This window comes from Populus trichocarpa, chromosome 3, assembly GCF_000002775.5.
Source record: "Populus trichocarpa isolate Nisqually-1 chromosome 3, P.trichocarpa_v4.1, whole genome shotgun sequence".
In the NCBI taxonomy this organism is placed as follows: domain Eukaryota; kingdom Viridiplantae; phylum Streptophyta; class Magnoliopsida; order Malpighiales; family Salicaceae; genus Populus; species Populus trichocarpa.
Genome location: NC_037287.2, coordinates 9531327 through 9599371, shown reverse-complemented (window position 1 = coordinate 9599371; position 68045 = coordinate 9531327). Strand labels below are relative to the sequence as shown.

The following is a 68045-nucleotide window of genomic DNA, read 5'->3' as shown; positions in this document are numbered from 1 at the left end:
CTCTTTACTAGTAGAAAATATTTTATTGGACCCCTCTACCAATATAATGTCACATTTTATCCTTGTATAATAAATTTATTTTTAATAATAACCTATATTATATCAACATTATTAGAACAGAACAATTAACTTATGAGTTTGTGACATATGAAAAAAAAATTGGTAAAAACAAATAGTCCATTTATTGTAATTCCATTGGTCAACTGTTAAGTTTTAATGAAGTTAACAAATAAATGATCATTATTAAATAGAACTTTGTTATATAGGGTCAAAATGCAAAATTATAATGATAGAAGAATCTAATAAAATATTTTATACTAGTAGATAGATGAACTATTTTTAAAACCCACTATTTATTTGATTTGGGTCATTTTACTATTTAGTTTTTAAACTTTATGGACCTATAACCTATAACAAGAAAATGGTAAAGGGGTGTGTTGTCATTATAATAATGAGTCATGTGTCTATATTAGACGAGAAGTATAAGTTATTTAATAAAAAAAATCAAGTTTTTATAAATTATTTGTATATAAGAAAAATAAAAATTTCAAAAAAAAACAAAATTTCAAAAACACCTTTTAATGTACAAACCAAAAGGAAAAGGGAAAAAACTTTTGGATAGTTCTTTCATATAAAATTCCTTCCCTAAACCAATAGAAGTCCATCTCAATTCCTTCACGTCATCACCACCACTCTCTTTCTCGACAATCAAAACCCTAAGATTATACATCAACCCCTTTCTCTCTTTCTCATCATTGTCCCATCTTATATCGTTGTTTGACCGATCACTCCTATTTCATCCAAAAAAATATTCTCCTCTCTAATGGTTGATTTGTTGAATCAAAAGAGTGTGAAGGCCAGTGCATTTGTTTTTATAGTTTGCAAGATTTTGTTTTGTAAAGGAAAATAAATAGAAACTAATGGGCTCGAGATTTGCACCCTTGTTCACCAGGCTCATGACACATGTAGAAAGGTCCACAAAAAACACCAACCTAAAACCTCTAAGGGGTCATTATGCTTACTGGGCTTCAACATCTAAGTTTGAAGCAAGTCTTTTTTGGAGCCGAGTACATCATATGGCCCATTTCACCATTGGAGTCAGGGATGATGGCTTAACTTTTAAGAAACCTTGTTGACCCCACAAACCTATAACATATAAGTATTCATATTGGATATAAAATGTCCACAAAGCCCAAAAAGATAATACCCTCGAGTAGAAGACCAGGTAGCACCACCCAACCCTGAACTACCTACCTTTCACATGATCGATACCAAGTATTAAATACTCACACGCTCTCCTGTCATAATCGAGCTCATAGAATGATGTTAGTGTATGCCTACACATTGTGAATGATGACTTACATGAAATTATTATTTTCACTTAACAATGAACTATCAAACATTAAGAAATGTTATCCTAAATTATTATATCTAAAATAGGTACCATAGTATTTTAACCCTTTACCCTAGATTTTATGAGAATTTATGTTGTTCATAGCTACATAAACGTTCATAAACCATCAAGTAAATGATTCTAATTTTTCGTTCATATTCATATTCTTTTTCTCCAACTTATGATAATCTCTTTTAACACAACTCTTTAAAACTCTAAGAATAGATATACAACACATCCTAAAAGGCTTCATTACTCTTATATCTATATTAATTTAAACATTAGAAGGCTTTTTAGGCCCATTAAAAGACTTATTTTATAGGTGTTTATGAAGCCAAATCTAGCAGTGCCAACCTTACATTCCATACACCAGCTTTGGAAAAAACTCTTAGTCTTTTAATTGTAGATTTATTTATTATTTTTTAGTTAGATGTTTATAAAAAAATGCAATTTTTTTCAACTGCATATTTATTTTAGACTAGTTTACATTGTAGCGCAACACTGTGGGTTAAATTAAAATAATATATATGTAAGAAAAAATGTCCATGCCATAAGGAACTATTTGGTATCTTTTAAACCCTACCCAACTAGTCAACCTTAAAACCTATTGACCCTACTCATTGCCTAGTCTAAGTTTAAAATTCAATCATGTGGGAGTTGTCCAAATCTGATCGAGTCGACTTGAAAAATCAAAAGGCAACCTGGACGACATGTAAAAAGTGTGGTTTAGCTTAAAAAAATTCAAGATGATGTTATTTTAATAATGAGACTATAACATATTGAACGGACCCGAGATTTATGACTTAACTCATAAAACCCATAATCCAGGTCATGGATTCTATTGGGTTTAAGAATGTTTTTTTTTTTAAATATTTTTTACTTAATTATATAATAACAAAAATAGACACTTACAAAATCAAGTACAAATAAAATATCGGGATGTTTGTCTAAAACATTGATAACCTCATAGACAACAAATTAAAATAAATTATGAAGACAAATTCAAACAAATATTAAATGATAAAATCAATAAAAAAAGGAAAATGAAAGGGTAAAAAAAAAAAAAGAAGGGGCAATGGAAAAAAAGGAAGAAGTTAGGAGAAGAAAAAAAAACCCCACCTATTTCACTAATCATATGAATAGTGAAGGAGGTGAGTCATACCCCGAACTGTTTTAGAATACAAGTAATGTGTTCATGTTCTGCTTGGTCTTAAGTTTTATACTTGCTTTTTTATGTGTTATATAATTACAGATCAAGTTACAAAAGTTGGTGATTAATTGAGAAATATTTGAGTTTTAGCACTAATACTATACTCACCTTGTAGATCCACTTTGTAGGTATTCTTATTAATTCTTTCAATGATTTGACTGGACCATCTCCTATTGGTATCAATTTAGATCTTCTACGTTCAGAAAACCTTTCATTGTGCATATACATCCAAACTCAATCACCTGGTTCAAAGATAACCATTTTTCAGCCATTATTAGCTTTGAATGCATAATGTTCATTTTTTTTTGTATTTACCGTCGTACACTCTCATGGAGAACCTTCACTACTTGTGTTTTTCTATTTCTATCAAGATTAACCATTTCATCAATAGGTATTAAAATCAAATTGAGAGAGTTAAATGATTAAAGCCATAAACAGTTTCAAAAGAAGAATATTTAGTGGTGGATGCACACTCCTATTATATGAACATTTAATAAACGACATGCAATCTTTCTAATTTTTCTAATTCTTCTTAATGATAGTTCTTAACAATATATTAAAATTCATACTAATTACTTTAGTTTGACCTTCTATTTATGGATGACAAGTAATAGAAAATAACAATTTTATCCCTAACATACCCACAAAACATTCCAAAAATAGATAAGAAATTTAACATCATCATTAGAAACAATGCTTTTAAAAATCCCATAAAAATGAACTATCTCTTAAAAGAATAAGTCTGCTATATTAGTTGTATTATCGGTTTTATGATAAGATATAAAATGTGTCATCTTTAAAAATTTATCTACAACAATAAAAATAGAATTCATACCCTTTCTTGACCTAGGAAAACCTAAAATAAAATACAAAAATATATTAACCTAGGGTTTCTTAAGTATTGGCAAAGAAGTATACAAACCATTAGGTAAAACTTTAGACTTTGACTGTCTACATATTATGCACCTATGATAAAAAAAATTTCATATCCCTTTACATTTTAGGTCAATAAAAATATTCATGCAAAACATATAAAGTTTTAACCACCTAAAGTATCCTATTAAATCATTCTCATGAGCTTCACAAATAACAAATTCACGCAAAAAACAATCAAGCACACCTAATCTTTTTTTCTTTAAATAAATAACCATCAAACCTATAAAATTTATCAAATGTAATTTTTCACATGCTTTATAAACTTGGTTAAAATCAGTATCATCAAGATACAAACATTTCACATACTCAAATTACAATAATTTAGTATTTAAAGTTGAAATAAGTACATATATTTATGATAGTGTATCAGTCATTATATCTTCCTTATCTTACTTGTATTTTATTACATATAGAAACATTTTTATGAATTCAATTCACTTGACATGTCGGTGATTCTTAGCCCTTTTGATGTTTTAATAATTCATTATCTGAATGGATCACCAATTCACAAATAATATTTTCAAGTCTTCAATGCCCTCACCAAAGCATAAAGCTCCTTATCATAAGTTGGATAATTCAATGTTGCACCATTGAGTTTTTCACTAAAATAAGTTATGAGTTATTTTGCCTGGATTAAAACATTTTCAATACATATCCCTAAGGCATTATATTTGTCATATTTGTGATTTTTAATAAGTTAATTAGTCAATTCAGGTATTTAATTGCAAAGAAAAAAAAGTATAAAGGTCAATTAGGGATTTAATTGAATAAATTCAAAACCAAAGACCAAGGTGCAAAAGTCACGTACATTCAATGATCGAGATTGACTGAATCAAAGGCCACTTGAGACAAAAATCATGCTAACCCATATTTTAGTACTTGTACAACACTATAAGCAAAGAATCAAGCTTTTATTACACCAAAAGCACATGCATATTCTTTTTTTTAAGAAAAAAAAACACACTACCTAACATTGTCATATCTGCTAAAATAGTACCAATATATCAGTCCCTCCTTTTGACAATTACATAACCAAAAGGATTTCAATCTCCATCTTTAATTGATGACCATGATCTTTTCACTGCAACCAAGTCCATTATTAGTTATCCTATTAATATCATTAGTTATCCTAGTCCGAAATAATTAATCAATCCTTTTTTGGTACCTTAACTCCATTATTTAAAAATGTTGATGTCAATAAAACCTCTTGACATCATTAGCCTCCCTTCAGGAGTCGCTAAGAAAGTTTTAATGAAAATATAGATATCAATATAATTCATTAATATAATTAGTTATCCAAATACCCAAAACAACTAATCAGGTTCTTTTAAATTCCTTAATTGGGTCCCTTCTCAATGCCAATGTTAAGAGTCCTTTGAAATCATTAGTCTTCCTTCAAAAGTAGCTAATCAAATATTTCTTTCATGTAATTCCTTTTCTTCCATCATTCATTTATTTACTTATTTACACAATAATATCAGGACAAATAAGTAAATTTCATAATAATAACATTAACATAACTTAACAATGTTATAAGCATCGGGCACCTTACCTGCTGTGTTACAAGCTCCTCTTCCAGCTCGGGTTAGTGACACAACTTCCAAGGTATCCCCTGCGAATAAATTCTCTCATTAATCAACATTACCTTTAATAGACTCAATAATAAAGAAAAAATCACTATTATATTTAACTTTCCATTCTCAATGTTCCATTTCGATCTCTAACAGAATTAGCTATATGTTACATATAACTTCATCATTTAAATTTCTTAATAATAATCTAAATGATTAACCACGTATAACCATTCCATCATACTTTCATTTATATCTTCCCTTGTTCCTTTATATTTTAATTACATTATATATCATAACTTGATAAAATCCCCATGCAAATTTAAAACATGACTAATTTGACTCTCATTTCACCATTGTCGGTCAACCCTAAGAAAGAAACATAAACTTTTTTATTTCTATAATTTTTTTTATTTAGGAACGATTTTCTTTAATAAGTGAAATAACATCATTACTGCTTTTTAATAAGTGAAACTCATCATCATTAAGTAAAATAACATCAAATACTAAAAAATCATCATTCACATCATTCATAACACAATTACAACACAATTTATAAAAACTATTAAGAAAATTTATTGTTCATTACTCTGCACATGGCCTGCCGGTCTTAATAATCCCCTAATTTCTTCATCAATTCATCATAAATCCATTCATTCCACATCCTATAATGATCCTAGAAACCCAATTTCAAGATAATTTACATTTCCCTCAAATTCCATCTAGAACCCTAATTTAATTTTGCAAGAATTATAATGAAAACTAAGAAATTTTTGTTCAAATTGATATAAACATGTTCTAAACATCCAACCGAGTTGTAATTTGAGTTTCAAACACTAACCAATTTAGGTTTTCTCCAAGTCTCCTTATTTCTTTCCTCGTTTCTTCATTTTCTCATCTAAATAATCTATTTCTCTCTACAAATCCTCCCTAATATTAGTGTTTTCTTATATTTAATCATTCCCTAACCCAACCTTAACCCTCAATCTATCTTTTCCTAAGCATTTGCACAAGAGTTCTTTTGAAATTTTTCATGCTCTCCTCTTTTTCTTTTCATGTATTGTCGCCGGCCTTGAAAAAAAATAAAAAAAAGATGGAAGTTTTCAAAATTTAAAATTTCCCCCCACAATTACTTTAATTCATTATTTGGTTATTTTTATAAACTTCCTCTAACATTTAATACCGTTCTTTATATTAACTTGGTTCAATTTACTCCTCAAATTTATTTTTTATTTTGGTTTCCATCCTTATTTTTTAATTAAATTTTTTATATGGTTGATTTTTTTCCAGATATATCCTTTGGTGTTTGATTTATTTAGTATTGAGCTTTACAGTTTTTCCATTTGTAATGCTTCCAATTTAATGACATAGGTCACAAGTTTTAAGTGTTAATAAAGTTAGAAATTTTTTTTCCTTATTATATTTTGTGATTTTATAATTCTATATTGTTTTAAAAGAATTATTTTGTTGTTACCTTCATATTGTTTTCAATCAGTTTGTCTTCGTCTCATTACTTAAAGCACGAATTTTGCAAGTTGTTTTTGGATAAAGATTTTTTTTAAAAAAAGCTATTTTGTTTTGTGTTTAATTTTTGCTTATTTTTTATTTTACTTTATACAAGTAGGTTTTGTTTTGTACAAAAAATAGTTATTTTAAAATAATATTTCTTATATGTTAGGCCATACATATTTTTTGTCATTTTATTTTATTTACTCTGTTTTATATGTGTTTTCATTTCTATTATTTTTTATTGATTGCAATGAACAAATTTAATGAACACAAACAGGTAAATGTTTTATTTTGCAAGAATCCATGTCTCTCTCATTTTTTTTTAGTTTCTCTTTTATTTATTATTAACAATTTTTATTTATTTATTTACAGAGATGATTATTAAATGTTTGGATAACTTTTTGATTTACATTTATAATTTATATCACGTAAAAAAAATCAAAATAGTCTGTATACGTAAATTTTGTGTAGAAAGAAAAATTATGGCCCGCATATCAAATCAAATTTTTAGATGCCCTCTAATTAATGTTTTTTTTATTCTTATTTTTAGATCATTTTGTGTAATTGATTTTTTTTATTGATTTTTTTATATATTTGATTTGTTAAAGATTCGAATTCATACGATCTTCTCGCTCAACATTTGTTTTTTAAATGTGTTTTGTTTTTAATGTATTATGCTAATTCATTTAGAATTTGTTTTTTTTTTTTTTGTGTTTTGTACAAATGAAGTTGATTTTTTAAAATAATATTGCTGATGTGATTGGCCTTGCATAATATCATTTTTTTGCATGAGTTTATTTATGAGTTTTATTTGTGTTTATCTTTTAAATTATAAGTTTTTCAAGTTATGGATTTATCTTTTTTAATTTAAATAAATAAGTTCAATAAACACAATCAAATGAATGTCTCATTTTGTGTGGTTGATTATTTTAATTTACATCTCTCAAATTTATAAATTTTTCTTTTGATTATTGTTAACAATGTTTTTATGTTTATTTACATAAATAATTATGAATTTATTTAATGAGATATTTGCATGGACTTTTCAATTTATACTTTAAATTTTTTTATGTTAAAAAATACATTAAAACAGCCTAGTATTTTTTGAAAAAAATTATTACCCAGGTTAAATAGCTGTTGATATCTAAATAATGTGTGTTTATGTGTTATTTACAAGGGTTTGCATATGATATCATACAAAATTATCATGATTTTATTAAAGGATGGATCCCTTCCTTAAAAATAAATAAATAAATAAATAATCATTTATCATCTATTTAGCGGTTACGGGCACTCGATGATTGTCCTTTTCAGTTAGGTTACGTGAAGATTCTTTTGATGTCCCGACGAGGACCGACACGCACATGTAGGACCCACGTCACCCTAAAATTTAATTAAACGACTGCTTATTATTCACGTTTCTTCTCTTCCATAAATATTGGCTTGGCCTCCGTTTTTTTTTTTTTCCAGCTTTTATAATCTTGAGCACGTGATAAACATTAGCTCAATTTCTTTTTGTTTCCGGGTTAATTACGTCATTTCACTAGCATGCGTCAGCAGTCAGCACCTTTCTGGGAACACGACATGTTGCTAGGCTCTATAGCTGTTTAATAATGTTTTTTAGTTTGTGGTAGATGCTAACGTGCGCTGGTGAATGCGATGCGCTTGCCCGCACCGTCTCAGAGAACTGTCATTATTGGTGTCTTTGGTATTGGCTGGTGACCTGGTGTTCTTGTTGTAAATAAGATTTTGAAGCCGTTAAAATCACTCATTTTAATCATGCTCCAATTTCAAGAACTTAATTTCAAGAGTAAAACCTTCAATTTTCTAGTTATAAAATACAAATCCTTATATTTTCTCAAATTAAAAATAAAATATTCTCAGAATTATAATTAGAATTTCTTTCATTTTAAATTATATATATATATATATATATATATATATATATAAAATTCACACAAAGGAGGAGAGTAATACTCTTCTATGTAGTTGAGATGTATAACTTAACTAGTAATTACATGTAAAGATGAAAATTTAATTTGAATTTAATATAGATATGAATCTAAATAAATGAATGTTTTTTGAATAATTACATTATTTAATTAGTAATAGATATTATATGAATATTATATGAATATTATCAAACTTGATTTCAAATCCAATCCAAACTCAATCTTGTATTTGTATTACTCTTTAATTTTATGCTTAATAATAAATTATATTTAGATAATGTATACTTGAAACTTAATGGATAGGTGATGCGTGAGCTTTTTTTTTTAATATATATATATATATATATATATATATATATATATATATTGTTTTATTTAATGTTATTTTTTGTATTTTTATTTTTCTATGTTGTATCACTATGCTTTTATAGTTTTTTTTTTCATTTGAAAAAAATAGTTTTTCTAGTTTATTTTTTCTATTTAGTATTATAAGGGTTTTATTATTTATTTATTTTTATATAAAAGGTTATAATAATCATTTGAAAAATGAGATTTTAATGAATAAAAATGGAACATCTTCTTATTCTTGATTTTTAATGTTTTTGTCTTATAAAAAGCTTTGTTATCATTTATTTCAATTTATATCAATAAAATATAAATATTTAAATTTTTTATTCGATAAATATCAATATAGATATAATAGAAAGCAATACAGAGATGATCATAGCCATCCCTGGTCCAACGTTGATCCCTACACGCATGTAATTAGAGTGTGTTTGGGAGTGTGATAACGGTTGTTTTCAATGTGTTTTTCATTCTAAAACACATTAAAATAATTTTATTTTATTTTTTAAAAATTATTTTTTATATTAACATATTAAAATAATATAAAAATATTAATTTAAAATAAAAAAAATTTAATTTTTTTAAAAGCATTTTCAAAATGTAAAATCAAACGCATCAAACACATCGTCAATAAAGAAGAGTCAAAGGTTGATTGAAAATTACAGTAGAACAACATTAATTGCATGCGTATAATTCTACACCTTTGCCCACACGTTTTCGATATTGACTTGTAAAAATCAAATAATCAATGGTTCAACTGTCAAGCAATAATATATGATTTCATAATGTGTACTTTTTTTTTTGTTTTATTTAGAGTATGGTTGAAATTATAATAATAATTATATTTCAAAGTTTTTTTTTAAATATATTAAAATAATATTTAATTTTTGTTTTTAAAAATTTATTTTTTTATATCAGTATATTAAAACGATCTAAAAACATCAAAATAAATTATTTTAAAACAAGAAACGTAGACTATCAAATTTCATATAAACTATTTCATAAATATTCAAATTTATTTATTTATAAATAATTTCATAAAGTATGTTAAAGGTTAGAAAGAATACCATAAAATTAATGAATAATACACGTGAAGCGCATATCAAAAAATAGTTTCCTTCCTAGAAAAGTAATTATAAAAGGGGTTAGCATAATTGTAGTGCCTTTAAATTACAAACTATAAAGTGCTTAAGTTTTATTTGTTTTTTTAGTAACAATTTATCTTATCATTAATTATTAATTTAATTAATTAATTCATTGTGTTGGTTATTAATGCTATAATACAATTACAAATCATTAAGTAGATTCACTCATTTCATTGCGAGCAAATATATGATTCACTTGCGGAAAGTTATTTAGGTTATTAGAAAATTGTTTAGGAAAAAAAGTATAGAAAATGTATTATTTTTTTAGTTGAAAATGAAAATTATTTTGTTAAAAATAAATGTTTTTTATTTTTTTAAAGCTAAAAAATACCCAAAAAATTATTTTTAAAATCCTTTATTAGAGCTTACAATGGGTAGCTCATAACCATCACCTTCATCCAAATTGTATTAGGTCAAGTTAGTGGCGGAATTAGGAGGGCTGGTAGGGGTAGGGTCATGGAAGGAAAAAAATCTCCAACCCCTTTCCTTCAATAAATTAAGTTTTAAATTTTAAAAATAATTTTCTTTTTAATTTTAATTATTTCTAAATATATTTCTTTAATTTGACCCTTTCAAACACTAAAGTTTCTAGGTGGGTTCGTTTGTCAAGTTTTACAAGTTACGTGGTCTTTTTCACTCGCTTTTAAAAAATTTTAAATTTTATTTTATTTTTTTTATTTTAAATTAATATTTTTTTGGTATTTTTAAATCATTTTAATATGCTGATGTCAAAAATAATTTTTAAAAAATAAAAAAATATTATTTTAATATATTTTCGAGTGAAAAACACTTTGAAAAATAACTGTAGCAACACTCCTAAACAGGTTCTAAAAATCCTAACTAATAAATTAATGCAAAAAATCTAACATACCTGACCAGTAATTTTATTTATTTTTTAATTAATTTGGCTGTGTGACCAGGTCAAGAAAGAAAAACAAAACTTAATTACAAAGCTACCCAGTGGACATTTCTCGGTTTGCCTGTTGACGATGACAGGGATCGTCAAGGGACACCTTATTTAAAAGAAATTAAAAGGGGTCCTGACTCATTGTTTCTGTCTATTAGGATATTCACATGATAATTTTGCTTATAAAAACATAACACAATTGGTATTGGGGTTGCCTTTTTGACTTCTTTTCTTTTAGTTGCACATTAAAATGACCACGATGTTATTAAATTAGAATTGTCGTTGTCGTGTATTAAGTTTTTTTTTTAATTTAATTTTTAATAATTATCAAGTTTGGTGGGAAATTTGGCATGAATAAAATATTATTTAATTTAAAAAGTTATTTATTTATGAACTTGACATGAACATGTGTGTGTGAACCCGTTCTTTTTGGATGGCACATACGACATCGTTCGACGATCAAACTTCAGCTTCCATGAAGGTGTTTTAATGCTCATGGAGTAGCCTCCATTCCCAAGCAGTGTTTATGGCAAAAAAATATCAGGTTTTGCACTGGTGATTGTTTTTTTTTCCTTCTTTCATCTCTCCTTCTCAGTTTCAGAGCCTTCCCCTGCATGTTTTCAAAGCAACGATTTAATTTTTTTTGTTATTTTTTATTTATTTTGAATAACCTAAAGAATTGAAGTTTTCTTTCAATTTAATCATCCTTTGGCTTTTTTTCACCTTTTAGATTTGGCCCCGATCTTTCGATTGTTAATTTTTTAATTATTTTTTAATTAAATTATCTTTTTAATTGTATCCCTCAATATTTTATATTATTCTCTTAATTGATTTTTTTAAATTTCATCCCTCAATATTTTAATTCATTTTATTTTATATCAGATTTGATTCTTATTTTTTTATTGTTATTTATTTTATTTTGAATCCCTTTTTTATTAGAACTTTCTTTTCTTATTTCATTCCTCAATATTTTGTTAATCATGATTTTGTTAACCTTTCGGATTGTCAGTTTGAAAGATTTGACTAGGTTAGCTTAGATATATTTTTAACGTTAATTTTTATATTTGATTTTTTTTACTCTATATTTTTATGGGATTATCCTGATTTCATGTGTCAGGTAACGGATCTTACATGTTAACCCAACTTGACTCGGCCCAACATCTTTTTTATTTGTTGTTGTTGTTGTGCCTAATTGTTTTTTTTTATCACATCATCAAATTAATAGAGGTCTAACCTGGTTTTTAGATTTCTTTTATTTTTCTAAAATGATATCATCACTTAAAATCTTTTTTTAACACAAAAAAAAAAAAAAAATTGATCCCGCTCACGGTAGCGGGACACCAAACTAGTTCATACCTTTAATTATACCTATAATTATATATGATCGCAAATGTCTTATTTAGAATTTTCTCCTTTAGGCTTCTGGGCGGCAACAGTCCCAAAAGTCCTTGTTAGGATTTCAACGACCTCAAACTTTCCCTTAAACAAAAAAGTACACACACTCTCAAGTCCCCATTGTTGATTTTCCAGCAAAAGACTTGGCTTCAATGGCCTCATCAAAATCAAATGACAGGTCAAAGTTGGCTTCATCAGAGATGGCTCCAAAGCCACCAGAGTTCGGAGAGTTTTTTGGTTAAACCTTCAGAATAGTCCTTAAGAGATCTTGACTTCACGCATAAAGCTTGCTCCATTTTTTATCTTTATTTTAAAAAATATTTTAGGACAACTACAACTCAATGATGGCAATAATCTCCTTGTCATTTCTAGTGATAATTAAGTTTTTATTTTATTGCATTAAAACCTAGTCGTTTTAAAGTCTGAATTTTAGCATCGCATTTATTTACTCTTATATCTTTAATACTTGAGGGTGTACTTTATCGTGTAATTTTACACCCCACAAATATTAAAGTCTACATCTGGATCCTAAAAGATGATTGGAAAAAGATTTTTAACATGTTGGGCAAATCCTAATGGATAATCATAAACTGGTTACGATATCCATTTTTGATTTTTTTTTAAACATGAAAAAGATGCATTTTTTGTTTTTTTTACGAAAAACATGCATGAAACAATTTTAGAACTTGGCCGTATGCAACAAAATATTTTTTTTCTTTTTGAAAATGTTTTGAATTTTTTTTAATTATTTTTTGAAATATTTTGGAGAAAACCGAGTATTTTAATACCGGATTTGTATTTTATAGTGTAAATATACAACCCGATATTATGCAAAATGGGTAGAAAAGTATTTGAGAAAATCATATTTTTTTTAAAAGGTTTTTTTTTGAATTTTTTTGGGTTTTTTTTAAATGGGGCCAGGCCGGATCCAGCCCAGCCATTTGGGCTGGGCCAGAACTGGCCCGACCCAAAGCCATGTTTATTATTCTGCCGCTGCATGCAGAAATGAATTCTGCATGCAGCGGCCTCGACGAAGAAGGAGGAGGCAACGCAGTGAGGAGAAAGTTGCCTGGCTTGGGGGTCTCGGAAGTGTTGAGGATGTCTGGTCGGTGGCTCAGGAGGCTTCGGCTGAGGTGACGGTGGCCAGAGTCAGTTGTGGGAGGAAGAAGAAAATGTTGCAGAGGAGAGAGAAAGGCTAGAAGGAGGAGAGAGAAAGGCTGGAAGGAGAAGAGAGAGAGCCGCGATGGAAGCTTGGTGGTCAGTTGGGGGTTGTGTTGGCTTCTTGTGGTGGAGCTAGTGGTGGAGAAGCTGGTAATGGCTCCGATTGGTGGCTGGAACGGTGGGGAGAGAGAGGGAGAGAAAAAACTGCAGAAACGGGGCAGAGAGGCTGGTTTTTGGCCGACTTTGGACCCGCTTTTCTCCTCCCTCAGGCCATGAAATCCACCTCTATTTATAGGCGGTGGAAGAAGGAAATCTTGTCTACACTGGGGAAAACTTTCAACCCTTGATTCTATTGGGAAGGATCCCAACCGTTGGCTCAAAGTAAGCATGATGCACTGTCAAATCTGCAGAAAAAAGCTGCCTGAGTTGGCATGTTTAGGCCGGAGCCGGCACCATATAGTTGCCATTCCGACTGAAATGTTCACATGGAACTGTAGAGGAACTGCAGGGGATCATTTGCGTGCAAGATTTGTCAAATTTGATGGAGAAATGAAGCATTAAATGCACCTGCAAAGGAGGCACTTAGGCAGTTTCTTTCGGGTAAAAGAAGAAGACAATGAACAGTAACTAAGACGACGCATCGTCTAGTCCTCTCTCTCTTTTTTTAATACAAAACGGCGCTGTTTTGGATTGAATTAGGGAGTTTAACTGATTTTCAATTTAGTCCTTCAGCTTTCAATTGATTTCAATTGAACCTCTAATTGACCATAAACTTTTGATTTAATGCAATTAGGTCCCTGTGGAACTTCAACTTCAGCTCCATATTTACACGCCTTTTGCAATATGGTCCTTGGTTTCAGATTTATGCAATTTAACCCCCAATTGACCATTAAACTTTCAATTTTTTCAATTTCACCCCGGTTTTTGTCAATTGAGCCCTTATAGTTTGGTGTCTTTTGCAGATTGGTCATTGGCTGCAAATTTCTTTAATTTAGCCCTTAATTGACCCCAAAACGTTAATTTTCTTGCAATTTGATCCCTAATTTCAATCAATTAACTTGGTAAAAATTAAATTTGGTCTCTTAAAATTTCAATCTCCTCAATTAAGCCCAAATTAGGCTCCCAAACTTAATTTTTCACCAATTAAGCCCCAAATAAAATTAATTTGACCCATTTAAAGTATAATTAAGTCCTTGCACTTAATTAAATCATTCAATTGGACCCAAATTAATTCTTAAACATAATTAAAATTTAATTTGGCCTATAATTAAATCAAATTGGCCTATTAAAAATTTAATTATGTCATTGGACTTAATTTTTATGCAAATTCGTCCAATAAACATTTAATTTGACTTTGAATTTGTATTTTTTTCTCTATTTTTTAGGCATAATGGGGTACAATTAGGCCTTGAATTTCTTTCAAAATTGTTTTTGGGTTAGAGAATAATATAAATCATATCCTGAAACCTTATCTAAAAGTTTAAGTTTTTGGGTTGAATTGGTTTCTTAACAAAATCATATTTTAATTAAAACCTTCTCACATATCATGAGTAGTCTAGTAATGGGGATATTTGACTAGAACATCGTCTTGCATACTACTCAATATTTTTTTTTGTAAGTAGTATGCTCATCTTTCAGCCAATATTAATGGGCAATTTCCAACTCTCTATGGTGCTAAGCATCATTGTTCTTAAGGTCAAGGTCTGGAGAACCCTTTTTCATCCAACATAAAGCTAAACGAGATATTGTCAATATCATATTTATGATCATATAATTAACTTCTTATCAACGATGATTTGTTTAGAGGTTATCAATAACTTTCATTTACACAACAATGCGCGTTAACACGTCCAAGAACACGCATGAAAACCATCACACTCCCCCGCACGCGACGCTGGAGTTTCTTCCGATCAATTCAAGCCTACCAAGTCAAGCCCGCCGCATGCCACGCTTCTACAATTGGCAACATTACATGGTTATAATGCATCAACGTGCACACCAGAGCGCCATTCCATCCTCGCTATCAGCTAGTGATACAAGGCAACAGTGCCTCCATGTATCTGCACTGGATCGGGGGAGGGGCATGCAAGACCGATTATGTACCGATTATGTTTTTCTAGTGTTAAGAAATAATATAAATTATATTTAATAATATTAAATTTTAAATTAAATTTTTTTTTAATATAATATCAAAATTTTTTAATCAAACAATAACAAGTTTAAATTTCACTATTTCTATTCTATTTGATAGAAATTAAACATAAGATATGTAGCATGGGCCTATATAGTCAAGAGAACCTTCACTTAAAAAGATGAATTAAAAGATAATATAAATTATATCTTGAGATTTCATTTAATAATTTAAATTTTTAGGTTAAAAAAATTATTTGATATGATATTAAAGTTTTATTGACCAAGCGATCACGTATTCAAATCTCATTACTTTTATTTTACTTGATAGAAATTAAACACGAGGTACATAGTATGGATCCATGCAAATTTCAAACTCAGAAAACTTTCATTTAAAAAAATATCTTAAAGGATAATATAAATTATATGTTAAAATAACATCTAATAATTTAATTTTATGCATGAATGAATTTTATGATTCATATATTGTAATTAATTATTGTACGTATATCATAATTAATCACATATATAGGTATCAAGAAAAATTATAACTTTCTCTATGAAACTCCAATAGAGTCAAGTTTTATATTGTTGAAAAGCTAATGAAATGTACTTTCTAGAAATATAAATTTTATCAGATGAGAAAACACTTTCAAATAATTATATGATAAAAAATTCAAGATTATCCTAAAAATAGGGTTTGAACCAAATTTTTCACACAAAAACACATCATAAACACATAAAAAAAATTCTAAAATATTCATATGAATACAAAAACAATCTAAACAGGCTTTGATTATACTGTAGAACTTCACAAGATTGTTTCACTTATCAAAGAATCATTAATTGGCGGTTGTTTTGATTGCTCAAACCAAACCAACTTATCAACATTCAAGAATCTTAATCAAGGAACCATCTAGGTGGTGGCTTAATGGTAAGAGTTTGGAACCAAGAGGTTTGCTCCCTCTGTAATCTCAGGTTCGAGCCCTGTGGTTGCTCATATGATAGCCACTGAAGGCTTACAGGTCGTTAACTTCAGGGCCCGTGGGATTAGTCGAGGTGCGCGCAAACTGGCCCAGACACCCACATTAAACTAAAAAAAAAAAATTTAATCAAAGATTTTTATTATTTAAAAATATCAAAATTAAAAAAATATATAATAATAATCATATTTTTCTAGTATTAGTATATGAGATCCTAAGCTCCGATTTTTTATCAGTTTTGTTTAACAATATAATAATTATTTTTTTAGTTTAATGTATTTCAGCCCATCTATAACCTATGTTTTATTCAAGTAATGATAAATATCAAGAAAATATGTAACAAAAAGTCCAAAATTATACATGTATAATTAAATTAGTGGGGCCTATAAGTAGGTCCTATTCTAAGATTATGATACAAGTTTTCATGTATGTTCTTTGACTTTTTTTTTTATCATATCTTTTTTTAATGTTTAGCATCCCTCATTTTGTACTGTGAGCATGAGAAAACATTCAACTAAATAATGATTAATTTTGACGGTTTAAATATTATAAAAGCTCAAGAGTGATTGTCTCTGCGGTTTAATTTATTTTTAAAGTATTTTTTATTTAAAAAATATTAATTTAATATATTTTTTTATGGTTTTTATTTTATTTTATTATGCTAATATCATAAATAAATCTAAAAAAAACTTATTTTAATATATTTTTAATTAAAAAATATTTTAAACCAGAGACACATTAAATCAACAAGATAACCATATATAAATTTAAAAAAATCACAATTGATAAGTCAAGATTCAACTGAAATGAAATGATCATATATATATATATATATATATATATATATATATATATATATATATATATTAAATTAAGACCAAATTAGCAGTAGCGTACATAATACTTATTTTAATAACTTAAAATTAAATAAATTCAATTTATAAATTCTCTCTCTCTCTCTTTAAGAAAAAGATATTATTTCTTTATTTTTTTTATAAAAAAAAAACCTTAACCAAATAATAGTTTAATCATATCGAATTCATACAAATTAATGCATTGGCTTGGTTTTATAATCCAGTTTAAGAGAGCTCTCCTTTAGTAAATAAAGAAAAAAACAACCCTAACGGTTATAACTGTTTTTCCATGCTTCTCCCTCGCAATTCTAAGGCTCACAAAAGAAACATAACATGAAGAAGAAGAAGAAATGAAGGCAAGTAACCGAAAAACATGCAAAATCGACAAATCCCCACACACACAAAAAAAAAAACACAGAAAATTGCACTGCAAAAACTTGTCAATCTCTTTTGCCTAAGTAATGGCCTTGGATTGGCATTTCCATCCTTTTCTTTTTCTCTTCATCATTTTTACCCTCCAATTTTCATTGACATCTTCAGTATCTGAATCTGAATCTTTGATCAGGCTTAAAAAATCATTTACCAATGCTGGTGCTATTAGTTCTTGGCTGCCAGGCTCTGTCCCTTGCAATAAACAAACTCATTGGCGTGGAGTTGTTTGTTTCAATGGAATTGTCACGGTTCTTCAGCTCGAAAACATGGGCCTATCAGGAACCATTGATGTTGATGCATTGGCTAATATGCAGGGACTCAGAAGCTTAAGCTTTGCTTATAATTATTTTACAGGTACAATTCCTGCACTCAATCGTTTAGGCTATTTAAAGGCTATATACTTGAGAGGGAACCAGTTTTCTGGTGAGATTCCCTCGGATTTCTTCTTGAAAATGAAGTCGCTGAAGAAGGTTTGGATTTCGGATAACAACTTTTCTGGAGGAATTCCATCATCATTGGCCGAGTTGTCTCGGCTTAGCGAATTACATCTCGAGAACAATCAATTTAGTGGGACTATTCCATCTATCGATCAACCAACCTTGATGTCATTTAATGTATCAAACAATAAGCTGGATGGGGAAATCCCACCTAAATTAGCAAGATTCAATTCTAGTTCCTTTAGAGGAAATGATGGTCTATGCGGACAAAAAATCGGTAAAGGGTGTGAATTGCAAGGATCTTCAGAACCACCTACCGATGTTGGGGTAGATGCCAATATGATGGTTAGCGAAGGCAGCGATAATAAAAGAAACAGCGTTACGAAGACAGTCGCAGGGTTAGTAACTCTGGCTGTGTTGCTTGTTTCAATAATAGCCGTGGTTATCTTTAGAATGTGGCGAAGGGGCAAGGATTTTGATGCGATTGAAAGTAGAAGTAGTGGTAATGCAGCAGCACTTGAGGTGCAAGTTTCGTTGTCGAATAGACCGAAGGAAATGGAAGTTGCCAAAAAGATGGGATCAGGCCATAAAGGATCTAATAATGGCAGGGGTGTTGTAGGTGAATTAGTTATTGTGAACAATGAAAAGAGCGTATTTGGGCTACCAGATTTGATGAAAGCTTCAGCAGAAGTGCTTGGAAATGGAGTATTGGGGTCTTCTTATAAAACGCAGATGGCTAACGGAGTTGTGGTGGTGGTCAAGAGAATGAGAGAAATGAATACGTTGTCCAAAAGTCAATTTAATGCAGAAATCAGAAAGCTTGGAAGACTGCATCATCCTAATATTTTGACACCATTGGCTTTTCATTATCGACCGGATGAGAAGCTGTTGATCTATGATTTCGTGCCCAAAGGCAGTCTGCTTTATTTGTTGCACGGTATGGCATCATTTTATCGCGTGTTTTCTTTTACAATGGTTAATCTCGTGTTTAGTTTTTCTCAACATTCATGTATCTTCTTAACATTACGTTTCTTCAGGTGATCGAGGACCATCACATGCTGAACTCAGTTGGTCTGTTCGTCTCAAGATTGTTCAAGGAATTGCAAAAGGTTTGGGCTATCTTCATACAGAACTTGCTCCCTCTAACTTGCCTCATGGCAATCTCAAATCAAGCAATGTCTTTCTCAGCAATGATAACGAGCCATTACTTTCAGAATTTGGATTAAGTCCCCTGATTAGCCCTCCAATGTTGGCTCAAGCATTGTTTGGTTATGAAGCCCCAGAAGCAGCGGAATTTGGCGTATCACCAAAGTGCGACGTGTACTGTCTAGGAATAATCATTCTTGAAATCCTTTCAGGAAAAATTCCTTCTCAATATCTCAACAATGCCAGGGGAGGGACTGATGTAGTCCATTGGGTGGAATCTGCAATTTCCGATGGGAGAGAAACTGATTTTCTTGATCCTGAAATTGCAAGCTCAAAAAACTCACTTTGTCAGATGAAGCAGCTCCAAGGCATTGGAGCTGCTTGTGTCAAAAGAAATCCTGAGCAACGGTTAGACATCACACAAGCTATTCAACTGATACAGGAGATAAAATTGGAAGATGGAGACTATGCGGGCGGGACAACGCAAGTTTTACCATCACTTCGTGATGGATATGCAGATGCATAATAGACCAGTGTGTCTGATACTCAAGGAGACATGGATCAGGTAGCTCTAAGGATGGAACTAGAAACCTGAGTCGTGATCGTTTTTCTTTCCCGGCTTCTAATTAGATACTCCTAAGCAGACACATCAAATTCTGCTAAACGGAACTCTACTCAAGAAGAGAAATCAAGTCCAATTCAAATTAGGACAGTAAATTTCAGCAGCATCTGCAATGGAAATGGGACAACATTCTCGGAAGTTTTGGAACCAGAAGGAAATGTGAATGGGAAGATACAACGCAAATGCACTAGACTCGTAACTTAATCACATAATGTGTTAGAACTTTTTCTTATTTTATTTTTTGGCCAAAGAGTTTTCCTTTGAACTTTCTGACTTGCTCTTAGATATTTGCGACCATGCTGTATATTTTTCGTGTAGTGTTTTTTTACTTCAAGAACTTGGTGTGTGTGTGTGTGTATAGCTGAACGGACAGCCCTTTCTGCTGCTGGACAGTCCCTGTCTCAAGAGGACTACCCTATCCACTAAGTTTTAGGCCTTCGCCCAACAAGAAACCATGTACCGAATCTCAATTCAGTGCAAATTCTCATAGAACTAATGTGATGGCACACACCACAATGCATTATTATGACCTTCAAAGAGGTCTAGTTTTTTCTCCGATAACTGCCACCGATAGTAAGTATTGTGAATGTCCAGTTTCATACCTCACCTAAAAGTTTTTTCCATGGCTGACCATTTAGACATGTCAGGTCATAAGGGCGTAACTGATCTTCTTGTCACAGGTAATTAATTTGCTCCAAATCACCCAATCTTGTGAGAACATTCAATGATATTGTTCCAGTTATACAAGAATATCTTCTCTCTTTTACTACCTCAATGAAAAACATAATATAAAGCTCCATTTAAAAACGTGAGTGAATCCGTGTTTCTAAAAAGTTTAATTTTTTTTTGTTAAAAATTAATTTTTTTTTATGTTTTGGATCGTTTTGATGCGTTAATTTCAAAACTAATTTTTTTTAAAAAAAATATTATTTTAATGTATTTCAGCGTGAAAAACATTTTAAAAAACAATCACAACTACATTTTTAAAAAATCCTTGCACACCGCTAAACAAATCTTGCTTCTTTCTCCACGACAACAGGCATGACATCAAAAATTGTTATGCCCTAAAAAAAAAAAAAAGAAGATGGAAAAACTAAATAATTTCTTGCGAACTGTCTTTTGTATTCTTGATGGGAGAATGAAAACGTGAGGGCCGTCATGAGCCTGCTGGGGCTTAAAATTGGCCCAAATGATCGAACAGGATAGGTGCTGATGCTCTCACACTGCATTGATAAATATTTAATAAAAAGCCTATGAACTACTACGATCTATCGTATGTACATCTTCTTGCTAATAATTTTCATTTTTTATTTTTTAGTTTAACTTGGGTGTTCGGCCAGCTTGTGTGCACCTCGACTAATCCCACGAGCCCTGAAGTTAACGACCATGTAAGCTTTCAATGGCCATCATATGAGCAATCACAGGGCTCGAACCTGAGATCACAGAAAAAATAAATTTCTTGGTTTCAAGTTTTTATCACTGGACCATGATGGTAAATAATTTTCATTTTGTTCCTTCCGATAATGGTAGATGCAGTAGATGCAATGCAAGCCTTTTCAATGTGAGGCAGCGCCTCCTTCCAGGGGCTTTTTTTTCACTTATTATTTTTTGATTTCATCCTTCAACATTATTTATTTTGAAAAATGAGCTTTATGATTTTCTTTGTTTTCATTTCAATCAGGTTATCACAATCTTAAGACCTTGGCAACTGGTTTGGTCGGTTAACTCGAGTATTTTTTTAGGCTTTTTATATCTATTTTCGATTTCATCGTTTAAATTTGGATTATTTTCTATATTAAGCTTTGTTGTTTTTGTTGTTTTACCTTCTATTAGATTATTTTGTTCACATGATTTGACTTGCGAGGTTTGGTGGCCTTACTCGGGTTTGCAATTGTTTAATTTTTCTGGGTTTTTTTTTGTTGACTGATTTTATTTTTTATTTCAACCTTTTATATTTGAATTGTTGGAGATTGATCATCGTTGGTTTTTTCCAACTTACTTTTTATGAGTTTAGCTTAGCCTTATAACAAGAATTGCGAATTTCACATGTTAGCTGAGATTAATTCAAAACGCTTTATTTTATTATTTTATTTATCTTTTTATCTTTAACATCGGGTCATTCTTTTCCTTGTGGTTATCACTTTTCTTTTAATACTCGATTTATTTATTGTCATAGGTTTTTCTATTATTGAATTAACTTGGATTTTTTTCTTTTTTTCAAACACACTAACAATATTTAAACATTGTTTTTATATATTAAAAAAAATTAATCTGGTTCGGAAGGAAACGAGTACCGTCTATCTAGTCAGATACCACATCCATTCGTATAAAAGCCAAAACTTTGTTAATTTCTAAGGCCTAATATATATATATATATATATATATATATATATATATATATATATATATATATATATATATATATATATATAATCAAGGCCTAATTCGTCCTGCATTACGAGATTTCTTTTGAGACTCCCAAGTTACAACTCATAGACAGAAATTAAAAAGAAAACATGTTAGTCAACCCTTCTGTACCTCACATATAGAGCTCTCTACAGCTGGAGAAATTAGCAGCATGAAGATATAAAAAATGATTCAAATTCATAGGATTCTAACCTGGCACACAACAATAGCTTCTGCACTGACAGTGGCATACGAAATTTCGTAGCTTTCCATGCTACAACATCAGCCACGAGCCACACACCGAACCAGGACAGCATTATCCATCACACAGGCATCTTATGGGGCGATCGATGCAATAAGCTCCTGGAATTGGCTGGCCAGCAATATCATACATATTTATAATTAGCATAACGAAGATCTTGAGTTCCTCTTTTTATAAGTGAGCCTGCAGGGCTGCAGCAGCGCCACTCGTGCAACTTCCGTTTAAAACTATTATCTTCTGATCTAGATCGCTAATTATTTATTAGCAAGTCATGCACAGAAGATTGCTTAATCAGAAAATCATAAAAACAGAATGTGCTCTTGCTGCTGGTTTTGTTAGGAGGCCTGCACTCTTTTTATACAATATAATGCAAGCCATAAGTGTACGTGCGTGCATGAATGTCGGGTTTAATTACTTCATCAATTCTTCATCCTTTAGTTTCATAGTTTTTTTTCCCTTTTTGGAGATGGATTATTTGGTTTTTAGTTCTTAGAGAGTAAGGTGCAGGCAGCACATGAAGCCCTTGTTTCTCTCCAAAACCAGCTGTGCTCTCAATTTCGGTGTTTGTCTTTTAAACTGTAGTGTGATTAGGACCAATGCCATATACAGCTCTCAATCAAATGGTTGACGAGGAGAAATTCGCCACCTTCTAAGCTTTTATGAGGTGGAGATCTCGACATTTGCACCAAAAAAACTGGTGAATAATCTTGTCCGCGGAGTCCAATCAAATCAATCTGTGCAAACATGTGCCTAGACTTCCTATATTATAATTATATTATTATTGCGGTGAATCACTGTATTCACATCTATAATATATTATTTATTTAAATTATTTATTTTTATTTTTTTAATTTAATCATTCAATAACTCAATTTCTTTTCTAGTTTGTTTTTTCTATTTTATCTTTTAATATTAAATTGTTGTGCTTTATAATTTTTTTTTGAATTATATACTGGCCTCGTAGATTTAATTTTTTTTTCAACATTCAATATTAAATCATTTGAAAGTGATACTTCATAATTTATTTTATTTGTTTTTTATGAATTTTATCATGATCTAATGATTCAGGTCACGAGTTTAATAGGTTAATTCAGGTTAACTCATGTCGGATTTTTTTGTTGCCTTTTCTAATTGATTTGTTTTTTATTTTATCCTCTAATATTGGATTAGTTGGAAATTAAGCTTTGTAGTTTTTTCCAATTTGTTTTCTATGAGATTTTTTCAATCTCATGACTAGGGTCATGGGCTTAGGACCCGGGGACTATATTTGTTTTTCTTGGGTTCTTTTTTTAATTGAATATTTTTTTAATTGGGCTTTGTAATTTATTTATTTTTAATTTTTTTTTCCATGGGTTTATCCCGATTTATGACCTGAATCGCGGGTTTGACAAGTTAACCTAAGTCGACATGGTTATTATTTTTCTTCCTGATTTAATTTAATTTTTTTTTTCAATTTCACCCTCTAACAACTCAATCTTTTTTTTTTTTTCATCTTTCAATATTGGGTTATTTAGGAATTTAATTTTGTAATTTTTTCATTTTTCTTTTTGTGGAGTTATCACAATCTCATGGATTTAGTTGTTTTTTTTTTCTTGATTTCATCTTTCAATATTGGATCTGTTGAAAATGGAGATTCGTAATTTTTTTTATTTGATTATTATGAAAATATCTCGGCTTCATGATCCAGATCACGAGTTTAACAAGTTAGCCTAGGTCAACTTGAATATTGGGTTTATTAGGAATTGGCCTTTAAAGTTTTTTTTACTTGATTTCTATAGGGTTATCAAGGTCTCTTGACTCAAGTTGATCCAAAATGTCAGAGTCTCAATATTTGTTTAAACAATATCGTCCAGTATATCACCATATCAATATTTAAAAAAGATGTATTTTAATATGCATCATATTTTGAGTTTATGATTAATTTTTTAGTAGAAAACACGTTAGCAATGCTTGAACAAATTTTTTTTACTTTTAAAAAAAATCGATTCAACCTGCAGCATTACACAAGCCAATGATCTAGTAAACATTAAAAGGTGTAGGGAAAAAATTTTCCCCACACCACTGGAATCTCCTCACAATTCATTGTGAACTCCCGTAATGAATTTATTTTTTTTGGTTATTAAATTTTTTTTCTCATCAATCGCATCCTTTTAGAGACAAATTGAAGGCGAATTGATTCTATTTTGTTGAGGAATAATATAGTTGAAAGATAGAGGATGATAAAAAAAATATGGAGAAAATAGGTAGCCATTTTAAAAATGACAAAAAAAATTTACTTTAATCCTCTTAGTTTGCAACATACCCATTTTTCATCCTTTGAATTTTATCAAAGTTCACTTTTGATCCAAAATTTCATTTCTCTTATGTTTTTATCCCTAATTTGAGGTAGGAGAGAGAAATTCATCAATTTTTGGTGGTAGAGAGAAAATATCGATTGACAACCATTCTTTCTACCAAAATAGTTGATCATGATGTCTATGAGTTCTATTTAATAATAAGAGTTCTACTAAGATGTTCTTTTACCTTGAAATTGCCTGAAAAATCAAATATGAGTTCTAGAAGTGTTTTTTTGAGTTCAGGGTTGATTTATTGTTTGTGGACCTTTTATGGGTTAGTTGAAAGTGTAAATGCATTTATTTGGATTTTTGAGGTGTTTTTAGTTCAAAAATAATTGAAAATAGTTTTTTTTATGTGCAAAACACCCTTGCCTTAGCTTTTCAGTGATTGCTAGTTGTCGAAATCTAGACAGAGTAGATGATGCATCATTATTTTTTTTTTAAAAAAAAAGATTGTCTGCCCTATAAAAAAACTAAATGGGCCTAGGCACGTGGGCTGCCCATCTGCATGAGCTTATTTTTTATTATTTTCTATTTTTTATTTTATCTAAATTAATTCTTCATAATTGAATCTTTATTAATTTTTTTTAATTTTATTATTAAAACAATTTGATGAAAATTGTTTACAAACAAATTGAGTTCTCTTAAAAGAACATGATATTGTTTATCATTACAGTAGTGGTTGTTTTTCAAAGTACTTTTCACTTGGAAATGCATTAAAATAATATATTTTTTTATTCTTTAAAATTTATTTTTAAGATCAAAACAACTCAAAAACATACAAAAAAATAATTTGAAATTAAAAAAAAATCAAGAAATTTTAAAACCATGGTTAAACAGAAAAGGCAAACACTACTTGGATAAAGTTGAAAAACAATGATTTTCTTCTTCTTCTTCTTCTTCTTTTCCTCAGGAATCATCATTGAAAAAAGTTGTCAACAGGAAGAATTACTCCCCCGCACAAGATCATTAGAAACTGTTATAAAACAACCCTAGCAACAGTGCGGTCAAAATTGTATCAAGAGAAGGAAAAAAAAAAAAAAGGTTTCAAACCATAAGCATCATGGTATGGTATGGTATGGTATGGTATGTTGTCACATATCCATAAAGACTTGCCTTCAATATTTCCTAATGTCATGTATGAAATCCTATTATAATTAAAAGTTAAAAAAAAAAAGAGAGAAATCTCCAATAGTACCGAAACCAGCTCGGCAAAGTAGCCGGTATATTCTATAACAGATTCCGGTAAGTGTGAAAAAACAAGTCAAGCTTCCAAAAAATGAAGTCTACCTGTTGGATTTTCTGTCTTCGAGATCGACACTCAATCAAACGTTTCACGTTCAGACAAAAATCCTCAACAGCAGCTGCCTTACAAGACCGCACCTAAAGTATACTCCTCCTCCAAGGCTCCGACTACTAGACTCCTCCCATCACTTTCACTAATATCCCCAAGATACAAATTCCTCTTTAATTTCACTCCCAAATATTTCATATTTCTCCTCCCTCCCTGTCCCACCACCATCCACCACCGTCCGCTCCTCCTCCACACACACACCAAAAAAAAAAAAACCTCAATAAAAACACCTCTTTATCCAGATTCCAAAAATATTTCCATCTTTAGCTCCATCCAATTCCACCATCTTTCTTAACTCTATACTTGCCAAGATGTTAGGGGAAAGGAAGTAGTTTTGTGTTAAATCCAACAACACTTACCTAAAAAAGAGCAAAACATCTCTTTTGAAGTTGTGATATTAATATAAAATAAACATATCCTTTTCAAGATTAAGATTCTGCTTCTTTTTACCTAGCAACCAGAATCTGAATCCTCCAGTCAGTCATGGAACCACCAGAAAATTACAGCACGGATACTTCTTTTGCAGTACCTTTTGAAGATGCCCAGAAGATAATTCTAAGGTGGGACTCGACAGCATCTGAAGAAGCAAGAGAAAGAATGATCTTTGATGGAGATCGTCAAGAAGTGGATCTATACTTACAAGCTGTTGATGAAATCCAAAAGTCTATGTCATCAACTTCAATTTCATCTGACCATCATGATCAAGATAGTAATGATAACAAGGTCACCTCTGCTATACAGATCGCCATGGCTAGACTTGAAGATGAGTTCCGCAATATCCTTATTAACCATACAAGCCCTGTTGAACTGGACTCTATTATCATTTCTGATCGTGCTTCTTTGAACCATTATACTAGTTCGGTAAGAAGCATCACTGAATTTGATCAGGAGGAAGTTCGTCGTGGTGGCGGTGATCATGATGATGGTTTGGATCCTATACAGCGTGCAGATTCGACTAATAGTAGTGCCAGTTATCGATCTACGAGTAGTATTCGTGAGATCGATCTGATTCCTCTAGAAGCTGCAGCAGACCTTCAGTCCATTGCGAAACGGATGATCTCTGCTGGGTACTTTAGGGAGTGTATCCAGGTCTATGGGAGTGTGAGAAAATCAGCTTTGGATGCGAGTTTTCGGAGACTTGGGATTGAGAAATTGAGTATTGGGGATATTCAGAGACTGGAATGGGAGACTTTGGAGACCAAGATCAGGAGGTGGATTCGTGCGGCCAAGGTTTGTGTTAGGATATTGTTTGCTAGTGAGAAGCAGCTTTGTGAGGAGATTTTTTATGGGATTGGTACTGCCATTGACGATGCTTGTTTTATGGAGACTGTCAAGGGTCCAGCTATTCAATTGTTTAATTTTGCTGAGGCAATTAGTATTAGCAGGAGATCTCCTGAGAAAATGTTCAAGATTTTGGACTTACATGATGCTTTGATGGGCTTGTCGCCTGATATTGATGTTGTTTTTGAATCAAAATCTGCTGATTCCGTTCGAGTTCAGGCTGCTGAGATTCTGTCAAGATTGGCTGAGGCTGCCAGGGGGATTTTATCTGAGTTTGAGAGTGCTGTTTTGCGTGAGCCCTCCACGGTTGCGGTGCCTGGAGGGACAATTCATCCATTGACAAGGTATGTGATGAATTATATCAGTTTGATTTCGGATTATAAGCAGACCTTGATTGAGCTTATTATGTCAAAACCATCGACTGGCTCGAGATATTCGGGTGATCCAACTACCCCTGATATGGAATTTGCTGAACTAGAGGGGAAAACCCCTTTAGCCCTTCATTTGATTTGGATTATTGTGATTTTGCAATTCAATTTGGAGGGCAAGTCCAAGCACTACAAGGATGCATCATTGGCCCATCTGTTTATGATGAACAATGTTCACTATATTGTTCAAAAGGTCAAAGGCTCGCCAGAATTGCGAGAAATGATTGGAGACGATTACTTGAGAAAGCTGACTGGGAAATTTAGGCAGGCAGCTACTAGTTACCAGAGAGCAACTTGGGTAAGTGTTTTGTATTGCTTGAGGGATGAGGGTTTACATGTAAGTGGGAGTTTCTCTTCTGGTGTCTCAAAGAGTGCTTTGAGAGAGAGATTTAAGACCTTCAATGCTATGTTTGAGGAGGTTCACAGGACTCAAGCAACATGGTTGATTCCAGATTCTCAACTTAGGGAGGAGCTTCGAATTTCTATATCTGAGAAGTTGATCCCAGCTTATAGGTCATTTCTTGGACGGTTCAGGAGTCATATAGAGAGTGGAAAGCATCCAGAAAATTATATCAAGTATTCAGTGGAGGATTTAGAGAATGCGGTCTTGGATTTCTTCGAGGGTTATCCTGTATCTCAGCACCTGAGGAGGAGATCCCAGTGAAGGAATGGATGAGTTTTGCCGACTTAGAAACTAGGACACATTCTTTGAATTTTTTGTGAAGTGTTTGGGTGATGTTATGCTGGTTAATAAGGGGCTGCCCTGTGCTCTGCAGTTGTTTTATGCATCATCAGTTAATTTGCCGTGGATCAGAACAAGTAGAGTTCTTTGGGAAGATAAGGTGCAGCTCTCTTGAACAGCCAGGTCTCTCAACCTGAATGCTTCCACACTGTAAGCATGTTGTTTGTTTTGGTTTGCCACATTCTAGGTTTTTTCTTTTTCTTTTTTCATTTGTTCATATGGGAATTGTTGTATGTGTGATTTCTCGCTACTATTTATTATAAGAAGCAGTTTTCTTTATAGCACCAAAATTCTCCTGGAGCAAATCTATTTGTGGCCTGAGTTAAATGCATTTGGAAAATGGAACGGGACAAGCTTTGATGATGTTGAAAAGGTGATAAATTTAAGGTTGGTTTAAATATATTTGGGTTAGATTAGACGTGGGTATTTTTCCATTGATCCAAGGAAATATGAATATTCGTTATTGGAAATGACTACTCAAACCTCTAACAAAGAACTGAAATCACAAAACCTGCATTTATTGAATATGAATCTGCGCAAGTTTTCTTTCCTAATTCCAATTAAATCTTCAGAAATGACGCTTAACCATGGTGCTTGTGACCATCTTTCAACAAGTCTGTTGTATTAGAACTTTTACAATTAGATAGTGCAGCTAGTACTTGCTCACTGCAACCTGTTTTGTGTCACTTGATGATTTTCCCTTTGATTTGTTTCTGTTTACCATTGATTTCAATAAAGTTGATACCAATAAGTTTCAAGGTTTAGATCTGTCACTGACAGAAATTCCTGCAAGATATGGCAAACGCTGAGACCTTTTTGTGCGAATAAATTTGGAAGCTTTTTATGCCATCTTTTTTCCTGAACAACCTGATCTCCAGCTGGCTTTAAGGTAGCTTTGACAATTTGTTGATTCAAATCCCGGCTTGGTGGGGCATGCTATGAATTCCTGCTAGATATAGCTGTAACTGAAGCCTTTTTCTACCAAAAACTTTTCTTCTTTTCTTTCTCAAAACTGCTAATTGATTGATAGGAATTCTCTCCACGTGGGGGTTTGGACCTACATGCTCTCTTTAGAGGGAGTGTTATTCTTGCCAGCTGATCCAGAAATTTATTGATTCAGTTTGAGCTTAGGGTTTGATGTGTTTTTCTATTTCTCTCGAAACCAGGCTAGTAGTTTAGTCTATGCTTGGTTTGCTTGAATTTGGTGACCCAAGTGCAGATATATACTGTGTTTTTTTAATTTTAGATAGCTGGACATTTCATGAGATCTGGTTTCAAATTGAAGCACGTAGCAGCTTGCAAATGAGGTATACCACCCAGACTAGACTATATCCATCCGGAAAGAGGTTTGGCTAGCTGATGTTTGAATGGTTTCCATGAGTTTTGTCATCTGTGCAAAGAAGGAAACTCGTCACCCTTCAATCTGGGACAAATCCTGTCATCAGCATAGATTGATGGCTGGTTGTCTGATATTGAAATGAAATGGAAACTGAATTCGCCTAATTGTCTCTGCCTCCAACAAATCATCAAAATTGTGTGTGGACTGGAGACAAGCAGGAAAAAAAGATAGGGAACAGGTCTTATACAGTTGTTTGTATGAATCTAAACCCAAACTGGCAGGGGTTTTGCCTTTGTTTAGTTCCCGTGTCCTCTAGGGTAGTGGACTACAGGCCGACTCTTTCTTAAGCTGGCAGAAATAGTCGAGACATCTTACCATCTGGGGCATCCCTTGATTGAGTGCTGCAAATTTGTGTCTTAGATACATGAACAGCAAACAGATCATGCCTTGAATTGAAGTGGTAGAAACTGGGTTCGAATCGCAAAGGACAGCATTGTTTTTGATGTAAAATAGAATTAAACGAAGAGTAAAGATAAAACTAGTTTGGAACTGAGATTTCGTCAGAGGTGCAAGTGTAAGTTGGAATAGTTTTTTGAGGTCTGGAAATGCTGTTTTGGGAGCATTTCTTGGTATTCCATTAATTGATGGCATTCAAAAGAGATTGGGAAGTTAGTTTTTGTTATTCTCTCTTGTACAAATGAGGAATTCATCTCTTCTCTCAAAAATAATGGATTTAATTGTATCCCACAAGAGTAAATATCCCGAAAATGTTCAAATCAAGCCAATCACAACAAGGATTTAATTGTATCACACAAGAGTAAATACTCATGCTGAAGCATTTGAACAACGCCTTTGAAGTTACAAGCAGAAGGGGAGAATCAAGTGCTAGAATTTAAGAGATCTATCCTATCTATTTTCTATATTTTATGTAGTAATCTGGACCTTAAAACTTTCCGTCTCGATATTTTATCTAACTTAAATTTAAAATTAAATCATGTAAAAATTACATTAACATGACTTAGTCAACTTAAAAAATTCAAAGATAACTCGGATAACTGTAAAAACCATTATTTAACTTAAAAAAAATTCAAGATAACCTTTTTATATATATTAAAATAACACATATTGGATCGACCAAGATTTCGCAACTTAACATATCAATTTCATGATCTGATTAATGGACACTATTAGGTTTAAGAATTTTGCTTTTTAAAAAACTATTTTTTATTTAATTATATGATAACAAAAATAAACGCTTATAAAATTATATACAAATATAGTAAAAATCAAATATTCATGTTTGTATTGTGATAATCTTGTAGAAAACAAACTATAATTATTTATAAAATCAAATATTCATGTTTTTATAATTATTATTTTTTTAATGTATGAAAAGTGAACATATGATCTATTTTTTATGCCAAGTGTACCATTTTTTTTTTCTATTTTATACACAAATTTAAAAATTGATATAAAATTGGCAAAAAATAAAATAAAACACTATAAAAATATACAAAATGCGGCTAAATATTTTTATAGGTATGAGATCTGCTAATATATCTATTCAAATACACATAATTATAAATTTATAATGACTACGATAACACAGACAAAATGATAATAATATAATCAAAATACTAAACAATTTACTATATACTAATAATCCAAGCATGCGAAGAGTTATAAAGCAACAAGCATGCAGGCCAACGGTCATCTTCTATTTTATCCAAATTTGCTTCAGCCGAATCCCCTGCTCTGCTAAATCCTTTAGATGCTTACTACCATAGAAAGTTGTTCGTCAAATCCAAGCATTCGTGGGGACCCAAAATAAATTCTGAAAGGAGAATTTGTCACTGTAAAGGGCCATTTGAACTTGTGTTTAGAACCGTATTTCTAAAAAAATTAAAATGTTTTTTTTTAAATTAATTTTTATATATTTTAAAATTATTTTTAATGTATTGATATTAAAAATAATTTTAAAAAAATAAAAAGAAATATTATTTTAATGTATTTTTAAATGAAAAATAATTTGAAAAACAATCTTTAAACACCTTATTTGTATTTTTATTCAAAAACCCCCCACATAATCTTCCTTCCAAGTAAAAACCAGAAGCACTCATGGCATTTTTTCTTATAGTTATCATTTCCCGTATGCGAAAACATGGCTGGAGAAGCACAAACCATAAAGGCATAAAAAAACTAACTAATAATGCACATTCAATGATTACTGTAACAAGTACACAGAAAATTTATCTAAAAAAGTACTCAGAAATACCACGAACAAGAATGATAAACAAGAATTGAAGAAAGAAAAGGTCATCCTATTGCAATCCCAAAGTGGACTTTTTCTCTGTATAAGTTTGCTCCTGCAGTAATTCTCGATGCAGATTTAGGGTGGTCATTGCAACAATAACAGATGATAACACCAACCTTAGAACATAAGAATTGAGACTTGGATTATTCTGTCTTATCTTCTTCCAAATCACCATTAGATGCTCCATTGCTGGTGTGCACTGGTATGGGTTCTGGCGAACTTCTAACATCCTTAGAAGGTATTGTGGATGGTTTAATGAGTGTTAAAGTGCCATCATCCCTGTCAAACTCATCGCTTGCATCATCTGAGTAAGCGTATCTGTCAAGAAAGCAAGAAGGTAACAAAAATATGGCAAAGTCAATGTCCTGACCTCAGACGATGATAATCCAAGCTGTGGCAGTGTTCCGTAATAAGAGCACAAGTTTTCTTTAAAAAACAATGATATTCATTCCATATAGCACAAAATGCACCCATGTTTATATGGAAATCACCATTTATTACAGCAAGACAGGAATGCTTAATAACCGAAAGACAGCAGAAGATGAATACAAGTGCACAGCATGTTGGGCAGGTATGGTTGTCAGTTCCATAACTCTTTACACGAATATAATGGTATGAGAATATTACATCTAAGGGTTTTTTTAATGCCATTATGAAGTTATAAAGTGCATATTTTTAATATCAATCCAAGCAAACTGTAATTCTATCATTAATTTTCCTGTTGTCCTAAAAACGTTGACAGTTAATGAAGTTGACTGAAAACACTTCTCATACCCAGAGGTAGCTGGAGTGTATCTTATTCAATACACCGGTTTCATACATGGGCTAAGCACCAAGTTTTCATAGGCAATTACTGGGGCCTATTAAGAATTAACATCTTTTGGAGGTTGAAAGAGATTTAACAGTGACATTACGGAAAAAAAAGGAGAAGGTCTTGCAAATGAACTGTCTTACCGCATTGAGTTCTGGGAGGGAGCCCAAAGAGCACAGATGATGCATAGAAGAGAAAAGGAAAGGAGTTGCCAGAAAGCTGGGATGACCCATGCATTCTGCCACTGCTCATTGTAAACATCTTTTGACTTGAAATACAACTGCAAGTAGACAACTTTAAACTTTAGTAACAATGAAATTCCATGAATGAAGTTAGATCTGCAAAACATTGCACAGACAGTTCTTCCTTATCCTCAATTTTGATAAAAACTGCAAAGTTATACTCGTACAATACAGTTAATTTCAAATTGTCTTATCTTAATCACAATCTAAGCCGTCTCATCCTAGATGGCTTACAAAATCATGGAAGTCAGCAACAAATATAGTTTTACATTTCAAAAACATTGCTGACACACACACACAAAGAAAGAAAGAAAATGAATTTTCTTTTCGTTCCCTTCCAAATTATGTAGTGCTAGAAGCACTTATTTAGCTTACAGCAAAACATTGCAAGTAGTGAGAGAAAGTTCCATGGATTCTTTATGCTTTTACAATAAGTTTCTGTAGAATCATTGTCCAGTGACAAGGAGAATAAAACAACATGTTGGCATTAAGCCTCATCTTCTTTACTTATATAGTCAGAGATTAACGTATACCTCATAGCATATCCAACCCACTGACACAATAACAGCTACTACCAGAGCATTAGTGAATTTCCGGTATATATCCAGCTTGACCATCATCCTCCTAGCCTGAGACATCAGATGAGGAAGAAAACGTTACTACTCAAGTTCACTTCAACTGTATTTGAACACATACACATGTAGTATCAGAAACTTTGATGTTTAAATGCATGTTATGTGTATGATGATCCAGATGCTCTGCTTCTGAATAGATTTTATAGATTATCAAATCATCTGATACAGAGGTTATCAAAAGTAGTTCACATCAACATGAGAAATACTTAGTTAACACCATATTTAGTCCATATGTTTAAAGAATGAAATGCTATGTTGTCCAACATCTAATAATAGCTTTAGGGGGTGTTTGGAACAGGGATAGATATTGCTTTTCAAAGTGTTTTTCGTTTGGAAATTTATCAAAATATTATTTTTTAAAAATTTATTTTTGACATCAGCACATCAAAACGATCCAAAAACAAAAACAAATAAATTTGAAGCAAAAACAAATTTCAAATTTTTTCAAAACTCCGGTTCAACCACAAGACCAAACACCCCCTAATAGTCATGGGTAAATTAGTAATCCATCTAATCCAGTATCCACTACATGCTAAGAAAAAAAGAGCATTGCTGTAAAATAAACATCACTCAGAATGGCAAACCAGGTACCTGAAGCTTACTTAAAGTGGCAGAAAGTGACTTAAATATCCAAATAATGATGAAAGCATCCAAGAAAGCCACGGGAAGAACCAAAAAAAGTTTGGCCTTGCCAGAAAGGTCACTAACAGCACCAACATTTTCTACTAATTCAAGCACTTCAGATGCCACAAAAAAGGTCACTCCAACCAATAGCACCTTCGATGTAAGACCACCTAAGGTAGGTCTCACAACACCATAGCCCATTGAAACCATCAAGATGACAAGGCGTGCAACTGAACGTTTAATAGTACCAAAAGTAACTGCCCATACAGTGATACCAGTTGGCCTAATTCCAGTCTCATTGAATTCAGCATAGTCAAAATACCAGAAAGCCATCTCGAACATGCCTAGTGTTATCACCAATGTTATGCAGTTTTGCAATGGAAAAACTTCTTTCCAGAATCTTGCATACTGAGAGAACCAGAATAATCCAAGTATAACAAAAGCAAGGGACATGAACCCGTAAAATTTCATGAGTGGTGCCATTCTACCAGGTAAATAACCACTGGGATTTTTCCATATAGTATTCCCCTCTACAACTACCTCTTTAAGATTAGGATCACAATGCATGAAATACAAATTATACATCCCAGTTCTGGAAATCTGTATTGATTTTGATGGCAATGTTGCAACTAGCTCGTCTGCATAGAATGCAACACCAAAGACCTGAGGCCAGCCAGGATTTTTAGTTGATGGGCGATGAATGATTTCTCCTTCTGAACACACACCCAACTTTGCAAGATCAGCTGTGCAGCAGACAGCTCTTTGACCACCATAGGCAGAACCCCCAATTGACTCTCTATCTTCTACCTCAAAAACAATAGCTTGTACCAACCCCGAACTAAAGTTGGAAAATTCCTGGGTTCTCTGGAATGTAATCTTTTCAAATCTGGTGACAAATGACCACATAAAATTAGTCATCGGGAATAAATGTAACTGAAATATAAAGCATGATGCTGTGTTTTAGACAACATAACAACCCAAATTATACATTTCATGCTGTATGATAGTGAGTTGAATTTCTTAACATACAAATACAAGGTCCTGAACAGTCCCAAATTGAACCAAGTACCAGAGGCCCAGGTTAGAAATTTGAACTACTGAGCTCAAAAGCATCAAATCCATATTATTCCTATGCTTGCATGATTCAATACCACATTAAATCAATTAGTTATTATCAAGAGCATTATCTACTCCAATTCTGAAACTTGAATCACAATGGAATACCATTATTAGATTATTGAAACCAAAAATATAATTGGCGTGACCCATGACTTGTTCTTCTCAGCAAACCCCAATTTTTGTTCTCATTTCTACATCGCATGTGTAAAGCATAACTATTTATACCCAAAGATGCAAGAGATCTGATCATAATTACACTAACACACACATAGAGATGTAAGGTAACTATACAAATTGTTGAGAAATAAATTGGAATTACCGTATATAAGAGTCCCCATTAGCAGGAAGGACACTCTTCTCATTGACATTTTCAGAGGCAGAAGAGTAAATCCCTTCACTGCCGCCGTGAACCACGAAGGCATTCCCTTTGCCCACAAACCTCTCCCCTTTATACTCGTGAACTGAACCTTCAACTATCAAGCTCGTAAACAACCACACACAAAACAATATAGATTCATAGACCCTAAACATCCTTACAGAGAAAGATAGAAAATGGGTTTGCGTGCGTGTCTTGGTCTTTCTGGATCTGCAAGTTGAGATCTTGCTGCTGAGTAGCTAAAACAAGAGACACAACGTGTCAAAGCAGTAAAAATGAAGTGTGGAATTTAACAGTGATGGATCAGCTGCTAGATTTGAGTATTAAATTTTGGGTTTGGGGAAGTGATACTATATCTTACACGTAGCAGCTACTAAATAACGGAGCCATTGGATGCTTGAACATTTGGGTTTTGGATTATGTGTGTGGTTGTGATTTTGTTCTGCACCGTGTGTTCTGTGTATATTATTGTGTGGAAAAGAAACAAAGCTGTCGGTTTCTGGTTTTATATACTGTCTTTTTCTCGAGGAAAATGATTAAAAGTGATTGTAATATTTTTCAGACTAATGATTTGAGGCAACATATGTTTCCTAACATGGATTGTGTGTACACTGACAGATACCGTTCATTCATGTTTTAAGAAATATGTGTTTGTTACATGGTGAACGTGATTTTTGAAAAATAAAATTTAATGTATTAATTATTATTTCTTACAATATTAACACATTATAATCATAAAAAATTAATGATTTAATATTAGTGAAACACACTAATATTAAATCATTGGTAAACACTAAGGCATGCATTTAAAAACAGAAATTGTTGCATTCCCAAACACTAAAGCATGTAAAAGTTTAGCAGTGAAAAATATTGGTAAAAACCACGATCCAAAAAATATTTAGAAAAATAGATGGTTAGATTATATGTTTTAGGTTTTAAAAATTATGAATTTAGTTTAAATTTAATAATTTATTATGTGAATTTTCCTTGTGTTTTAATTGTGAGTTGCGGATGAGACTTCTGCTCCCTTTCTAAATATTTTATAAACAGTAACATTTTACCCTTCGTACTGTGCTAATGTTAAGAAACACTCATAAAAGAATCTGAACACCACCCAAGCTTTAAGTTGAGGGATTTTTCTTGAAAAAATGTTGCAAGTAAAGCTGATAATAGTACCCCACTTTCGGATCTAACTAGGTCAGCTAAAAAGGCAGCACATCATTTTCTTCTTCTTTTTCCTTTTTCTGTTTCCATACAAAAAAGTTACATGTTCCTTGATTTCTTGCGGTTCCTTTAAACTTCACTACATTGAGTTCTTTGGCAAGAAGACACCAGGTTGGAATGACGTAGGTTTCTCCCTCCCCGCCCCTGCGAGTGGAATTTGAGGCTTCTAGAGACCGTTTGTTTGCGTGGTTGCTTCTGCGTTTGAAGCAACCACAGCAAATATAATGTTTGGTAATGTTAAAAACGCAAAAAATAACTGGTGGGATCCATGTCAATTCACGTTTTTAACGCAACATTAACGAAGCAGCTCCAGGCTGCTTTTTTACATTTGGGATTCGTGTGCACAGTGCAATTCACTTGCACTGTGCGCGCCAACAGTGCAATTCACTTGCACTGTTCGGGTGATTTTTTTTTTTTTTTTAGTGTGTATAGTTTTTGTATATTTTTTTTTTTAAAAAAACTAATTTTACATTCTCATGTAAATAATATTTTTTTTTCTAAAAAACTAGTATAGAGCGAATTAAATTCACTTGCACTGTAATATCAAATTAATTTTATTCCTGATAATATTTTATCTAATTTTATTGCACGCTCAAAAAATTATAGAAACTGTAGTTCTTGTCGAATGAATTTTGTACATAATGAAATTGTAGATGGTTTAATGGCATAATAAAAAATATTTTATATAAAGTATTATTTATTTCATGAATTAATAGTAATAGTTAAATCTACAATATTTAAATTAAAAATCATCAATTTTAATATATATTTTTTAAAATTATTTTATAACTTTAATTTCAAAAGCATTCTTAACCAAACACATTAAATTACTTTTTATTCAACCTCAATTTCAACCACAGTTTTAACCAAACACCTATTTTTTTAAACCAACCTCAATTAAAAGTACTTTTTATAAAACAACTTTTTTCAAACCACAACCACAACAGCTACAGCAATACCAAACACACTCTAAATCGAATTTTATCGTACAGCTACGATTTTGGGCTATCAATTCTAATTTGTACTTCAAATTTTGGAAGGCTATAGAATAATAATTAAGAAAAAATATATTAAGCCTGCCTTGAAACACCTTATTTCCAGATATAATCCTGCAACTCTGGTCACCTTCCCCCCAAATTTCCTGAGCTGCGCGAAATAGGGAATTGTAAATAGGGAAATACCTCCTGCTAAGGTAATGAAAAAGGTGAGAAACTACGACTTCAAAGATGCATTTCAGAGGTGCTATTTCAATTTTCTGGATGAAGGATCATTACAACTGAAAAACTGCAGGAACAACTTGGTTGTCAATGGAATCGGTGCACAACATCCGGTGATCCAAATTTGAACATGAATGAAATCCAGAAAGCAAGCACTGATTAAATTTGTCACGTACATTCTTTGCAAAATGTTACAGAAACTTCGACAAAATAACATCCACCCTAATCATATCACCTACTCCACTGCCCGCTAAAATATGTGCGGATCACATAGCCTGGATGTAAGAGATGAACTAATCCAAATCAAGGAACTCCATTCTTTTCCTCATTGTACCTTTGAGATCTGTAGCCTCCCTTTCTGCTTTCTGTGCCTGCAAAAAATTACAAAGCAACAAAATTAACACAGTAGGTAATACAGATCACAAGTAAGCCAGCATCTTTGACCCTCTATAGGAGATGAGAGCATTAAGAGAAATTTTATGAGAGCGAAGTTCTGACATCTCTTGTTAGTTCAGCAACTGTGCCATGTTCTTTTATGCAAAAACAGTGGTTACCTTTGGGTGTACCTGCTTCGGTGCTTACATCATAATTTTTCCCTCACACACATCACGATTATAATTAGAAGGAAAATAAGGGATGTTATTTGTTAAAATGGAATAAAGTTCTAACACCTGAATAAATTAGGTTCAATAGGCAGGGTGTAGTACTAACTGGAGAACGAACAGCAAAGCTAAAAGTTAAGTGTTTAATTCAAGAGGAAAAAATCACCAAATACAATTCATGTCTCATCACTCAGGAACTTGACCAATATAATGGAGGCAGAAAAAAAGTCAGTCAGAAAGTTCAGTTACTGATTAGAAAAAAACATCAATGAGCCATTTAATAACAAAATGCTTATTCTTGGCATATTTAACATCAGAACCACAAGTGAGAACGCAGTTGTGCACATACAAAGCTATGTTCCTATTGTCCCCTTCAGGGGATTGCTGTGTCCCAAAACCTTGCCCATAATGTCAAAAGGCATACCACAAAGCCGGCTTCCAGACCTATCAAGTTTATGATTAACAATTTTTTTGTAGACTCTATGCTAGAAAAAAATTGGTAGGATGAAAGTAATTGGGCCTCAAGTGATCTATCAGTCTTTGGAGTTAACTTTATCAACAAAATACCAAATTGAGGAACACTTACCCTTTTAATTTCTGCTTCTGAAACACGAGTCATATGTGGTGGAAGTTCCTCCCTCTCCAAATCCTGAGAGAGCAAAATGCAAATTGTAGAAGAATACCATACAGTATGCTACCATATAATATATTCACAGCAACCAAAGAAACCAATCAAATTGTACCAGCTCCCCAATTAAGACAACATTCTCGCCACGAATTACATATAGACCCAAGTGGATGTCGCAATAAAGGTCGCCAACAATAGCTCTTTCACATGCACCTTCAAGAACAGCATTGGCTGCACACAGTAAATTTTTATATTTTCAGACATCAGAGAAAAAATATAATAGCAAGTAAAACTAGGAACAATAAGAAGCAGAAAATTTACCAAATTGGTCAAAAGAACGAAGTATTCCCATGAGCTTTCGGCCATCTCGTAGAAGCACAAGAAGCTTCTCTGAAGCATGAACAAAAGAACGAGACCCCAATCAAATATGAACAAAGAAAAAGTACTCAAAAGTCCAGAACACATATATTAATCCATTTTGTATCTGAATTTCATGCAGAATTTTGGTGCGCAAAATTCTAGTGTTATATTGTCTCAATTTCATTCATATATCAAACATGACTACTAGAATGAAATAGAATTGGAAATCATCAAGACAACTCTACAGAAGAAAATGTGGATGACATAGGACCATGAACCCATTTTAGTTCATTGGCATACATCTTGTGCATAACTTATAACCCATTATTTTAATACATTCTTTCAAATCAATTTCAATTGAATGAATATATATATATATATATACACACAAATATATATCCCAAAGTTGGGTTTGACAAACTGCAACATTTTGGATTACAAAGCCTGAAACAAGCATGAATGTACTAGGGTTCAGCAATATATATCAGGAAAGCTCAACGACGGCCAAAGCAAATAAACAAAGCTCCCAACTTTTATTCAGAAAGAAAGGCTGTTAGACAATTCATCGACAGTTCATTCCAGAATCTTGAGCAAGGAGGAAATGGATGCACAAGAGGAAATGGAAGCAAAAACTTTAGGAAACGCTACTAAACAGTACCACTGGCCAAAACATTAAGGCCATGCTGAGATATGTCCACCGATTTCAATTGGAAGAAAAAAGGCCCTAATCATTTTTCATAACAGCATGTTAAAGAGTACAAATCCATGAAATAAATTAGCTCTTGCGATACCAAAAGCATCCTCACCAAAAAAAAAAAAGAACCAAACTGCACTGAAGAAACAAAATCACATTATGAGCAATAATCAAGATTAATGAACACACTGTTTTACAACTCTGCTCAACTGAACAAAAACTATAAGCCAATTGAAGTATTAAACGCAGTGAGCTATAAAGTTCAATACGGAGTCAAAACAACCACAAAATAGCACAATCTTGCTAAGATAAACAATATGATTTGACGAAATCCAAACAATTCCAATAACAAAATACGAAAACTGGTAGAACCCATCAACACAAACATATGCAAGCAACTACTTTTTCCAATTTTTTGGCATGAATACAAAAAAAAAAGGTCTTATTTTTAGGCAATTCTTGTAAAGTTTACTTTAAACGCAGAAACAATCCAAAGAACACTGCAAAAGGGAGAGGAAGAGACAGAAAGAGAAAGAGCTTACTATCAAGATAGCTAGCAAGAGAAGTAGAGAGGTAGATATCTTCCGGGCCTGCCCAAGACATCGTTTGATAATGGTTTCAAGGTAATTACTCTAAGTTGTAAACTTTTCGGTGCTCCAAAAATAACCGAAAAATTCTCCAAGTAGCAAACCACAAAATATGGCATTGGCTGCCTCCAGATTCCTCCTTTTTACCCTGAGCCACACACAGACGCAACAGCAACAACAACAGCAACAGCAGCAACAACAACTCTCTCTCTCTCTCTCTCGCTCTCTCCAATCCAAAACAAAAGGGATTAGAATCAACCCACCAACAAAAACGAAAACCCTAACACCAAGAACTCCCCCCTTAATTTTTCAAGAATTCAGATTCCAAAATCCAACTGTATTATTCATGAAAGATAAGAAAAAAGAAAACCCTTCAATTGAATACTGTGGTACGGATCCAAGAAAAAACTAAGGAAGAAGTAAGTGGTGGGTTTGTAAAAGATAGGCACTCAGATCCAGTCGCACCGGGAGAGATTAGGAGAGAAAGAGGAAAAGGAAAATTAAATGTGGGAAATTGTTTTTATTGAAGGAGATGTTGATGTTTTTATTTTACTGACTTAGGGTTTGGTGGTGCTTTTTTTTATTTTCATGATGGAAGTGGGAGTTGAAGATATGAGAGAGAAGGTGCTCTTTTTTCTGTTCTTTTGCTTCTTGCTCTCCCATAGGGTGTAGGTTGGCTCTCTTTTATTGATTGACAAAATCTTCTTTTTTTCTCAAGATAATCATACACCTTTATTTTACCAATAAATAAATTATGGAGTAAAACTATATTTTCATAATTAGTGCTAATAATAATAATAATAATAATAATAATAATATTATTATTATTATTATTATTATTATTATTATTATGAGATGAAGATCGAGATTCAATTGTAGTAATATATTAATCCAATAGCCCTTGTGTGCTAACCAATGTATCCTTTTTCAAAGACTCTTGTATCATAGAGACATGTGAATACGACGGCACACAGGTTCTGTATTTTTTTCCTATAAAAAATATATTAAGGCATTCCAATTGTGTTTTTTTATAAAAAAAAATCAACAATTTGTCTTATAGTCCTCATTCCAACCCCAACCCGTATAATAGGTTGATTTTATTTTAATTAAACAATAAAAAAAAAGATAATGATAATACATATATATATATATATATATATAAATTAAAAAATGATCAATACAACTTGAAAAGGAAAACCTCTAAAATGATGAGATTGAATAAAAAAATTAAACATGTAATTTAGGTAATAAAAAGTGTACCAACCTGAGTCAACCCACCAAACAAGTTGCTCATATCATGTGATTGAGATAACCTACTAGGTAATAAGCTATTTTAAAAAAAAATCAATATTAAATGATAAAATAAAAAATAGGTTAAAAAAGAAAAAAAAAAGATACTGACCAGTATTAACTTTTAAAACGTATGACTCAGGTTATAAGACATGAAACGCTACATATGAAAAAAATAGTTGTAATTACACAAAAAGATTAAAAAATCAGAAATTAAAAGAATGAGTCCCAAAACAAATAAAAAACAATACATGAAAAAATAGAATTTAAGAATAAAATTAAAAAAAAAATCTATAAAGAGCCAATGATAAAAATAAAAAAAAGCACCAAATCCTAAAAAAAATAAATATTTAAGAGTTGTAATTAACCAAACACATGTAGATTATTAATCAGAAAATCACTTTTTTTGTAACATATATTGATTTCATTGTAACAGGCATGCTAGCGTGGCATTCATAGATCAAGTGTCATGTCAACGAAGTTGTTCACATGTGAGGAAGGAGTCATGGCAAGTACTTTTAGATTTAAATTTAGCACTTTTATCTCCACGATCTCTAGTCGAGAAGAAATATATATTGTTTATTTTTTTATTTTAAAAATATTAAAAAAAATTCAAATTATTTTTCTTTAGTATTTTTATATCATTTTGATTTATTGAGTTAAAATTATTTTTCTACAAAATATATAATTTTAATATTTTTTAAAGTAAAAAATACTTGAAAAACAAGGTTAATCACATTTTTAAACACTTTTATAATATTACTTAAAAGTGTTTTTATTTTTTATTTAGAAAGAAAAAAGGATTTGTTTGCTATCCTATCACCATTGCTAGGTTAGGTTTCCAACCAACCTCGCAAGATGAATGCCAAAGTAAGTTTTCAAGAGCTAATTAAGATTTAAGTTCTATCTATCTTTACAAATCAAATAATTCAAATATCTATCTATCTATCTTATACTTGTTTTTTTAGTGGTTGTGTTCACTCAGATTATTTTTTTATTTATTTTTTAATTATTATTTTTCAATTTCATCCTTCAATATTGGATTGATTGAGATCAAACTTTATAATTTTCTTTGATTTACTTTCTATAGATTATCCCGGTCTTTTGACCTGGGTTTGGAAAGTTAACCCGGGTTGACCCGAGTCATTTTTTTATCTTTATTTATTTATTTATTTTCAATTTAATCCTTCAGAATTAGGTTGATTAGGATTAGGAATTAGGATTTATAATTATTTTATTTACTTTTTATGGCATTATCATGATATTATAACTCGGGTCACGGTTTAAGCCGGTTGACTCAGGTTTTTTTGTCCTTTTTTAGTTGAATTTATGTTTTAATTTGATCCTTCAATATTATGTTATTTGGAAATTAGACTTCATACTTTTTTTTATTTGCATTTTATGAGGTTATCTTAATATCATGATCTCGGTCACGGGTTTGATCGATTGACTCGAGTGGTTTTTTAAGTTTTTTTAATTAATTTTTTTTAATATCACCCTTCAATATTGAGTTGATTGGAAATTGATTTTTAAAACTTGTTATGATTTGCTTTCTATGGAGTTATCCCGGTCTTATAACTCATGTTTGGCAGGTTAACTTGAGTTGACTCGGCTTAATGTTTTAGTTAAATTTTGTTTTAAATTCTGTCATTCAACATTGGGTTGATTGAGAATTGAGTGTAATAATAACTTTTTATTTATTTTCTATAGGGTTATCAGGGCCTCAAGATCTAGGTAGTGGATTTGACAGGTTAACCTGAGTTGATCCGAGTCGATCTAATATGTTATCATTTTAATATTTTAAAAAAGATGCTATCCTAATTTTTTTAAAGTGAAATTAAATTTTTATTGGTAGTTTGGGTTGTCTTTGAATATGTCAAGTCGATCTCCATATAATTTAATTTTTTTTCTTTACTAAAAAATACATTAACAATACTTGAATATATTTTTTTCATTAATTTTTTTTTCAAACTACAATATAGCACGAGAAATAATTAAGTAAAGAGCTAAAAGGTTTTATGCAAGATTTTAATACCAGTCTTTGGGCTATTTTTAGTTCTCTAACAAATCTCTTGATATCATTGTTGGGTTATTGAATGTTTTTTTGATATTGTCATAACTTTTATTTTTTAAAATATTTTTTAAATTAACTTTTACATAAAAAAAAACATCAAATTAATGTTTTTTTTATGATTTTGATATGTTAATATAAAAAAATAATATATATATATATATATAAACATTATTTTAATATTTTGTTCAATTAAAAAATATTTTACACCACATAACACTCATTGAATCTAATTGTATACTTTGATTAAGATATTATTTTCTTCAATAATTGAACTAAAGATCATTTTCATTAAAAAATATGATAAAAAAAATAAAAATACACATAAATAGTTTATTTTATGAGACCGAAAGTGGGTTTCACTTTGAAATCATGATACAATATCTTGTATAATATTCTCAGGATTTTTTCTTGTCATATTTTCTTTATATTTAACATTATGTTTCGTGAATCTAGGATATATAAATTCTTACTAGTATCATTATGTCTTTTAATGCAAAATAAATATAATTTAAATGACATTTAAATAAAGCATATAAAAATGTGTTTCGCCATGTAAGAATTTCTTTCACCCACCAAGGCAAATCGAAACAGAATAATCGATCCCCGATCGACTGAAAGAAACAGGGTTCTTTTCAAAGACCTTGAAAACAGGGTTCTGTCAGTTTTATATTATTAACGTCAAGATTATGTATATTACAAAGAGAAAACATAGCTACGAGAAAAGGGCGTGGTGAAAGAGGACTGAAAAATGTAGGGAATGTCTAGCTCTATGTATCCTGTTAACATGTGTTGCCCTGAATTCACAGATTCAAACATGGAAAAAAGAAGAAAAAAAAAAAGGGGCCGGGGAAGAACCGTAAACTAGATGATAGCTAGTGACATTCTTGATCAAAAAATGCTCTCCTTGTCCTCATGAATCCACCCTCGATGTAGCCGTGACATTATTGATGGCTTTTATGGTCTTGAAATTTCATCTCTTTAGTCCATAATTCCAAGTATCTCACTAGCTTCAATCCACATCTGAATCTGGAATTTGAGTCATTTAGCATCCATGTCAGAGATCAAATTGCCTTGATAATGTGAGTATGCACAGGGATAAAACTTTACATGTCTATATTTGTTTTTGGACAATAGTTATAATATTTAGCCAATTTTGATATTTGAAGTTCTGGTTTGGTGAAAGTTCTGCAGTGCTAGTATTGAACAAAGCTGAGAAAAAGGATCTTCTTGTACATACCTTGTAATACGAATCCTTTAATGGCATGAAGATTTAAATCTCTAGCACAATATCTGCATTAAAATTGAAAAACATGATCAGCACGTTGATAGTAGAACTGGATCTTCATCATATATCTCATTTACATGGTTTTACATGTCTTGACACCCATGAAAAAAAAAAAACTTACATTCTGAATCTGTCTTGACCCATTTAGATCCATTACTGGTCTTGTCCCGCTTCTCATCATCTTCCTTGTCCTTCTTCGGAGTACTTCTGTCCTCAATATATTTCTTCATTGATGATGCCCGGGAAGTACTCTGTGGGTTAATCTTCTTGTGAAGCAATGTTCTCAAAAGCTGTTTGCAAGTATAACAACAACCTTCAGCAGTCGTATAAATTATATATATTGAGGAGTGAAATAGTCTTGGCATGAAGAAATGTTTTTGTCATGAAAAAATGCATACCGACTGATGGAAATGCATGTAAATGAATAAAGTAAGCCTGAGTTCGTGAGTATACCTTCTCCATTCTTGATTCATGAAGAGTGTCTCTCAAACTTGGTTGTGGAGCAAACCCACTTGTACAAACAAATATCTTCTTGAGAAGGAAAGAGATCGATCTCTTCCCAATAGCTTTCTTCTTATTATTGTTTTCACAGATGTCTTTGCATCTGCCAAGTATGACACTGATTGTCCTCTCAATATCATCCTCATGGTTATCCACATCGCTAATCACTGTATTGCTGATTCTTCTATCAACCTCCAAGCTTGACGGGCAATTAAGAAATCTATCCAATGGAAGGTTTGCAATTTCCTTTTCCTTATCTTGAGAAGATGGCTTTCTTGTTAAAAGCTCTGTCAACTCTTTCTGCAATTTCCCGATTTCCTCAGGTGTGAAATCTTGTAAATCATCGGACGGAGACGGGTCCTCTTCAACATCTTGGATTTCATTATTGTCTCGAAGTTCGTTGTTGCCAAAGGTTCCAATTGCAAGCAGGCCATGAGGCCAATCGCTAAATTCCTCTCGGGACTCTTGCTTCACATGCTCTGTCCAATAGACAAAAGAAAATAATTGAGCGATAAATTTAAGATGCAAACATCTGCTGAGAAGGTAGAACGAGTAAGAAAGTAAGATTTGCAAATATAGAAGGGGTGAATCTGCAATTCAGACAAAGTGTTCAATATTTATCAATTCCATCCTCACTCTTTATTTTTTCCCTTCCGAATCCACACTTGTTGATTTGTCTAATAAGCAATTGCGCTTATCAGTAGCATACTAGCATGCATTTCAACTGGGATTTTATATATATAATATATATATATATAAAAATTAGTATTTCATGTCTCCTAGTGTGGATACATCGGCTAACATTCCTTTGCTAAAACTTAATTTTAGAGAAATTGTTAAATTTACAAAACTAATTTATGCACGGACTGAATTAACGACGTTCCTCAAAATCAACCGAAATGCTGAAGCAAAGATATAAGATGGGTTTGAAGAAGGATCAGAGAGGAAGAGTTCTCGAGCAAGAACACTTCCATTAGATAGAAGAGTTGGAAGAATGCTTACGAGTAGCTGAAAGCACTGTGTTTGGTTTTCTGCAGTTCCCTTGTTTGCCATTAATCTTATTCTGCATCCAGCTGAACAGCTGCCAACAGCGAAAGAGAACCTCTCATCAAAACACCATTTATATATAAATATACGTGGGAGTGTGTGTAATATAGTTGACGAATCCGAATCATGGATTTGAAACGAGGAGGCCTCTAGCTCCATGATATATCTCTTCACTAACAAACAACTTACCTTCATTGGGAGCCTCTTTTCAGCGCAAAATATTAACGCAAAGGTGGTGTGGTGGGGAGTTGAGACTTGGAGAATGGTGTGTGTGAGAAACTGAAGCTTCCGAAAGCTAAACCTTAAACTAACTCGATGAGAAATCAACTTTAAGAGAATCAAAGCACAGGTGGGAGTTTGATGGATTTCATGACCGAGCCTTGAGCAGATTGTTCTTGGTTCAAGTTCCCAGAATCAACTTTTTTTTGCCACTCTAGCTATGTCCCCCAGCTCTCAATTTCCACCATTATATATATTCGTCGTCGTTTTCTTCTCTGGTAGCAATCAGTACATCACCTTCTCTCTTATAATCCAACTAATATACCCCCTGCCCTGCCCTACAAGCACATGAAAGACATTCTCCTTTTTTATTTCTTTGATTCTAGTACTAAACCCTCTTTTTTTAATAATATATGGCACATGTGGGAGGACGTTCTCCATGGAAGAACCTCCGAGCTTTGCTTCGTGGCATGATTTATGTCCACTTGAATATTAGCATGCAAATCTAAGGAATAATTTAATGGAGATACTGTGTTGAAATGATAATCTCCAAACACCTTTTCAAATGATAATCCAACGATGAAAGGATTGACACGAAGGGGAGTTTAATTAATGGAGATTCTGTATTGAAAGGTTCGCTTCTGTTCCTTTTCATCATGCTAACTATACTTTACTGGGCTGATTGGTACTGTCCAGTGCTTTTTAATAGTTTTAATGGAAGTTATTTTAATACATAATTCAAATAAAATATATACAAAAACAAATATGATCGCATTCCAAAACAGACAGGATTCATCAGGTTAACCGTCTGCTATTAGTTTGAAAGCAATTAGTATATACATAATAATGTATTGGTAGATGTGCTCTTCCTCTCTTTGTATTTCTAGAACTTGTACGGATCATTGGTCACCATTTGTTTTGCAGGACTAGACGTCCCATTGGTATTTGCTTCAAAATTTGTGAAATAAATGGGTGCTACTAGGCATTTATTATTTCAATGATACTCTTCTTATTTGTATTCTAGATCATTACACGCCCTACGTCGCGAATTAAATAAATTTTTTAAAATATACAAAATATTCAGGTATTATTTATGTGTTTTTTATTAGAATTTGTTTTATTACTATATAAGAATTATTCTGATATAATCTTATAAAATTTAGTTTAACTTAAAAAAAATCAAGACGATATTATTTTTTAAATATTAAATGACAATATGTTATATTAACTCGGATCAAATCAGGTTAACCTATCGAATCCGCTACCCTTGTCGTGAAATCCTGATAACACTATAGAAAGCAAATAAAAAAAAAACATATCAAACTTATTTCTCAATCAACTCAAAGTTGAATGAAGAAATTGAAAACAAATATCAACTAAAAAAGTGAGCTAAGTCAACTCGAGTTAACCTGTCAAGCTTTGATCATGAGACTGGAATAACCTCATAAAAAGCAAATCGAAGCAAATTATAAAGTTCAATTTTCAATCAACTCAATGTTGAAGGATACAATTAAGAAAAAAAAATCAATTAAAAAAACACAAAAAACCACATAAGTCAATCGAACAAACCCATGACTCGAGTTATAAGACCAGAATAAACTTATATAAAGCAAATAAAAAAAAAATTATGAAGTCTAATTCTCAATCAATTCCTGGTATTGAAAGATAAAATTGAAAACAAATCAACTAGAAAAGGACAAAAAAACCTCGAGTTAACGGGCCTAACTCGCAAAGTCATAAAACTGTGATTATCACATAGAAAATCAAAAAACAAAAATTAAGAAGCCCAATTATCAATCAACCTAATGTTGAAGAATTAAATTGAAAAAAATAAAATAAAAAAAGGACAGAAAAAATAACATAAGTCAACCTAGATTAACCTATCAAACCCTGGTTAAGAGACTGAGATAACTCTAAAGAAAGCAATTAAAAAAAATTATAAAATCTAATTTTCAATCAACCCAATATTGAAAGATAAAATTGAAAAAAAAAATATTCAAATAAAAAAACCGAGTTGATCTGTCTAACCTATAAAACTCGCGACCAGGGTCATGAGCATGTGATAACCCCTTAAAAAGCAAATCAAAAAATAATTATGAAGTTTTATTCCCAATAAACTCAATGTTGAATAATAAAGTTGAGAAAAAAATAATTAAAAAATAACAAAAAAATAACCCAAGTCAACATAGCTAACCCGCAAAACTCGCGACCCAGGTTATGAGACCGTAATAACTCCATAAAAAGTAAATCAAGATAAATTATGAAGTTTAATACCAAGTAAATCAAATATTGAAGGATGAAATTGAAAAAAAAAATTGAAATGAAAAAAAAAATCATGAAACTTTTGAAGACCAAATTGAAAAAGGATTGGCATTTTATTGTTCATTGTTGCAGTTAAAAGCCAAGCCATTTTAATATATATTAACTACATTATTGTTTGTGCTACGCTGCGGGTTAAATCAATTTTTTTTAATATAAAAAAATATTCAGATGCTGTTAATATGTTTTTTAATAGAAAAAAATTAAACTACATGAAGATTGACATGGTGTGAGTTGGTCAGCTTTGCAGGTCCAAAGACAACTCGGATGACCGATAAAAATATTGTTTGACTTAAAAACAATATTTTTTAAAATATTGAAATGACAACATATTATATCAGCTCAGATCAACTTGGATTAATATGTCAAATCCGCTACCCAGGTTATGAGACCCTAATAACCCTATACAAAGCAAATAAATAAAAAATATTAAACTCAATTCTCAATAAACACAATGTTGAAAGATGTAAATGAAAACAAAATTCAACTAAAAGAATGATTTGAGTCAACCTATGCTAGCTTATCAAATTTGGGTCATAAGATTAGGATAATCACATAAAAAGCAAATCGAAACAAATTATGAAGCTCAATTTGCAATCAACCCAATGTTGAAAGATGAAATAAAAAAAAAAATCAATTAAGAAAAAGACACAAAAAACACTCGAGTCAACCGACCAAACCCATGATCTAGGTCATAAAACCAGGATAACCTCATAGAACACAAACCAAAATAAACTATGAAACTTAATTCTCAATCAACCCAATATTGAATGATGAAATTAAAAAAAAAAAAAAGAAAAAGAAAAAAAACCTCAAGTCAATTGGCCTAACCCTTGACCCAAATCATAAGACCATGATAAATTCATAGAAAGAAAATAAAAAAAAAAATTATGAAACTCAATTCCAAATCAATCCAATATTAAAGGCTTACATTGAATTTTTTTTTTTAAATGACAAAAACAATTATGAAGTCAACTCTAGTTAACCTGTCAAACTCGGGCAAAAAAGCAGGACAACTCCATAAATAACAAATAAAAAAATTATAAATTTCAATTTTTAATCAAATCAATGTTGAAGGATGAATTTTAAAAAATATTTAATTAAAAAAATAACCAAAAAAAACCTAAGTCAACCAAGTTAACTCACAAAACTCGTGACCTGTATTACAAGACCATGACAACTCCTTAGAAATCAAATAAAAAAATAATTATGAACCTCAATTCTCAATCAATTCAATGTTGATTGATGAAGTTGAGGAAAAAATAATTAAAAAAATAATCCGAGTCAACACGGCTAACCCGCAAAAATCACAATGCGAGACATGAGACCAAAAAACTCTATAAAGAGCAAATCAAAACAAATTATGAAGTTCAATACCCAACAAACTCAATGTTAAAGGATAAAATAAAAAAATAAATATAAAATATAAAAAAAATCCTCACAAATATGAGGATCAAAGTAAAAAAGGACTTCGCTTCACGCCTATCATTGCTATAGTTAAAAGCCAATCACTTTTAGTATATGTTAAAGTAAAATAGGAAAAAACCAGAATAATTAATAATTAGCATAAGACCAAGTAGCTTAATCCAACCATTTTGTGACATAATTTGTGCACCATCAATCAAACACACACATGTTGGTCTCTTTTATTTTCAAGGGAGCAGCTACTTCAACAAAATATAGCAAGATTCTGTAAGAGACAAATGAACTGAGCTATCAAGAACCGAGAGCATGGACACCATGGAGGCAAAATTACATTAAGAAGGTGATGAAAGGAAGAACAAAAAAAACACTCGCAGCCTCACGGTAATGGCCCCCCTCGCCGACCAAATCGACACCTGAATCTTACCTGCCCCCAGTTGTCAAGCACCAAAAATCCCATTTAGATTATGGGCGGCATGATCTGCAGCGTATTTGAAAATATAATAATATTTTTTTAAAAAAATATTTTTTATTTAAAAATATATTAAAAAGTATTGTTTTATTTTTTTAAAATTATTTTTGATATCTGTAAATCAAAATAATCTGAAAATAACAAAAAAATATTAATTTAAATTAAATAAAAAATAAAAAAATTCAATTTTTTTTTGAAAATATTTTTAAAACATTAAAATAAAAAAATCTTTAATCTCGTGCGAAAAATAAAAACCAAAATCCATTGTCAATGTGTTATGAAATTAAGAGTACTTGTAATGTCTAAACACAAAAGGATTTTCATAAACCAAAGCACTTGACAATTGTTTAATAGAAAGCTATCACCAAGTTGCATAAAACCAATATCGAAATCAAATTAATTATTTAGTAGGTAGTTTAGTGGTAAGAGTTTGGAACTAAGAGATTTGTTCCTTTGTGATCTCAAGTTCAAGCATGGTGGTTGCTAATATGATGGCCACTGGAAGCTTACATAGTCGTTAACTTCAGGGCTCGTGGGATTAGTCGAGTTACGCGCAAGCTAGTCCGAACACCTATATTAATAATAATAAAAAAAAAAAACAAAATCAAATTACTATCTCTAGTTTCCAATTTTAATCACGAGGAATATTGTATTTATACATTTTATTTCAACTCTTTTTTCTCCCATTTTGAAGAATATATAGTAAGTTAAGCTGTCTCGGATATTTTTGTTGTGGGGTGTTTAGATAATGTAGTTGTGATTGCTTTTTAAAATATTTTTATTCTAAAAAGTATTAAAATAATATTTTTAATATCAGGACATCAAAATGATCTAAAAACACTAAAAAAATAAAATAAAAATAAAATTTTCAAAATTTTCAAAAACAAAAATAAACAGCACCGAAACCTTGTCTATTGATCTAAACAGATGAATTTAGAGGATCGTCTCCTGACGTATCGCTGATAGGACACCACCTCTCACGTGATTGGTCCACTGAAGTGTGTACTTGCAGCATCGGACTAGACTAGGTTACTTTCTTAAGAACTAAAAAGAAAGAAAGAAAGAAAAAAGTTAAAAAGTGGAGTACATGGAAAAATAGCATTTGAACGAGAGAGTCAATGCTCATCACTTTGGCAGTGTTTGTGACACGGTTGGAACCATATATCTTAAAATTTTGAAAAATTTTTTTATTTAAAATTAATTTTTTTATTTTTAAATTATTTTAATATACTGATATTAAAAATAATTTTTTTAAAAAAAATATTATTTTAATACATTTCCAAATAAAAATCATTTTAAACTACAACCGCTATCATGTTTCCAAACATTTAACCAATTAGACAAATAAGCAATTCCCCTTACTATTAAACCCAAATTCCAGCCACTTCTGATCAAGATAGGTTTTGTTTTCCCTAAACAGCTCTTTTATTAATTTATATTTATCTAAAAATATCTAATAAATATTTTTATAACATCAAAACATCAATTTATCAATCTGGAAAACCCAAAAAAATAATACAAAAATACAAAATCAAACCAAGTAAAAAGTTTTTATCGACCTTGATTTATTTTTCCAAGCAATATTAAGTTTAAAATAATCACCATTAAACTTTTCTTATCGAATGAAACTTATTAACACCAAAATTGATTTTTTAGGGGCTAGATTAGATGAAAACCAATGATTTTCTCTCTCCTCACATGAATCCAATGATTTTCTATCTTTTCTCTTGAATTCAAGAACTGAAAAATAAAAAAATAAACTTTTGGATCAAATTTGAATTCACAACATCAATAAAAATTTAAAAGGAAGAAGAAAGAGAATAAAAGGACTAAAAGAATCTTTTCCTCCAAATTTTAGATTGGACAAGATATTTCTTTTTATTTTATTCTTTAGCCCTCTTTTTGTTAATTTTTTTCATCCTTAACAAATTTTGATTGATAAATTGTAATTTTTCCATTGAAGATTGTGATTGAAAAAAAAAAGAAACAATTGACTACTGAAATAAAAAATAGTTGGTTGAGCTATAATGAAAGACCTAGTTGTTTTAGTATATATAAAACCTGTTTGTTTTTATATTTTAAAAGCGCTTTTGAAAAAAATTAAAAAAATTATTTCTTTTTTTGCTTCAAATTTTTTTTTCAAATCTTTTTGATATACTGATGTTAAAAATAAACTTTAAAAAATAAAAAAATATATTATTTTAATATATTTCCAAATAAAAAATATTTTAAAAAGTAACCGTTATCACAATACCAAACATGCTCTTAGTTATAATTATGACAATGGATCAAGTTATGATAGCTGGCGAAATACATTCTTGATCTTTTATAGACCAACACGTGGCCTCGTTGATCTTCATTTGAAAGAATCCATTTGCAATTCAAAAAATGCCATAAGAATTGGCATCACTTATCAAATTAATCTAAGACCTGACTAGATTTAATAAAAAATTTATTTTTTTATTAAAACTGCACTTTAAATTTTTTTAAAGAGAAAATTAGATAAGCTATCTAATCCACGACTTTAACCTTCAGATAGTGTCTTATAACTATAACAAAAACTACCTATTGATTAATGATTAAAAATAAGATTAGGAAAATAAATAATAATAAACTACAACTTAGTCCATGTAGTTTATCAAATAATGAATTAATATTTAATAAGCATTTGGTTGTACTTTGTTTCAACAAAACACTTCTTTATCTCATCAATCTCTCCATATTATCTATTTTTATATATTTCTAAAAAAACATGAAATAAATTGGAAAATAACATGTAAAAGACAAAAATATGTTAAAGTATAAATAGATTTTAAAACACGGGGATCAAATATATTTATGAAACCACGAGGACTAACTAATTAGTTTTGATAAACTAAAGGGACCAAGTTATAATTGACTCAAATAATAGAAACATGAAATATATAGGAAAAATTGGAAGAAACCATCACTAGATCTTTTCACTCTAAATTTCAAAGCTGACTTCCTTTCTGGCTCACTTTCTTTCCTCCATGGCACATGTTTCAAATCACACGATATTATGGTCATCAGCATCTTAACCAAAACCCTTATTCTACTTAAGGAGGACAATAGCGGGATAGAACAGAAAGAATTAGTTTGCTATTGTACACTAAAAGTATGGTTTAAAGTGGGTTTCACCCAATTGGTTGACACAAATTGTGCTTATTTTTACTATCAGAAAATACTTTTGCAAAAATTTAAATTTTTTTACTTCAAATTAACTTTTTTTTATATACTAATATCAAAAATAATTTTTTTTAAATAATATTATTTTAATAATTTAATAAAAAACACTTTTAAAAAACAAAGGAGCTACATTTGATTCTGCACAGCCTTGATGGCCAAGGAAAGTTTGTGTGGTACAAATGGTTTTCATGTATGTGGCTGGTGTGAGTTCACGTCGATCATGCTGGGTCTAAGCAAAGTTCAAGAACAAAATGAACTATGTGTTCGATTTCTTCGGCTTAGATAAAATAGAAGTTAAAAACAGCAACTCCAAAGTCAATTTGATACGTTCTTGATGGTCAAGAAATCCTGCAGAATGGAAGTTCATTTATCCCGTACAAATCGCCATCCTGCTCGTCACTGCAACGCTTTAAGCCCAAAGATTTTGATATACCATTAAAGCTTGCCATCGACTCCTCGAGATGCAGGTAATGAAGAAAGCAAAATGAAAAGGTAAGCCAAGGATCGCAGGAACCAAGATAGCATAAAGAAATAAAGGCCATGTGAGCTACCGCGTCTACTAGATGTCTAGGGTTTAGCAACCAAACTGCATCCTGCAAGGGTTACTAATTCTGGAAGGTTAACACTCTTCGGCTAACATAAACTAAGACCTTGTATGATGTGGAACCTCAATCATCCACGAAAGTGCATGGTGGCCATCATTGAGTTTGACTAGCTCGCCCTTCATTGGATCTTCTGCTGATTAATAAACAAAAGTGTCTTGCATTAAGACTAAGCAAATGTTTCGTCGTGCTCCCATGACAACCTCATCATGAATCAAAATATATTATCCTATAATCATGATGGTAAAACTCTGCAGACTCTTTCTCTCAAAGAAGATGAGTGCACCCTTCATTCCTGGCCGCTAAATAGGACCTTGTTGGTACCACTACATTACACAACAATCACCTATAAGGCTATAACCCTAGCTGCAGGTTTAAACCTAGCATGGGTACAATGCAATAACAAGAAACAATGAGATTTGCACGGTCTACTAAGACGGCAAAGCAGTGACAAAGGTATACACTAGTGTGAGTTTTGAACTATGAAGCGTCACATCATGAAACTTTATTTGACAAGGAAAAGAGATAGAAAGGAAGTAATCGAGTAAAAAATAGTTATGAACATTCAACTTTATCAACCTGCATTCTTGAAATAATTCACATGCCATCCAAAGAATATGATCAGTAACACATTGAAGTTGAAACTTTGCACTGTAGCATGATACATACAATATCTGTACTAACTACGAAGCTTGTAGAAGCCAATAAACAAACAGAAAGTAAAATACACAAAGAAATCGTTCTCCTACAGTTATTATCTTTCATTCCTGTACAGCCTCCAATTTTAATTTAATAAAACCGACACTCTTTGCAAGTTGCCAAGTATTGATTTGAATGTAAGCTAGATCAAGGTATCAACAGCTCAATGATAAATTTGTTCCAAATTATTTCATTATAATCCTACAGGTGTGACAAATTGGCTTGGTGATTCTTGCGACAAATAGTTGCTGAGGATCATTTGACTAGTTGGAAGAAATCTAAGTCCATGGTTATATATGTATGTATCTCCATTTGTGCTGCATTTCTTCATGTATCTAGCTATCAATTAGTACACACAGAAAATGTATGCTGATGGTTATTGCAATTTGCAGCTTTCTATGCTGTTGCCAAAAACAAAAAAACAGTAGCTCACTTGCAATCCCGATGGCTGACAGAATTGACTCTTTATCCACTGACTATTCAAATTATGTTCTAAACATGATCCTGATAGTAAATTTTAATTATCTTGGTTAATGACCATCATCCTCCATAAAAATGAAATGCCATTCCCTTGTGTTCAACTCAACTCTTCAAAAAGTTCTTTGCACCATCCTTTTGATCACAACCAACGAAGTAATTCTTTGGAGTCCTCTAGATTCATGAACTGTTTTTAATTGAATATGAAGTTACAGACAACCCATCTCATCCTTTTCTATTGATATCTGCTCTGCCAAAACTTATAACCTATTAGCCTAAGAAGAGTAGTGTCTTGATTACTAGTTTGAGAGAGGATGGAATAACCATCTTGTACAAGTGTCTGGCATTACAAGCTTAAATGAACTATCTGTTACTAAAGCTCACACTTCCAGCAAGGCCCAGCACTTCCAGCAATCAGTTAATCTTCTTATTACAAGATTCATATTGGCCTAAAGCTGAAAGATAACACAAGCCCTATCACCTATATAGAGAATCACCCACTGTTATAATGTTTTCAGTAGCTAAAATCAGGTTTCCATTGCTATAATGCAAATGCAACAGGCATATCTTTTCAGTGCAGGCCTCCTATGTTCTACCTCAGCCCATCCAATGCTGTTATCAAGGTACGCAACAACGATTTCTCTCAAAGAGAAAGCAGGAAAGGACTTGGGAGAAAACAAAATATTTGGTGCTCCCCTTGTATATCTATGAAATGGCAACTAATTATAGCACTTCCATTCAATTACTTTTCATGAGTATAGTGATGAATCAGCCTTTTTTAAGAGTGTACTCAAAATAAAAGGACAACAAAAACAGGGGAAAAAAAAGGACATTCAATGAAACTATAAATTTGAAAGTCTATTTTAACAGCAGATGGCTAACCACCATAAAACTTTAGCCATTGCAGCTGCTGTAGCATGTGTGGGTTCAAGATAGTAAAGAGACTTGAAAAAACATGTAATTTGTCTTTGAGTGCTTACCAGCTGCTAGAGCTCATCATGTGTTGTATTTGTTTCACCTGCCAAAAATAAATACAACCACCGAATTATTACTTGAAAAAATGATACTTTTTTTATATTTTATGGCATTAGCTAAAGCGACCAAAACCATGATTATTATTGTTTTTGCTTTGAAAATGATCGTACTCTTATATTGGTGTCAATGCATAGCTAGAAAAAATAGTTATTCACCAATAGTAAACAAGGTTACATCGAGATTTATTTCATGGCACTAATATTCAAACTTCATGAAAACAGTCATGAACTCACAGGGCAATAGTTCTCATTTGTAAAATCTATCTTATAGCATATAACAGGAGATTACTAGGGAAAAAAATTACAATTAATGAAGAAGAACCAAACGTATCATAATTATGTGTTGTAACTATGGGCTCAGAAGATGGTATACATTATGTGCATATAATTTCATTATATTAGGTTAAAATGGCAAAAAACAATATTGTGCCCCAAAGTTAAGAGATGAACAGGGAGAGAAGTGATCTTAGGCTCTCAATATATAAAAAATCCAGAGAAAAAAAAATAAAAAATAAAAAATAAAAAAAGTGAACACCATTACATGTGATAAAAAACAATATATATATATATATATATAACCTGAAGATACATCTTCAAAGAAAAATGAGATTTCCCTTTGAGCTGATAGGAGAGAGTCTGAACCATGAACACAGTTCTTTTCTGAATCCTGCCCGCACATTGCTCTGATACTGAAAAAACAAAAGAGTCCTGTTGTGAAGCTATGGAGGAGAAAGTCTAATGACAGTGACTTGAGAACCTAACCTTACAAAGCAATGAACGGGAGGGGTTTGAGAAACAGAAGCTTATACGTAAATAACCTGTTAGGATGAGTAATCTTAGCTTTGCATGCATCAGTTGGTCCAATCAAAGTGCGCCAATCAGCAATTGCATTTTCCTTCTCCAAGACCATGACCAAAACTGGACCACTATCAAAAGCTATGAGTCAACATATAACGAAGCAAAAGAATGAGAGCAGATTTCTCCTTCATTCAAACAATAACCAACAGCACGATGAATGTCAACTTGGTATGCAGAATCACAGCCCATTAATACAATGAAATATAACTATTCAAAGTGCAAGGTTCAAGGTTTCAATACATTGCCTAAATGCCTGAAATACACAAACAAAGGCCACAATCTTCTTTGTCTTAGGCATCTGAAATATTCTCAGGAAAATCCAATTCAGAACTTTGCAACTACAGCAATAGAGTTCAGGAAGCTCACCGTAAATTGGTCAACTGAATTGCCCCCAAATAACAATAATAAAAATGAAGTAAAGATACCTTGTCATGTATTTGATAAGACTCGGAAAGAAACTTCTTGAAGAGTGTTCAGCGTAAAAGCTTGAAGCACTGTCTTGGTCAAGTTGAGCGGTAATTTCCCTCAAGATGCTAAACCCATAATCCACAATAACCTCCTTTATCCTTTCAGTGTAATTACCTAGCAATCCATCTGGCTTGATCATAGCTAACGTCTTTTCCTTTTCTTCACTCCCACTGCTTGAAAATAGCCCACATTTCATGAAGCATTCAAGATAACAAAACTAGTAAGCTAAATAAAAACTATATTGTATGATTGCACCAACAAGGACAAGCAAGATTAAACCAATCCGGTCCTCACCAAGGCTCTAACTCTATTACAAAATTTTTAATCGTGAAAAAAAAAATTCCAATATTTTTAAGTTTCACCCTGAAATGGAAACCTTGGCAAGATTAGGTTCATCGATTAAAATAAATATTTCACCAATTGAACAGCTCTAATTACAAAATATAGTAACACAGAACAAAAAGGAAAGAAATGTTTCTCGTACATTTTTACGGTTAGGTTCATAAATAGTTGATACAAGCAAGAACCGTGTTAATCAACTAAAAAGAGGGGGAAACCCTGATTTTTAGTAATTGTTACCTGATAGGGAAAGAGGCAGCGAGCACAAGGAAGAGGACGGAGAAGAAAAGGCGAGGAATCATTTGAAATGATTTGCTATTACTACTTGAAACTGCAAAATGTAAAAATTTATATAAATAATCACAAGCAATTAATACAATAAAAGCAATCTTGCTTATTTGTTATTCATTAACTGTGCATGGATTTTATTTTCTCGGGAAACAAACATACCTGGAATTAGGAAGGAGAAAGGCGGGAAAGAAGAAGAGATTTTTTAGGGGAAAGATTTTGGTCTCCTATCTTTTTGCGGACTGTCTAATTTAACACACCATTCTGTCACTTACGCCCCTCTGTTTTTCGTTTCAAAGGGAGCTATTAAAAATATTTATTTTTTTATTTTAATTTTTTTTTTTAATATTTCAAATTTGATATTAAAAATAAATTTTTAAAAATAAAAAAAATTATTTTAATATATTTCTAAGAAAAAAACACTTTAAAAAGTAAATAAATCACTTAACTTTTTCATATAAAAGATTTTTTTAACAAAATAAATAATTTTATTTTAAATGAAATATAATTAATATTTATAATTAAATTATTCTAAATTTTGATTTTAATGTTTTTATAATAATACTTATAATTTTTTACTACTTAACACAATCTTAATTTTTTTTCAATTTGTCTTTACCTTGTCCTTAATATACTATGGATGCAAATCTAAATAGTTTGGAGAAAGGTTTTACAAATCTGACATGAATATTATGCAAAATGATTGGGCTTGAGTTACAGATTTTCTTCTTATTGTTTTTTTTCTAATGGACTAATAAAACAGATGTTTATACAAAGCAAGTTGCAGCAGCATAATAAACACACAACATTGCATTCTTGAATCCCTGTGTGTCTGGCGACCAGCCACAGCATATTTATCCGCATTCGCAAAGCTCGATGCAGCAGTTTATGCACTCAACGCAAGCAAGGGCAGCGCAGATCTGGGAGAGGACAATAGCGCATTGATTATTCATATATGAACAAGTTTGGATGAAGCACATGCAACAACAGCGATCCACCACCCTGCCACAGCAGTTGGAAGCAGCCTTGAACAGCATCTCGGTTGCTTCAGATGACTTTGTCTCCTCGGTTCCTGGAGGAATGTTCTCAGCTGTCGCGGTCAAGTTGCCGAAGCCAACGCATAGATTCCCCAACATGATTGTCTTCTGCAAGTCCATTTTCTTGAGAGGGTTGATTTTGTTGAATACCTGTTTTCATTAGATATAAGGGGAAATAAACAGATGAGCTTACGGCCTTGCAAATAATCTTCCAAGTAAAATCTGAGGTTAAATTAATGGTTTTAAGAAGAAAAATCATATGCAAGCTTTCCATGTGAGGGCAGTTGAAAATCATCGACTCATGCAAGGCCAAAGTCAGGGTGCTGCTTGATCAAAAAAGCTGGATGATAGATGTCACATCTGTAATTCAAATGGCGATGCTTTTCTGCTTGTCGTGTATAAGGAACTTAGGAAAAAGAATATAGAGGAATTCTTCCAATAATTTAAGAAGCTTGAATATTTAGGAGTCAGGCAAGTGCATACATCCTGTATCAGAATTGTTTCTGGCGCTTTCTCATCTTGAAGAGTCTGATGCAGAACCATAAGGGTGTATTCAGATGGAAACCCAGTTTGTATGCTCATTTTTGCAACCTACAGCGAAGAAGAAGATCGATCGAATTAGGTTTGCATGAAGAAACAATGATTACACACATCACCACAACCACGCAATCCATGCCAACCTACAATGAAGAAGATCAAACGAATTAGCTTTGCATAATTTATAGAAGAATCAGAATCTAAGCAAATTCAATAGCAAACCTTTTGTTCCAGCTCTTTACTTCCTGACAACCATGCATTAGCAGTGAGTAAATCAATTTGTCTCCTTCCAACTACCTGCAGAGTTAGTAAAGAATAGTTAGAGAAGAATGCACCAGAAACAACTTTCTAATTGTGCAAATTTCTTTATAATGGTTTTCTCTAGTGAACTAATACGAGCGCTCTACAAGGTGGGAATTGCTGAGTTGTGAGGGATGGATGCAATCTCATGCTTGAGAACTGAAAACAACTACTTTCTATGAACACCCAAACAGCTAAAGTGGATAACAAAAGAAATGAAGTAATCTGGTCTGAGCATTACAATAGCAATTGACAAGTGTAAGTGTACAGGAAAGCAAACAAGGCAATTGATTTTGTATCATAATTCAACACTGGGGCTAAGCCAGATCCCTTAAGGAACGCTGTTCACGGAGAAAACTTATGCATAATGTAAAGATCATTGTGACACAAGAATGTAAGCGTTCCACCTCCGGGGCATCCCAATAGAAGACAGAACTTTAAGATTCTCCTGTTAAGTATTCAATACATCATCTTTATCCCGAAAGCCGGGGATTCAGAAAAAGGCATTATAAGAGAAACCACAAAGTGCAGTCCTTTAGGTAAAGACTGATTCACGATTATAATCATTCTTGGACAAATTGATTTCTATCTACGATAATCTATCTTGCAACTACTTTCTGATGTTAAGTTCATATTTATTAAATAATGTTGTGTCCTGAAGAAACATTACTCTATCAAATGGCAGATCCTTTGTCTTTTGTGCTTTCAAGTCTATTGTGAACTTTCTCATATCTGCCAAGGTGCCACTTATTTTGACAGGGTCTGGAAAGTTTCCACTATATCTGCCCGATACAATCAATGGGCTTCCACGTGAGAGGTCTGGGATACAAAACGGAAGCAACTGCTAGGAGCTCAGAGAAGACAACATGTCAGAAACAGCCAGAAAAATTGAACAAGACAAAGAGAATCAAAGGCTTCTCTGTTAAAACATAATTATGCTAAGAGAGAGTATGAAATAATCAAGGCAGGATTGACATATAACAATATTCAATATCTTGAATTGAGCACCTCAAGCGAGTCCAGATGTTCCAAAGCATCAACAGTTATATCGGCTAGAATGATTGATGATGCAGTTGTGAATAATTTCTGCATTCGAAAATCAACCGAATCTGGCCAAATAAAACAGCAATAGAGAAATTGAATGTTTAAGAATCTTTTCCTGCTTGGCTTTATAGGGTATTGAGACACAAGGCCTACCGCACCATCAATTACCTTCCAAAAAGCAATTGGAATACAACTAACCTGCATCATAAGCAGTATCAAAGTGACCCCTCCCAATCTGTGCTAGCATTCGCAAGAAATGGTGGTTACAATATGTACCTGAAAAGGTTTTTCCATGCTATAAGGTTCTTTAACAAATTATATAAAAGGTAAGAAGTGGTGTGAGGATGTAGTATATAATTTAGTTTAACATTTTAATATTTGTTAACAACAATGAGAAGATATATGATAACGTCAAAGACAATGTTACTTGGGATACAAGCCTAATGTCCCCTCATTGACATAATCCGCAGGTAAGGATCATGAAAAATGCCCCCTATAAAGAAATTATTAGGGAGGCAGACCAGTTTTCTCTTCGGGGAGAATTACCCAACTCTAGTAATTGATAGAGCAGTTCATTTAAGCTCGTCCAACACAAAGCTGGTAAGCTTGAGCGTCAGGTATGGTTGAGGTCCATTAAGCTCATTATATGTTGAAATCTCGAATATTCAGTTTGATAACAAGACAGATTGAAAAGTATTGTGAGCTGAATTGTGACTTTCAAAACACATTTCCTGTGCGCAAATGTGAGTTCAGTCATCAATTCAGACATGAAGTGTGTGTGTGTACAGGCAACACCCCAAATGACAGAGCAAAGTGATCAAGACAACAGGTTTCGAATAGATAAAGAAAAAGCTGAAACACCAAATATCTCACCTATACCAAATGTACTTATGCGAAGAGAAATTGATCCCCCGCTTGGGAGATAACCTTTTACAAAATTACAAATATCTCTTTCATCTTCAACAGCTCCATCAGTGATGAGGAATATGACAGGAATTGAATTGGTAGTTTCAGCCAACAGCTTTATAGCCTAAAACAAAGCACATTACAAAATAAAATCAATAAGATTCTTGTCACAAGTATCCTGTTAGAGATGTGAACGTGGAAAATGAAGCATCTAAAATATTTTCCAGGTAAATTAAAAAATAAAGAAGAAGAAGAAGAAGCAAATAGGATGGGGATGGAAGGACTCTAGGTAGTGATTTTCATGTTAAACAGCACCAGGTTACTTATAGAGATGGAGGCCCGCAGAGTATAAGCTATAGTTAGCTAATTTATTTTCACATACTAGTTGAGAACTGGATTTAAAAGACATTAAAACAATATGCCAACCGCAATATCAAGATGTTTGAAAGGACACACAGTGAAACATTAGAAATACCTGTTTGAGGGGCCCTAAAATGTTGGTGCCACCATCTGCAGTTAATTTATCATTAAGCCACCGGGTAGCTTCTATTATTGCTTCTTCGGTTGCCTGCTCCATTACTGATGAAAATAGGTAGGTGTCCATCTTGAAAGCTATAATGTTGAAAGAATCTTCTGGGTTGAGCTTCTGAAGAGATGACAATAGTCCATTCTTTGCACTCTCAAAAGGACCCCCTTTCATGCTTCCACTAATATCAATTATAAATATCACTTCCTTCCTGAAAGCCTGCCAGATTCACACAGAAGAAGAAATAACTGATTTAGTAAATTTGAAGCCTTGGTTCAGACTTCTGACTCAAGAATGTTTGGTCCTTTTGAGTTCCCACAGCAGATCAGATCAAAAGCAAAATGAAACTACAACTGATGAAGGCAAGTATTCCTCTAACAAGAACATTTTCTATTTCATTAGCACTGTTTTGTGCCTCGATCAGTTTAGTTTTAGTTTAATTTGCTCTCTTCATATTTGTGTTTGATGGCCACATTCTCCGCCACTTTAGTGCAGCCGCCATTCCAGTGGTGAGAAAAGTTCCCTCCATAACTTGAGCCCAAAAATTAGCAGCATGACTGATTCTTTGTTTTTTAAGAATAGATTATCCACAATGACCACTTATTTTTTGCTGGAATGAAATACGTTAGAAACAAATAATCATGCAGCAGATCAATGGTAATGAACCTTCATGCTCTGGTTGTTTCCAGGAAAAAGATAGAAGCAAAACATCTGTCTGTCATCAATATCTCGTAATAATGGGGACTGCAAAAGCACACCACCAAATAAATCCTTTGAGTAGACCTGTGAACACAGCAGTCAACGACAATAAGTGCTCTTATGGCTCCCTGCATATTTCGTATATTCATAGTATGACCCATTAAATCGATGGCGGTACTATAGAGATAAATATATCTGGGGAGAAAAACAGCAAAGGGTGCGGTGCAAGCAAGGTCTTACATTGTAGGAAAAACTGAAGTCAGCACTTGACCAAGTCAGCACTTCAGCGTCATATAAGAAACCCATTTTACCAACTTCACGCCTTAGCTCCTGTCGAACCATAATCATCACCTCAATTCCTTTGTCGAGCTAACAAAAGCTGATTGAAACATTATGGCAAACAAGAATGGCATACCTTTAGAGCATGACTTGTACTCTTGCATAAAATTTCTTTACCGACACCAGAGCTCACATTTAACAGTATCTTTTCCCTCTTAGAAATCTTCTTGCCAACGGGATTGACAAATGCTGGAAAACTAAATGGTACATTGAGACTGAATTGACCCTCATGATAAAGTAATTTTTGTGACCAAATCACTTTGATTGAGACTGTTGCCCCTCCTTCAACCTGAACAGCAAATTATTTTTCAGACAAATATCTGAGAAACGAGCAATCTGAAACAATTCGCAATCATAACCACAAAGAACATCAAATGCACCAAGGAATCACCTGTGGGATTTTAAAAGTATATACGCTGCCTCTCATTAAACGTCCATTCCCTCCTTTGCTTACTTTTTCTTTGTAATTTGCATCTTCTGCTTCGATCAACTGGCTATGACAAGATCTCCCAGGAACATCAACCTCGACACCTAGAAGTGAACCCTGTTAGCCACATCATGTTTTGCTTGAGAACTTAAAAAAGAAGTTAATTTAAACATTTAGGAAAAGCAAGTAAAAATAGAATTCCACATGTTCTAAAGACGCAAATTAAGCAAAAACATTTGCTGTTCAAGGAAACAATACTACAAGCAAAAAAAAAGAGTTGAATTTCCCGTTGTGCAATCAGCAACGGTACCAGCAACAAGTCGTGTTTTCATGTAGAACCGGCGCGCGTGTATTTTCAAACTGTTCACTTATTTAGATACATAGTAGATTGGTAAAATACAGGACATGTACGAGATATGTTAGGTGTAATGTTATTTCCAACTATACATATGTTAGAAGTGTATTTTTCTTGTTTTTTTAAAAAAAAATTATATTCAAAAATTAAAAAACAAAATCAAAAATAAAAAATTTTCAAATATAATTACCGTAATAATGACAAACACCGCCTAAGATTATCAAACACATATCAAAATTCAAAATCATCTATACTTTTTTATTAGACTTTTGTTATTATCAAATCACTTCTTTCTAACCTCAATCAATTGAAAACCCACCATAACCAACACCTTGTTGGATTTGAACCCAAACAGATCCTTACGACCATCAAAATCTTAATAAAAGCAAATGAACTTGAGGCAAGTTGGCAACTAACACCATTCCAGCTTTTGTTTCTTCTTAGTAATTTTATAAAAAAAAAAAACAAAGAAAAAGGAAAAAGAAATCAAGTGATCATAAACAAAGGAGCAACATATGCTGTACCTGCTCGCCCATGGGAACAGCAATGCGGACATCACACTTGCTATTCCCTTTAATACAATGCACGCGCCACGCGCCGCTAAAACAAACGTTTGCGTGATCAAAACAGCAATCAATCTCCATAGTCACCACTCCATGCATGTGCAACGGTATCAAGGCCGGTGGCTCACACCGCCCGTGAACGTACGGCTGGTAACTCGGTACGTCCGGATTTTCGACCAGCTCCGGCTCCGATACCACCGCATAAGCCATCACCGCTGTCGGAAAGTAACTCTCTGCCACATCTGACGATTTTTCTGACACCGACCGCGTCATCGCTGCCGTTGCCGCCGGAGTCATTTCCTTTCCGTAGTATATTCTCTTGGAAAGACTCAATCCATACTCCACACATGTTGCAAACTCTCTCGCCATGACGCCGCAAGATTTATTGGGCGAAGAAGTTCGTCAGAGCTGTCAGTTATGTTATGTGGAGGTGAGGTTTCTTTTTGAAATGCAGTTGGTGAATGAGAGGGAAGCTGGAAGGAGCTGGAGGACAAAGGTGTGGGGGAATCAATATTTTAACAGTGATAGACCAGTGATCGTTTGACACGTGTGGTTTGGTGGTGTGATTCTTGTTGACTTTTACGAAGGTGGGCGAATGAGTAGACGACAAGTAGGGGACTTCTGTTTTTGGGTTGGGATCTTGTGTTCTGGTAAGTATGTTAGGTTTTCTTTAGAAGCTAGCAAGGACTCGCCAGGTGAAAACTTTCTTTATTTATACGAGAAATTTAGATGGTGATTATTTACAAAAATAAAGACAATAAAAAAATTAATTTTTCAGAGATTGGCTTTTGAAATTTAATTTTTTCAATAGTTTCAAAAGATACAAGACTTTGAATTTAGTGAGCTGTGCATGTTTTGTGGACTATAATATAAATAACATTTTTTAGAAATGAATTTGACTTTTTTTCATAAAAAAATTAGATAAAAATCTCGGTTGAGAATTTCTGAATTTTTAAGATTCAATTGGGAAGTTATTTGAGTAAATAGGGATTCATGAGAAAA

General features: G+C 32.1%; 7 protein-coding genes across 16 annotated transcripts; 2 read left to right on the top strand and 5 right to left on the bottom strand.

The window, feature by feature from the left end:
- Positions 1 to 17731: 17731 nt before the first annotated feature.
- On the top strand, positions 17732 to 20393 carry LOC7475678 (pollen receptor-like kinase 3). The gene is made up of 2 exons (XM_002303197.3): positions 17732 to 19297; positions 19398 to 20393. Exons 1-2 carry the CDS (start codon positions 17953 to 17955, stop codon positions 20030 to 20032), a joined length of 1980 nt encoding a protein of 659 aa, XP_002303233.1. The 5' UTR covers positions 17732 to 17952; the 3' UTR covers positions 20033 to 20393.
- Positions 20394 to 26285: 5892 nt separating this feature from the next.
- LOC7478196 (exocyst complex component EXO70A1) lies at positions 26286 to 29227 on the top strand. Its single transcript, XM_002303198.4, has one exon. The coding sequence runs from the start codon at positions 26970 to 26972 to the stop codon at positions 28857 to 28859; it is 1890 nt and encodes a 629-aa protein (XP_002303234.3). The 5' UTR covers positions 26286 to 26969; the 3' UTR covers positions 28860 to 29227.
- A 3240-nt stretch (positions 29228 to 32467) lies between these two features.
- LOC7478197 (uncharacterized) lies at positions 32468 to 36751 on the bottom strand. Its single transcript, XM_052451635.1, has 5 exons — positions 36341 to 36751; positions 34870 to 35788; positions 34177 to 34272; positions 33545 to 33681; positions 32468 to 32908 (listed from the first exon to the last, which is right to left on the bottom strand). The coding sequence occupies exons 1-5, from the start codon at positions 36550 to 36552 to the stop codon at positions 32734 to 32736; spliced, it is 1539 nt and encodes a 512-aa protein (XP_052307595.1). The 5' UTR covers positions 36553 to 36751; the 3' UTR covers positions 32468 to 32733.
- A 2222-nt stretch (positions 36752 to 38973) lies between these two features.
- On the bottom strand, positions 38974 to 42375 carry LOC7475679 (sm-like protein LSM1B). The gene is made up of 5 exons (XM_002304084.4): positions 41665 to 42375; positions 40390 to 40458; positions 40184 to 40299; positions 40027 to 40089; positions 38974 to 39209 (listed from the first exon to the last, which is right to left on the bottom strand). Exons 1-5 carry the CDS (start codon positions 41723 to 41725, stop codon positions 39132 to 39134), a joined length of 387 nt encoding a protein of 128 aa, XP_002304120.1. The 5' UTR covers positions 41726 to 42375; the 3' UTR covers positions 38974 to 39131.
- A 3275-nt stretch (positions 42376 to 45650) lies between these two features.
- On the bottom strand, positions 45651 to 48433 carry LOC7475680 (protein DEEPER ROOTING 1). Its single transcript, XM_002304085.4, has 6 exons — positions 48096 to 48433; positions 47862 to 47940; positions 46812 to 47338; positions 46480 to 46648; positions 46311 to 46363; positions 45651 to 46099 (listed from the first exon to the last, which is right to left on the bottom strand). Exons 1-5 carry the CDS (start codon positions 48099 to 48101, stop codon positions 46344 to 46346), a joined length of 801 nt encoding a protein of 266 aa, XP_002304121.2. The 5' UTR covers positions 48102 to 48433; the 3' UTR covers positions 45651 to 46099; positions 46311 to 46343.
- A 7354-nt stretch (positions 48434 to 55787) lies between these two features.
- Positions 55788 to 60601, bottom strand: LOC7471666 (probable nucleoside diphosphate kinase 5). Of its 7 annotated transcripts, none has more exons than XM_024596995.2 (7): positions 60473 to 60549; positions 60263 to 60353; positions 59641 to 59856; positions 59176 to 59283; positions 58937 to 59046; positions 58304 to 58341; positions 55788 to 56473 (listed from the first exon to the last, which is right to left on the bottom strand). In XM_024596995.2, exons 2-6 carry the CDS (start codon positions 60322 to 60324, stop codon positions 58310 to 58312), a joined length of 528 nt encoding a protein of 175 aa, XP_024452763.1. In that variant the 5' UTR covers positions 60325 to 60353; positions 60473 to 60549; the 3' UTR covers positions 55788 to 56473; positions 58304 to 58309. The 7 variants fall into 7 exon arrangements, with proteins under 7 accessions (XP_024452763.1, XP_024452765.1, XP_024452762.1 ...); XM_024596997.2 differs by having other exon boundaries at positions 55788 to 56283; XM_024596994.2 differs by having other exon boundaries at positions 55788 to 56280.
- A 377-nt stretch (positions 60602 to 60978) lies between these two features.
- Positions 60979 to 67550, bottom strand: LOC7475682 (uncharacterized). 4 transcript variants are annotated; one of them, XM_006385459.3, is made up of 13 exons: positions 67005 to 67546; positions 66090 to 66242; positions 65775 to 65987; positions 65600 to 65689; positions 65327 to 65443; positions 64610 to 64879; positions 64102 to 64258; positions 63427 to 63504; positions 63193 to 63293; positions 62855 to 63028; positions 62107 to 62181; positions 61831 to 61938; positions 60979 to 61497 (listed from the first exon to the last, which is right to left on the bottom strand). In XM_006385459.3, exons 1-13 carry the CDS (start codon positions 67410 to 67412, stop codon positions 61165 to 61167), a joined length of 2277 nt encoding a protein of 758 aa, XP_006385521.1. In that variant the 5' UTR covers positions 67413 to 67546; the 3' UTR covers positions 60979 to 61164. The 4 variants fall into 4 exon arrangements, 3 of the variants coding, with proteins under 3 accessions (XP_006385521.1, XP_024452311.1, XP_024452312.1); XM_024596543.2 differs by having other exon boundaries at positions 62855 to 63025; positions 67005 to 67545; XM_024596544.2 differs by lacking the exon at positions 67005 to 67546 and adding an exon at positions 66436 to 66532 and having other exon boundaries at positions 66090 to 66229.
- Positions 67551 to 68045: the final 495 nt, after the last annotated feature.

Excerpts from the sequence above, each read along its gene's own strand:
- LOC7475678 (XM_002303197.3), top strand. The coding sequence starts at position 17,953 with ATGGCCTTGGATTGGCATTTCCATCCTTTTCTTTTTCTCTTCATCATT. Across the intron at positions 19,298-19,397 it reads TCTGCTTTATTTGTTGCACG|GTGATCGAGGACCATCACAT; the intron begins GTATGGCATCAT and ends ACGTTTCTTCAG.
- LOC7478196 (XM_002303198.4), top strand. The coding sequence starts at position 26,970 with ATGGAACCACCAGAAAATTACAGCACGGATACTTCTTTTGCAGTACCT.
- LOC7478197 (XM_052451635.1), bottom strand. The coding sequence starts at position 36,552 with ATGTTTAGGGTCTATGAATCTATATTGTTTTGTGTGTGGTTGTTTACG. Across the intron at positions 34,273-34,869 it reads CCACTTTAAGTAAGCTTCAG|GCTAGGAGGATGATGGTCAA; the intron begins GTACCTGGTTTG and ends CTGATGTCTCAG. Across the intron at positions 32,909-33,544 it reads CCCTCCCAGAACTCAATGCG|ATACGCTTACTCAGATGATG; the intron begins GTAAGACAGTTC and ends CTTTCTTGACAG.
- LOC7475679 (XM_002304084.4), bottom strand. The coding sequence starts at position 41,725 with ATGTCTTGGGCAGGCCCGGAAGATATCTACCTCTCTACTTCTCTTGCT. Across the intron at positions 40,459-41,664 it reads TCTTGCTAGCTATCTTGATA|AGAAGCTTCTTGTGCTTCTA; the intron begins GTAAGCTCTTTC and ends TTCATGCTTCAG. Across the intron at positions 40,090-40,183 it reads TTGTCTTAATTGGGGAGCTG|GATTTGGAGAGGGAGGAACT; the intron begins GTACAATTTGAT and ends TTGCTCTCTCAG.
- LOC7475680 (XM_002304085.4), bottom strand. Across the intron at positions 47,339-47,861 it reads CACAGTGCTTTCAGCTACTC|AGCATGTGAAGCAAGAGTCC; the intron begins GTAAGCATTCTT and ends TCTATTGGACAG. Across the intron at positions 46,649-46,811 it reads ATGAATCAAGAATGGAGAAG|CTTTTGAGAACATTGCTTCA; the intron begins GTATACTCACGA and ends ACTTGCAAACAG.
- LOC7471666 (XM_024596993.2), bottom strand. The coding sequence starts at position 60,324 with ATGATTCCTCGCCTTTTCTTCTCCGTCCTCTTCCTTGTGCTCGCTGCC. Across the intron at positions 59,047-59,175 it reads AAGATTACTCATCCTAACAG|TATCAGAGCAATGTGCGGGC; the intron begins GTTATTTACGTA and ends TTGTTTTTTCAG. Across the intron at positions 58,342-58,936 it reads CTTTGAAGATGTATCTTCAG|GTGAAACAAATACAACACAT; the intron begins GTTATATATATA and ends TATTTTTGGCAG.
- LOC7475682 (XM_006385459.3), bottom strand. The coding sequence starts at position 67,412 with ATGGCGAGAGAGTTTGCAACATGTGTGGAGTATGGATTGAGTCTTTCC. Across the intron at positions 65,444-65,599 it reads ACTTCAGTTTTTCCTACAAT|GTCTACTCAAAGGATTTATT; the intron begins GTAAGACCTTGC and ends CTGTGTTCACAG. Across the intron at positions 63,505-64,101 it reads CATAAGTACATTTGGTATAG|GTACATATTGTAACCACCAT; the intron begins GTGAGATATTTG and ends AAACCTTTTCAG.